The 72,089-nt window shown below is 34.9% G+C and overlaps 1 pseudogene; it reads right to left on the bottom strand.

Annotated features, from left to right (window-relative positions):
* Nucleotides 1-11,571: 11,571 nt before the first annotated feature.
* On the bottom strand, nucleotides 11,572-28,832 carry LOC144291384 (uncharacterized; annotated as a pseudogene).
* Nucleotides 28,833-72,089: the final 43,257 nt, after the last annotated feature.

A 72,089-nucleotide genomic window follows, 5' to 3' on the forward strand; every position in this document is an offset into this window, starting at 1 on the left:
ATCTGAGTGGATCTTAAAGGGACACAAAATTTCAGCAATTAGAAAAAAAAAGTGAATTTAGTAAGAGAGTGGAAATAGGCTTTCCTGGACAATGGAAAGACTTTTATAGACAGATACTTTTAAAAAATAAAATAAAATATAAAATTAAATTAAATTAAATTAAATTAAATCAAATACCTCAAGCTGCTTATTCAGTGATATTTCTGCCTGTGTTAGTGTGTAGAATAAAGATGGAAAGATTAATTGACAATCCCAGAATTGTTAATTTCACATCAAATTTTGATTTCCTTCAATAGGCAATGGGGAACTATTTTAGATTTCCGAGATGAGTGAACTCATTATGTTTTAGGATAAAAAAATTTAGTTGTGATACATTACATAGGACTAAAATTCTAGCTGGATAGAAGAAGAGAAATACAAGTTCAAAGAAATAAAAATGTCAAATTTCTAACTGCTGAAGAACATATTCATGTATATTTTACTTTTTTTAAATTTTTTTAAAAAATATTTTATTATTATTATTCTAAAAGATTTTAGACCTAGCTTCATTGTTTTATTATTTTTTATGTTTTTACCTTTTTAATTTTTTACATGGATTTTTTTTATTGGAGTTCTATTTGCCAACATACAGTATAATACCCAGTGCTCATCTCATCAAGTGACCTCCTCAGTGCACGTCACCCAGTCACCCCATTCCCCCTCCTACCTTCCCTTCCACTACCCCTTGTTCATTTCCCAGAGTTAGGAGTCTCTCATGTTTTGTCACCCTCTCTAATTTTTCCCACTCATTTTCTCTCCTTTCCCCTATAATCCCTTTCACATTTTTTCTATTCCCTGTATGAGTGAAACCATATAATGATTGTCCTTCTCCGATTGACTTACTTCACTCAGCATAATACCTTCCAGTTCCATCCACATCAAAGTAAATGGTGGGTATTAGTTGTTTCTAAAGGTTGAGTAATATTCTATTGTACATATATATCCTATACATAGGAGTAAAATTCTGGCTGGATAGAAGAAGAGAAATACAAGTTCAAAGAGATAAAGATGTAAAATTTCTAACTGCTGAAGAACATATTCATGTATATTTTAAATGGAAGATTATGGATAGCAAATCATAAGGGTATTTAGAATTTATTAAATATATTTAAAAAAGCAATATAACAGGTTGATTTTTAATGTCAAGTATTACAGTATGGATGTTATGTTCTTGCAACTAATTAAATTGTAGTTGAAACATTTTAAGTATAAATTTTATATGTGTAAGGGAGCACAGTACTTATTAAAAAATTAGGGAATAGTAGAACAAAATGGTTTCAAAACTACTACTTGTCCCCTTTCACAAAGGGATGAAAAGACATAAAATAATTTTGCTTGTTTTATAAATTTTGCAAATGTTATGTGACCAATGCATCTTCTGCTTACAGTGTATATTAGCATTATTAGGGTTATAGAAATTACTATATTTAATTATAGAATTCCTCCCCACTTTTTTTCAGTGCTTATAAATATCCATTGAAGGTAGTTTTCTGTGGGATACAAACCAAAGAAACATTTTAGAGGTGTATTGGATCAACAACTATTTAATCTGACAATATATGTATGAAGATCACTTTGGGGATTTGGGGTGAAATAAAATCCTTCTAACTCCCACCATGCTTAAAAGTTTATTATAGTATTCAAAATATTGTTTGATACAGTGTAGGATTTCAAATGCCTATTGAAGGATGGGACCTTAGAAGCAGAGAAGCCACATGCTTCAGAACCCAATACTAAAATAAATTTGAACAGTAAAAGGAATGTAGAGGAGAAATGAGACAGGGGACCAGGAGGAAGTCCCTGCAATACATATGGTGGGAAAATAATGACTTGAGTAAAAGATGGTTGGGGGTAGTAGCAAAGATAAAAATTAAAAATGTCATTTGAGTCACTAATATTTTTAAAGGCATTATTATCTTTTCAACTGATATGTAATATTCTTAAGAACCAATCCTATTTCCCCATAGTTCAAGACTCTACTTGTTGCATAACTAAAGTATTTTCATGTTACTATTCCTGAAATGTAATTTCAGAGTAATTTTTCTAATGAAGGGGATAAAAATCATATGTATATGCTTAAATATTAAATATTATGTTCCAAACTCTTTAACACTATATTTATTTCTAAAATAGAACTATGGGAACATGTAGATACAGAAAATTATTAATAAAGGAACAGAATAGATAAAAATATCAAGAATAAAAAAAATGTCCAGGGAATATAAGAACACTTAAAATATCTAATTAGTATCTTCAAAAGGTTCAAGAGGATACTATGAATAGTAAAGTAAAATTAAAAAAAAAAAACAGAGCAAAAACAATCAGCCATGAAAAACCAATAATCAGAGAATGTGAGCCTTGGAAATTAAAATTGTGATTATTTACATTAAAAAAATTGCCAAGAGTCATTCATCAACATACTGCCCCTGTGGCCTCATTAGGAATATCCTACAATCAGTTGACAGAGAAACAAATTGGGTTTGGTTCTGCACTATATGCAGGGATCCCCCAAAAGTGGTAGAATATTTTGTTGTTGTTGTTCTTGTTTTGGTTTTAAAGGGAAAAGGCTGAAGAATGATTTTGTTTGTGTGGAGAGGAAGCAAAAAAAGGCAAGGTAGCTTCAGGAGACCAAGGTCAGTCTACTTAAGAGGAACCACAGACTCTGGGTCCTCCAAGGAAAAGTACCCAGGCACTCAAGATGGAAGTGCAGAAATGATGAGAAGGTATCCTGGGGGATCCAGGAGAAGTAGTGGTAGTGTCTGCACGAAGTATAAGTCTTTTATTTTATTTTATTTTATTTTATTTTATTTTATTTTATTTTATTTTATTTTATTTTATTTTATTATTTCTGAATATAACATGGTTTATAGGATTTACTGTATTGAAAAATAAAACTTTAAACCACTGGTTTGATAAAATATCTCTATCTTATACTAAGCTCCCATATATGTGGGGACCCAATTATCTACTTGTTTCCCCCTGCACCAAACACCACACATTTTAATTATTATAGGTTTAAAATGTCTGATAGCATGTATCATTGATACATAGCCTTTGCCTTTAAAATTGTCCATTCTTGAGCATTGTGTTTCCAAAAGACAAATTAAGAAAACAATTCCATTTACAATTTCACTAAAAAGAATAAAATACTTAGGAATAAATTCAAGGAGGTTAAAGACCTATATTCTGAAAACTGTAAGATATTGATGAAAGGAATTGAAGATGAGACAAACAAATGGAAATATATACCATGCTCATGGACTGGAAGAATTTATATTGTGAAAATATCCATACTACCCAAAACAATTTACAGATTTAATGCAATCCCTATCAAAATAACAATATCATTTTTATAGAACTAAAACAAAAAAATCCTCAAATTTGTATAGAATCAAAAAAGACCTCATGCAGTCAAAATAATCATGAGAAAGGAAAACAAAGCTGGAGGAATCATAATCCCAGATTACAAGATAACTACAAAGTTACAGTATTCAAAGTATGAGAATTGGCACAAAAACACACAGAGATCAGTAGAATAAAATAAAGAGCCCAGATAAAAATCCATGCTTAAATGGTCAATTAATCTATGAAAATGGAGGCAAGAATATAAAATAGAGGATCCCTGGGTGGCTCAGTGGTTTGGCACCTGCTTTCGGCCCAGGGCATGATCCTGGATTTCCGGGATCAAGTCCCACGTCGGGCTCCTTGCATGGAGCCTGCTTCTCCCTCTGCCTGTGTCTCTGCCTCTCTCTGTCTCTCATGAATAAATAAATAAAATCTTTTTTTAAAAAAAGAATATAAAATTGGGAAAAGAATTTTTTTTTCAATAAAAGATGTTGGGAAAATTGGACAGCTGCATGCAAAAAGAGACTAGATCACTGTCTTATACCATAAACAAAAATAAACTCAGAATGCATTAGAAACTTAAATGTGAAATTTGAAAACAAAGAACTCATAGAAGTAAGCATAGGCAGTTAGACACTGGTCTTAGATACATATTTATGGATCTATCTCCTCAGCGAAGACAAACTAAGCAGAAATAAACTATCAGGAACATGCCAACAGTGAGTCTTCCTATAAATACACATTTCAAACCATCTCCTTTATTCAGGTCCTTTAGTTTCTTCAATAGATTGCATCATCCTGTCTAAAAACATTTTATTTATATCTTATCAGATTTGTTTATAAGTACTTTACAGGTTAGCTGATATTATTTAAGAATGTATGTATGTATGTATAGAGCATGAGGTGCGGAGAGGCAGAGGGAGAAATCAACAGTTGGATGCTTAACTGACTAAGCCACCCATGCACCCTAGTTTGGTTGATATTTTGAATAGTACTTTTTTTTTTTTTACAATTGCATTTTTCTTCCTTTGTGCTCATGGTTGTGATATTATGAATTTTTATAGTTTGATTTTATATGGCAATCCTGATGAACTCCTTGATTAGTTCTAGTGGATTATAAATTCTCTCAAGATTCTTAAATTATAGTATCTTTACATAAAGTGATGTAGCTTATTCATTCACATTTTTACACTTAGTTTTCTGTTATCTTATTTTCTTGACCACACTTAAATGTTTGAAATTTTAAAAGATTTAGATTATTTCCTTCTATTTTCACTTTGCTAAAGATAATTTTGTTACTATGAATGGGTGTTGACTTCTATTGAATATTTTTATATATCTATTGAGATATTTGTATAATTATTCCTCATAAATATGTTAATGTGGATTTACATTCATACATTTTTAAATGTTAAAGCACTTTTCTGTTTCTTCAAAGGATCTTACTTGGTATTTTTTAAATTAATTAATTTGACATGATAATTTATTTACTAATTTGCTACTAGTGTTTAAATTAGAAAATAAACAATAATTGCTCTTTTTCAAGAACAAACTGATTTTCAGGGATAACTAACATGGAAAATTATACAAATTATCAGTGTACACATCTCATTGGAATTTTACAGAGAAAACACTTATACAAGCATCACCCACTTTGAGAAACAGAACATTGCTCCAACCCTACAAGCTCCTCTTGCTTCCCACTCTATTCACTAGCCCCTTCAAGGGTAACCACTGTGATTATTTTTAACACCATGTATATTTTGCCTTCTTTTATTAACCTACTGAAAAGAGAGCCATTGTGTATCTTTTACTTCATGTCTGGCTTCCATTATTCTTATATTTCTCTTATATTTTTATGATTCACTCATCTCCATATTTTGAAGATGTAATTAATTTTTTCACTCTCATTTGCATGAATATACATTGAGTGAGTATATTTCAATTTATTTATTTATTTTTTATAATAAACATTTTAATTGTATATAGTTTTTAGAAGTTATTAACAATATGATATGACTGCTCTATTGTCTATTTTTTTCAATCTCAGTTAAAATTTATACAGTTACATGCACAGATGTTAAGAATATTATTCATGGTATATCTCATTTGGTCAATACCCCAATCCTTATATAAACATTTCATCACTCCTAAAAACTCCTTGTGCGCCTTTTCAATCAATTTCCCCTTTGGCCAGCTACTGTTCTGATATCTAATAATACAGATCATTTTCATCTTCATTTGAATCTCACATAATTGAAATTAGAGTAGGTACTCTTGAGTCTGATTTCCTTCATTCTTCATGTTTTTGAGGTTCATTCATGTCATTCATTTGTGTAGCTGCTCTTTTTTTTTTTTCGTTCCATTTCTGAGTAGCATTCCATTGTGTGAATATACCTCAATTTGGTTATCCATTCTCCTTTTGGAAGACATTTTGGTTGTTTTATTTTTTTTTGACAGTTATGAAACAAGCCATTATCAAAATTGTGTGTGTACATGATTCTGTGGAAATATCCTTTTATTGCCTCATATATCATCCATCAATCTCATATATTTCCATCAGACCTCTAGGGTGACCAGGTGCATCACCAATAAACAGTAGTATTTTCAAGGAATCTTTTCTTCCTGAGAAGTAGTTCTCAACAGTGGGCTGAAAACATTCAGTAAACAGATATGCTATTATCCAGGCTTTGTTGTTCCATTTTTAGATGACAGGCAGAGTAGATTTAGCAGAATTCTTAAGGACCCAAGGATTTTCAGATTGGTCACTGAGCATTGGCTTCAATGTCAAAGTCACCAGCTTATTAGCCCCTGATAAGAGAGTTAATCTGTCCTTTGAAACTTTGAAGCCAGGCATTGACTTCTCCTCTCTAGCTATGGAAGTCCTAGATGGCATCTCCTTCCAAGAGAAGGTTGCTGTGCCTACATTGAAAATCTCTTGTTAGGTGTAGCCACCTTCATTAATGACTTTAGCTACATCTCCTGGAGAACTTTCTGTAGCTTCTACATCAGCACTTGGCCACTTCATCTTGTTCTTTAATATTCTGGAGATGACCTCTTTCCTTAAATCTCATGAACCAGTTTTTGCTAGCTTCACACATTGCTTCTGCAGTTTCCTCACTTCTCATAACACTCATAGAATTGAAGAGAATTAGAGTCTTGCTCTGGATTCAGCTTGAGTTTAAGAGAATGTTGTAGCTGGGTTGATCTTTTACCCAGACCACTCAAACCTTCTTATCAGCAATAAAGTTGTTTCACTTTCTTATCATTTATGTCTTCACTGGAGTAGCACTTTCCTTTAAGAACTTTTTCTTTGCATTCACAATTTGGCTCTTAGGCCAAGAAGCCAAGTTTTTGATTTGTCTAAGCTATTGTCATGCCTTCTTCACTAAGCTTAATCATTACTAAGCTTTTGATTTGAAATGAGAGACATGCAACTCTTCCTTTCACTTGAGCAATTAGAGACTATTTTGAGGCTATTAATTGGCCTCATTTCAGTATATTTGTGCCTCAGGGAGGCCTGAAGAGAAGGAGAGAGATGTAAGAATGGTCAGTGGAGCAGTCAGATCACACACAACAATTTATTAAGTTTACTGTCTTTTATGGGTGTGGTTTGTGTCCCCCCCCCCCCAAACAATTGCAGTAGTAAAATCATAGGTCACTAGTCACAGATCACCACAGCAAATGAAATAACACTTAAAAAGTTGGAAATATTGGGAGAACTACTAAAATGTGACACAGAGACATAAAGTGAGCAAATGCTGTCGGCAAAATGGCACAGATAATCTTGCTCCACACAGTGTTGCACAAACCTTCAACCTGTACAAAGAACACAGTATCTTCAAAGATCAGTAAATTGAAGCACAGTGAAAGTAAATACACCTGTAATAGCTTTATTGGGAAATAATTGCCATAAAACAAACTGCACTTAATTTAAATGTACACTTTTTTAAAGATTTTATTTACTTATTCATTTTTGTATGAAGGAGAGAGAGAGAGAGAGAGAGAACACGAGTGGGGGGAGGGGTAGAGGGAGAATCAGACTCCCTGCTGAGCAGGGACTCTGATGCAGGACTTGATCCCAGGACCCTGGTCATGACCTGAATTGAAGGCAGATGCTTAATGGACTGAGTCACCCGGGTGCCTTGAAATGTACAATATGGCAAGTTTTTATATACTTACACACTTATGAAACAATGGCCAAAATATATCACTGCTAAAAGTTTCTTCATTGAACTTTTCATTCTCCTGTTCTTGGGCCTTCCTGCCCTCACACCTCCTCCACAGGTAACCACAGATCTGCCTTTTGAAACTACCTATTAGTTCATACTTCTTGGAGTTTTGTATGAATGGAATCATGCAATGTGATTTAAAAAAACTTCTCCTTCTTTGTTGCAGCCTAATTATTTTGAGATTCATCTATGTTACTGTGCATATCAGTAGAACAGTCCTTTAAATTGCTTAGTAGTATTCTATTATAAAAGAATATCATAGTTTGTTTAACCAGCAAGCTATGAATGGGCATTTGGTTTGCTTCTAGTTTTTGGCCACAAGAGATAAAGTTCATTCACACAGAAGTCTTTGCATGAATATATGCTTTAATTTTTCCTAGGTAAATATTTAGGAATGCAATAGCTGGATCTCACTCAAGATACATATCAAACATTTTAAGAAACATTTTAGCTCTTTTCAAAAGTGCTTATAGAGATCCCTGGGTGGCGCAGCAGTTTGGCGCCTGCCTTTGGCCCAGGGCGTGATCCTGGAGACCCGGGATCGAATCCCATGTTGGGCTCCCGGTGCATGGAGCCTGCTTCTCCCTCTGCCTATGTCTCTGCCTCTCTCTCTCTCTGTGTGACTATCATAAAAAATAAAATTAAAAAAAGTGCTTATAATATTTGAGATGCTCATGAGCAGTTTATGAGAGTTCCAGTTCTTCCAAATTCTCACCATCATGAGGGTTAGCTGCTCTAATATATGTGCATCAGTGCCTCATTTGTGGTTTTAATTCACATCTCCATAATACTAATCATGTTTAGCACTTTAAATGTGCTTATTTGCCATCTGAATATCCTCTTGCATGAGATTTATGTTAAAATATCTATTTTTTATCTTTTACCTATTTTTTATTGGGTTCTTTGTTCGTTTTATTGGTAAGCTGTATTTAGAAGCCCAGATCTAAGTATTTAGTTCAACTACTACCGATATAGTAGTATATCCACTACTATTGATCTGTTGTTGCTTCCCAGGCACCTCAGTGGACAGTTAGAGAATTAAGGATTTAATACTATACAGGGGTTCCTGGGTGGCTCAGTCAGTTGGGCAACCGCCTTGGGCTCAGGTCATGATCTCAGGGTCCTGGGATCAAGCCTCGCATCAGGGAGCCTACTTCTCCCTATGCCTCTGTCTCTCTGTCTCTGTCTCTCATGAATAAAGGAAAAAAAATATTAAAAAAATACTATCCATATGTACATCTACACATTTATACATGGTGAACACATTTACATCTGATTGTTTATTTGTGCATGTTGAAAATCATGAGTTCATAAAGGTATTTCTAATTCCAACCTAACTACCTAAGTCATTTTAGGTTTCTCTCTCTCCCTCTCTCATTTTATTTTCTGTATCTTTAACTTTATTGCTCAATATTGAGAAGTCTAGATCCCATTATCCTTAACATATTTGCTTATTTGTTGTTTCTTTGTATGGAACTAGTCTTCTCTTCATTGTCACTGCCCTCTTCCCCTCCATATGGATAATCTTTTTATTCTGCTTGGGTTCTGACCCATACAAGAGTTGACTCTTCCCCAGTGATCTCCATAACCAGCTCAGAAATCAACATATACACCACTGTGGCACAGATTACTAGGTCATACTCTTCAACCTCACCACTGGACTTACTCCTTACAGGCTCAAGCTCTGACACCTGGCTTGAGCCATCACCTGGACTCCTTGTCTCTTCCCTCAAGTGAGGGTATCAACTTTGCTTAGTCCATTTGATTGTTTTCAGAGGAAGCAAGTCCAGAAAGCAAAGCAAAAGGAAACTAGGGGAAGAGGTGGCAAGAGAAAGTGGATGAGGAAGAAATTCGCCTCACATTAAAGATGTAAATTTGTATCAGGCCAATTGAAACTTATGTTGTTGCTTCTTTGTACACATTTTTTAAGTTTCAAATGTTTCATTATCATTCAGTTCAAAACATTTTCTAATTTCCCTTGTGATTTCTTCTTTGAGAATTCAAATATCTATACATGTTTGATTTATAAATATATTTGTAAACAATTTCCTGATATTTCAGAGATTTCTAGATATTCTATTATTATAAATTCCCACTTTTATTCCACTCTGGTCAAGAACATATTCTATGTTATTTCTTAAGTTAGAAATTTATTAGATCTATGTGATAGCCCAGTATGTTACCTGTATTAAGGATAATTCCAAGTGCCCTCAGATACAATGTAACTCAGCAATTGCTGAGTTTAACCTTCTGTAAATATCAATTAGGTAAAATTGAAGGGTAGTATTATTCATATCTTCTCTATTTATTCCTGTACTCTGCCTATCAAATGTTGGGAAATGTGAAATACTGAAGTTTCCAGTTGTAATTGTGGATTTGTTTAATTCTTCTATCGCTAGGTAAGTTTTTGTTGCTGTTTTTGTTTTATGTTTGTTTTGTTTTTTACTGGACGTAGTTAGAAGCTCTGTTATTAAATACAAACATATTTAAGATGGTCATGTTTTATTGTGAAATTTACCCCGTTTCATGATGCAATGTTCCAATTTATCTTTGGCTACACTCCTTGTCTTGGAATATATTTTGTCTGAATTAACTGCTTTAAGCTTAGTGCCTGCATTTTTTTTTCTTTTTAATTTCCATTTATTTATGATAGTCACAGAGAGAGAGAGAGGCGCAGAGACACAGGCAGAGGAAGAAGCAGGCTCCATGCACCGGGAGCCCGATGTGGGACTCGATCCCGGGTCTCCAGGATCGCGCCCTGGGCCAAAGGCAGGCGCCAAACCGCTGCGCCACCCAGGGATCCCCAGTGCCTGCATTTTATATCATTTTCCAGCATTTCATTTGCAACCTATTTAAAGACGGAGATATATTTGGTCTTTGGTTTTAATATTACAATATTTATCTTTTAATAAAGTGCTTATTTCTAAGATTTCATGCAGTTTACTGATATGGTTTAAGTCTACTATCATTCTAATTTTCTTGTTCTTCCATCTGTTTTGCTGTTCCTCGTTTAGTTGTTATTCCATGTTTTGTTTTTGTTTCCAGGTTTGTCTTTTTTTTTTTTTTTTTTTTTTTTTTTGCATTCTAAGCCTAGGTTTATTCAACACAATCTTTTCACTCTACACTACAAAGTACAAACACAATGTTATCTAAGATGTTGCCAAGTTCCAGAAACACAAAACAGAAAGTGTATAGTGCTGACTGCACAATAAAAGCTGAAAAAACATAAATAACAGCGGTGACAGCAGGGCTGAGATGACCGTGAAGAGCTGGTTCTTAGCTTGCTCACCAGTTTTCGAGAGAGAAAAGGAGACATGGGGTGGTGTGTATGTGTGTGTGTGTGTGTGTGTGCGCGCACACACATGGGTACATGTAAGAACAGAACCACTTGGGGCAACTAATATACAGTGACCCAAGAGATCAGAAGAGGACTCAAGCAGGGGAGCAGGGCTAAAGACTAACAGGAATAGCAATTGTGAAAAGTACATCCTTTCCTGAGAGTCACCGAGCCCTCCACACTGGCCCCAGATCATCAGTGGAATGGGAAAGCTTGCTTCTAGCCTAGTGCTGCACTGCCACCCAGAGTCCTGCTGGTCCTGCTGGCTTTGCCACTACACTGAGTCTCAGGAACTGGGAACATGGAATCTTTCTAGCCAGAAAATTGGAGGGGATCTTTACAGGCACACATTTGAACACCACCACTTCTGCAGTGGGAGCTTGGCCCTAAGTGGATCCTTAGATAAGTAACAACACTGAGTTGGACACGATGTAAGTTACAGATGGTAGAGCCTGCTTAAGGGGATGGGTTGAGCTGGGGCTGCTTGTGGCTGTGCTGCTGGAGTGGGGACAAGGTTGCAGATGCACATGAGATCCGCAGGGCAGGGGTACAACCTGATCTTCTTCTATGGGGGGAACTGGAAACACAGGGGAGGTAGTGGCAGCACCTGGGGGTGGACTAGACCAGGGGACTAGGAGCAAGCACGGTGGGAGCAGTAATCTCCTGGCCACGGACTTGCCTTGCATCCAGGAGCTTCTGTGCTTTCTTGGCTTCATCTGGATTCTCAAACTCCCTGGATTCAAAACTGTTGCATAGATGGAAGTGAATCCTTTTTACAACCATGTCAATCATTTTCCCATGGGTAGATAGAGATTATCCCCATCATGTGATCCTTGGTCACATTCCTGGTGAGCCTCCCAATGTGCCCTTTGGTGGAGTTAGAGCCAAACCTCCATCTTTTCCTTTCCTTTTGGGTGATTTAGATTTGGAGCAGGAACCTCACTCGTTGTCATCTCTACACCAAGAAATACTGGGAGAACATGGGGAGCTACAATATGTGCTAGACTTACGCAGTGCCCAGGGAGGAAGAGCCAGAGCTGCTGCAGGAGCCAAAGCTGCTGGCCGAACTGGATGAGACTGGTACTGCTGCCACACTGGGAGCGCTGCACCTCTTTCTTTGATCCTTGCCATGACCATTCTGACTGGACTCCTTGGTGCTCTGTTTACTTTTAGAGGGATCCTTGGACTTCTCATCAGAGTAGCTTTTGCATTTGGTAGAAGAAGGGGCTCTAGTGCTGGACTTTTTTCATTACTACTATTATTATTATTTACTTCTACCAAGTTCTTCTCTTTCACTCCTCCCTTTCTGATGGTGCTCAAAGCAGTAATGGTGGCATCACATAGCTAAATCCTCACTTCTAAGTCCAGGCTGATAAATGATCCCTATTTGACTACAGTTCTTACCAAATGGCAGCAACTCCCCTATCCAGGTGCGGGGGCTGAGACTGCTCCCATGGAAGGGCTGGCATTGCAGACATGGGTCTCCAGCCTGTGTAGAGGCCCAGGGCAAAGGCCAGACTCCTGCTGTGCTGTGTCTCAGGGCCTGGCTGGGCTGCATCAGAGCAAATAAAGACACAGCATTCTGATTTTTGCCAAGGCTATGACCAACCTGTCTCCCTATCTCTGGTGGTTTTCTGTTTTTGTTTTGGTTTTTTGTTTTTTTTCCTTCAATCTTTTGGTTACTTGAATATTTTTAATATTTTTTTCCCATTTAATACTTCATTTTATTTTTTATACTTCTTTGTATAGCTATTATGTTAAAGTGCTCATTTGAACAATTACAAGAAACAGTCTTAATTATAAGAGGGAGCCTTAATTAACTATAGTCTATTTAAAAGTAATACTGTATTTTAAAGTAATATATTTTTATTATCTTACAGTTCCTGTGGATAAGGACTGGACAGATCTTGGATAGTTCCATCACTTCACAGACTCCCATGAAGCTTTATAAAGTTGTCATTGGGGGCTGGAGTCATCTCAGGGAGGTAGGGAAGCTGAAGGGACTCCATTTTTAGAAAAGCTCCCTGTCTGCTCTTTTACACTAGGTCTCATTTACTCATATTCTATATTTTGCCTCTGAATAAGCCAAGGAAACTATTTTTCCCTTCAAGGGACAAGCAAGAAAGTTAATCATTCTCTGAGTTTTGTCCTAGGATCTAAACACCTGTCCTAGGATCTAAACATCTAAACATATAAGAAGCTCTGCACTCAGGGATCCCTGGGTGGCTCAGCGGTTTTGCGCCTGCCTTTGGCCCAGAGTGCGATCCTGGAGTCCTGGGATCGAGTCCCGCGTCGGGCTCCTGGCATGGAGCCTGCTTCTCCCTCTGCCTCTCTCTCTCTCTCTGATAAATAAATAAAAAATAAATCTTGAAAAAAAAAAAAAGAAGAAGAAGCTCTGCACTCAGTGGAGAGTCTCCTGGAGATTCTCTCTGTCCCTCTCCCTCTGCTCGGATGCTCTCTCTCTCACTCTCTCTCCAAATAAGTTAATCAAAGAAAGAAAGAAAGAAAAGCATAGCCTACAAGAAGTGTTATGCTCTAGGAATGAGAAAAAAAAACCTGAAATTATCCAGACTTAATAACAAAGCCTATGCATTCAAGATAACCTGCCATTTATTTCTTATCAGAAGAAAATATAACAAAATGAGTGTATATACAGAATACTCAATTTTTTATTCTGCACTGAGAAATTTATGTGGCTATAATTAAAATACATGACTAAAATAGCATGAGGTTTGGAAACATAATAAAGGAAATTGTGCTGCTGTCACATTCTTTTTTTTTTTTTGTTATACAAAATGTATTTTATTTATATTATTTTGTATATCACATAACATAGAAGTATAGATATATTATTTTTGTATTGCTGCAGAACAAATTTATTTTTTATTTTATTTTTTATTTTATTTTATTTTTTTTATTGGTGTTCAATTTACTAACATACAGAATAACACCCAGTGCCCGTCACCCATTCACTCCCACCCCCCGCCCTCCTCCCCTTCTACCACCCCTAGTTCGTTTCCCAGAGTTAGCAGTCTTTACGTTCTGTCTCCCTTTCTGATATTTCCCACACATTTCTTCTCCCTTCCCTTATTTTCCCTTTCACTATTATTTATATTCCCCAAATGAATGAGAACATATAATGTTTGTCCTTCTCCGACTGACTTACTTCACTCAGCATAATACCCTCCAGTTCCATCCACGTTGAAGCAAATGGTGGGTATTTGTCATTTCTAATAGCTGAGTAATATTCCATTGTATACATAAACCACATCTTCTTTATCCATTCATCTTTCGTTGGACACCGATGCTGTCACATTCTTATATGTAATGACAGAGGCAGTTGTTGGTAGCATTGTAAAATGGCTCCCAGTGATCCCTATCTCCTAGTGCTATCTCCTAGTGCCCATGCAATGTGTAAATTCACTTCCTGAGTGTGAACTGCACCTAGTGACTAGTTTCTAATGAGTATGATATTGTAAAATCTAATCACTTCCAAGGTTAAGTCATAAATGATAGTATAGATAGTTCCTATTCAAACACGACCAGAGACAATGGAAGACCTCTCTGTAATATCATCATTAAAAGTCACTAAGCTCCCAGAACACCGGGGCAGTTGGTTAAGTGTCAACTCTTAGTTTCAGCTCTAGCTGATGATCTCAGGGTCATGGGATGGACCCTGTTTAAGGCTCTGCACTTAGCAGTCTGCTTGGGACTCTCACTCCCTCTCCCACTGCTCCTCCATACCATGCTCTTTCTCTCTCTCTCTAATAAAGAAATACATCCTAAAAAATAAAACTGCTGAACTCCCACACATTATCTGTTGTTTTTCTAGGGGTGCATTTCCTCTCTCTACAAATACCATGAAATCTTTCTCAATACCCCACAACCATTCCATCTCAGTTTGAATGTTCGTTATACTGGAAACATGTTATACCACAGAGATGTTAAAATATTTCAAAAAATAGAGTGAAGATATAATGTGACTGGCCAATGGATATTTAAAGTAAGGTATCATTATTTATCATGTTTTCAGTAACCAATTACTGTCAAAGTGTTTCAGCTTCAATTGATACCTGATTGATCCATTCTTTGTGACAAACTGATTATGAACAATGTAAGATTTCACTATTTCCTGAATGCAAGTTTGTCTTGGTTTTGTATTTTGAATGAGTTTTTGTTCTCTGCTTTTTAGTTCTTATTTCAAGCATTATTTAAAGATATTACTTGTTGTTTTTCAGTGTTTTAGATATAGTGCAAATGGACTTCATGCCCTCCAGTTCATCATTTCTGCAAGTCTATATTTTGATGAGCTAACAGGTCTATTTTATCACACTTTGGGAACTTATACTCAGCAAGAAGAGTATCCAGTAGCTTTTCAAAAACAATCTTTCATGTTCAGGCAGATCACAGTGGTTTTTCCAACTTTGGGCTGAGTGTCACAGTTTTCACTTATGTTAACACAATACAGTATCAACTCCAAATTCTAAAATATTTGTGTGGAATCAGAAAAGACCCCAAATAGCCAGGGGAATTTTAAAAAAATAAAACCATATCTGGGGGCATCACAATGCCAGATTTCAGGTTGTACTACAAAGCTGTGGTCATCAAGACAGTGTGGTACTGGCACAAAAACAGACACATAGATCAATGGAACAGAATAGAGAACCCAGAAGTGGACCCTGAACTTTATGGTCAACTAATATTCGATAAAGGAGGGAAGACTATCCACTGAAAGAAAGACAGTCTCTTCAATAAATGGTGCTGGGAAAATTGGACATCCACATGCAGAAGAATGAAACTAGACCACTCTCTTTCACCATACACAAAGATAAACTCAAAATGGATGAAAGATCTAAATGTGAGACAAGAGTCCATCAAAATCCTAGAGGATAACACAGGCAACACCCTTTTTGAACTCGGCCACAGTAACTTCTTGCAAGATACATCCACGAAAGCAAAAGAAACAAAAGCAAAAATGATCTATTGGGACTTCATCAAGATAAGAAGCTTTTGCACAGAAAAGGATACAGTCAACAAAACTAGAAGACAACCTACAGAATGGGAGAAGATATTTGCAAATGACGTATTAGATAAAGGGCTAGTTTCCAAGACCTATAAAGAACTTATTAAACTGAACACCAAAGAAACAAACAATCCAATCATGAAATGGGCAAAAGACATGAAGAGAAATCTCACAGAGGAAGACATAGACATGGCCAACACGCACATGAGAAAATGCTCTGCATCACTTGCCATCAGGGAAATACAAATCAAAACCACAATGAGATACCACCTCACACCAGTGAGAATGGGGAAAATTAACAAGGCAGGAAACCACAAATGTTGGAGAGGATGCAGAGAAAAGGGACCCCTCTTGCACTGTTGGTGGGAATGTGAACTGGTGCAGCCACTCTGGAAAACTGTGTGGAGGTTCCTCAAAGAGTTAAAAATAGACCTGCCCTACGACCCAGCAATTGCACTGTTGGGGATTTGCCCCAAAGATACAAATGCAATGAAACGCTGGGACACCTGCACCCTGATGTTTATAGCAGCAATGTCCACAGTAGCCAAACTGTGGAAGGAGCCTCGGTGTCCATCGAAAGATGATGGATAAAGAAGATGTGGTCTATGTATACAATGGAATATTCCTCAGCCATTAGAAACGACAAATACCCACCATTTGCTTCAACGTGGATGGAACTGGAGGGTATTATGCTGAGTGAAATAAGTCAATCAGAGAAGGACAAACATTATATGGTCTCATTCATTTGGGGACTATAAATAATAGTGAAAGGGAATAGAAGGGAAGGGAGAAGAAATGGGTAGGAAATATCAGAAAGGGAGACAGAACATGAAGACTCCTAACTCTGGGAAACGAACTAGGGGTGGTGGAAGGGAGGAGGGTGGGGTGAATGGGGGAGGAGGGTGGGGTGAATGGGTGACAGGCACTGAGGGGGGCACTTGACGGGATTAGCACTGGGTTTTATTCTGTATGTTGGCAAATTGAACACCAATAAAAAATAAATTTATTATTAAAAAATAAAAAAATAAAACATTTCCTTAATATCATCTAAATTAGGTATGGATAAGGCTTAAGGTACAATTTATTTTTGCATCAACATTTCTCTCCATCTGTGAATCTGTAAAACTAGACAAGTCATCTGCTTCCAAGACACAACTCTAAGACACACTGGATAGACATTCTAACTCCAAACAGGAGAAATTGGAAGAAAGGTGTCATGGGTCCCAAGAAAGTCTCAAACTTAACAGGGAAATTTTCTTTAAATTTTAAGGCTTAGAAATAATCTTCTTTGACTCCAAACTCTGTCATTTCTAGTAATCTAGCCTAGTAGTAATCCCAGTAGAGCCAAAGAAATAATCAGCAAAGTTGCACGATACAAGATCCCTGTGCAAAATCAGTAGTATTTCTAAATACTAGTAATGGGCAATCTAAAAGTGTAATTAAGAAAGTAATTTTAGGGACGCCTGGGTGGCTCTGGTTGAGTGTCTGCCTTCAGCTCAGGGAGTGATCCCAGAGTACTGGGATCGAGTCCTACATCAGGCTCCCTACATGGAGCCTGCTTCTCCATCTGGCTATGTCTCTGACTCTCCCTCTGTGTCTCTCATGAATAAATAAATAAAACCTAAAAAAAAGCAGTTTTATTTATACCAATATCAAGACAATAAGTGCTTAGAAATTAACCAAAGTGGTACAAGAGTTGTATAATAAAAATTACACAAAATGTTTCTGAAAGATCTTAGAAAAGGCGAAAGATTTATACGATCTGAAGAGAAACCAGAGTATCTGAAAGATATTAGACTCAAATAAATGGAATATACCACATGTTCGTGGATTGGGAGAATTGATCTTGTTGAATGACAATATTCTTCAAAGTTATCTCCAAGTTCAATATATCTATTAAAATCTCAACAGCATTTTCTGAGGGTGGGGATGCAATGGAAAAACTGCTCCTAAATTTCATATGGATTTTAAAAGGACAAAAAAAACCACCCAAACAATCTTGGAGAAGATTTTCAAAGTTAGAAAACCCACACTTTCTTGATTGCCAGACTTAGTACAAAGCCACAGTAATTAAAGCAGTGTTGTACTGTCATGAAGCTATAAATATAGATCAAGGGAATACATATGAAAGTCTAGAAATAGAGTCTCAAGCAAAATAATGAATTTGGACCAATACATTACTCCATATACAAAAACTAACTCAAAATGAATCAAAGGCCTAAATCTAATATACAAAATCCTTAACAACAAAACATAAGATTAAATCTTTATGACCTTGGATCTCGTAATTACATGTGACATCAAAAACATGAGCAATAACAGCATCAAGATACATAGATTGGCCTTAATGAAAATTAAACTTTTGCTCACTTAAGGACACTATCAAAAGAAAGAAAAAAATTTCTACAAAGTGGGAGGGAATATTTGCAAATCATATATCTGATAAGCATGTGGTATCCAAAATATATGAATAACTCTTACAATTCAATAATAACAAGTCAAACAATACAGTTCAGAAATATCAAAAGATCTTGGAAAGACCTTTCTCCAAAGAAGATATACAAATACGAGTCAACAATCACATGAATAGATGCTCAATGTCATTAGTCACTAGGAAAACACAAATAATAAACTATAGTAAGGTACTATTTTAGACTCACTAGAATGACTAGATTAAAGAAAGGGAGGGTTGGAAATAATATACTGTTGAGGATGTGGAGAAATTAGAACACTTGTACATTGCTAGTGAGAATATAAAGTAGCATAGCCTGTGGAAACAGTTTGTCAGTTCCTCAATAATTCAAGCAAAAAATATTAAAAAATGGAATTTTACGCTTATACATTTACTGGAAATAATTGAAAACAGGTAACCAAACAAAACCTTGCATGTATATGAATGTTCACAGAAACACTATTCACAAAACCAAAACTCACAAAACCCAAACAACTCAAATATTTATCAACTGCTATGTTTATAAACAAAATGTGGTCTATTCATACCATGCAATATTATTCAATCATAGAAATGAAATACTGACACATGCTACAACATGGATTATCTTCAAAAATGTTATGCTAAGTAAAAGAAACAAGCCACAAAAGACCACGAATTGTATGATTCCATTATATGAAACAGGAAAATTGATGGAGCTAGAAAGACTACTGTTTTCCACTGGCTGAGAGAAGTGAGAACATGGAATTACTGATGGCTTCCTTTGGGAAACAATGTTCAGGAACTAGATACTGCTAATAGTTGTGCAATATTTTGAAAGTACTTAATGCCATTGATTTGTACTTATTAAATTGGCAAAATGGTTAAATATGCATTTTACCACATTTTACCACAAGGTATGCAAAACTAAAATTAGTAAATCCTCAGCATAGCTGAAATTATCAGTACATGTCTAAATCTCTTGGTTAAAGACGAAATCACAAGTATGGTTAGAAAATTTTTTTCAACTGAATAATAAAATTACAATCAATATAAGGTTTTTAGCATGGATCTATAACAATATTTGAAGGAAAATACACATTTTGAATGCCTATAATAGAAAATTTTAAAAAGTTAAAAAGAGCTCAACCAACATGGGGGCCTGAGTGACTCATTTAGTTAAGTGTCTGCCTTTGGCTCAGATCATGATCTCAGAGTCCTGGGATCTAGGCTAGCATTGGGTTCCTGCTCAGTGGGAAGTCTGTTTCTCTGTCCCTCTGTCTCTCCCCATCCCCCACCACTCATGCTCTCTTAAATAAATAAATAAATCAAAAATAAAATAAATAAATAATAAAATATTTTGAAGAAATAGACCAAAACAACAAACAACAACCTAAATTTCTATATCAAGAACCAAGAAAAGAAAAACAAACTGAAAGAAAAAATAATAAAGGTAAGACAAGAAATCAATAAAATACATAATAAATAACATTGATAAAGTCAAGATTGGTCCTTTGACCAAAAAATTGTAACTGATAAATCTTTAACAAGCCTCATAAAAGAAAAAATAATAGAGGAACGCCAAATTACTGATAGTAGAAAGAAAGAATATCACTACAGATATTCCAACATTATGCTAATATATTCAAAGATTATTTTTATGAAGTGGAAAAATTCCCTGGTCACAAATAAAGGAAAAACACACAAAAGGAAATATAAAACTTCCATCATTTAAAATTTTTAATATAATTTGGTTCCAGAGCTCAGGTATTCCCTATTTCAAAATAGATAAGTACAGTGGTATTTTTTTTCCCCAAAATTTAAGTAGGAAATAATTTCAGTCTTTCAAAAACTCTGTGAAAGATATACTGCTTAAATTGATTTTATAAAGACTAGCATAACCTTGATACCAAAACCTTACAAAGATCTTACAAGGAAAAAAAAATACACCCACATTGTCAGTGAAAATAAATGCAAAAACAATTACAAATGTGAGCTATTTTGGTGCAATGATATATTAAAAAAGAGATCATATTACCTAGAGGAAGCTTTTTTCAAGAATGCAATGTGGTTTAACATTGGAATATTAACCAATTAAATGCAAAATGTGGAGGAGGAAAGAGATAAATCATATGAATATATTTATTTAAGATTTTATTTATATATTTATTTTAGAGAAAGAGGAGCAGAGGGAAAAGGAGATGGACAAGCAGACTCTGTGCAGAGCAGAGAGCCTCATGGGGGCTTAATTTCATGACCCTGAGATCATGACCTGAGCTGAAATCAAGTCAGACACTTAACTATCTGAGCCACCCAGGAGCTCCATGAATATTTCAATAGACACATAAAATATTCGATAAAATTCATTATTACATTTATAATAATTTTTAATCAACTTAGGAATAGATGAATGCTCCTGAAGTTTGATAAAATATAAAGAAAATAATGAAGAGCAAAAATCATGGATAAAATGAAATATCAAATATCATTTACATAGAGGCAAGGCAAAACTATTTCTATAAATACTTGTATTCAGTGTTTTGTGAGACATCTAGTTCAGTGCAATATAATGAGAAAAAGCAAAAGAAAAATTATAAAGCGTGGAATGATAAAAATAAATTGTCGTTATTGTAGATGATTTAATTATGTACATAGAAACAGCCATCCCCCTGAAAAATTCAAATAAATTATTAGATGTAAAAAATGAATTTACTAAAAGCTAATATACAAATGAGTTCAGTATAAAACTCAATTACACCTTTATATATCGGTAATCAAACTGGAAGTGAAATTTAAAAGTATCTCACACGTGGGGTGCCTGGCTGGCTCTGTTGATTAAGTGTATCTTTAGGCTCAGGTCATAATCCTAGGATACTGGGACTAAGTTCCTCACTCACATCAGGCTCACTGCTCAGTGGGGAGTCTGCTTTTCCCTCTGCCTCTTCTCCTGGCTTGTCTTCTTTCTCTCTCAAATGAATAAATAAAATCTTTAATTTTTTTTTTAAATCTCATAAATGGCATCAAGAAAACAAAAAACTTGCAGGAATCTCACATAGAAACTATAAAACATTGCTGAAAATAATTTTCAAGTAAGTTAATAGAAAGGAATGTCCTGTTTGTAGACTGTAATTCTAAATTTCGTTAAGATACCATATTCCCGAAAATTTATCTAGCTTCATCACAATTGTTTACAGGAATCCCAATTTTTTTCAACAATTGACAAATGATTCTACAGTTCATATGGAAAGTATATACTAAGTATTAGCCAATGCAGTTTTATAGAAAAATAAAACTGGAAGTCTCAGGCTACTAGATTTCAAGGCTTATTATGAATTTACACTAATAAAATTATGCTATTGATAAAAGAATAGGCAAATAGAACAATGGGAGAAAATATAAATTAGAAATAAAGAAATTGACCTTATATATGTATTGTCAGTTGCTATAAAAATAAGTTTCAATATTGAGAGAAAAAAAATATTCTCCCTCCAAAATTGTGCTAGATCAACTATCAAAAAAAAGGGGGGGGGAGGGGGAAGAGAAAAAACAATCTTAATTCTAGCCTCATTCTCTATAGAAAAACATTCCTGGATTGATTAGACAAGTAAATATAACAGGTTCAAAAATAAAATTTCTATAAATCAAAAAAAATCAAGAAATCATTGATTTGACCATGGGGTTAATGAAATAATTTCTTTAACTGGACATGAGTAACACGAATCATCAAAAAAAAGATTTATAAATGGCAGTATATTAATTTAGGCTTTTCATCAAAGTGAGTATGAAGAAACTGAAAAGATAAACCATGAAATATATGTATATTCATCATATATATATCAAAAGAGGGCAATTTTTCTAGCCATAACCAGACTCAATATTTTTATTGTACACTGGTGAATAAATATGCAAATGTATTTTCACCTTTTTCTAATAATGCAATAGTCTAACATTTATTCAAGTGGATTATGATGATTATTTTTGCTAAACTAAGCATGTTTGGTGTGACTTACAAGAATACTTACGTGATTTACACTCATAATCATTGTTATTAATATTATTATTACTGAAGTATAATTGACATGCAATGTTATATTAATTTCAGGTATACAACATAGTGACTTGACAAATCTATATACTTGTGTTCACCATGATAAATGCGGTCACCATTTGTCATCATACAATGTTATTATTATAGTATTGACTCTATTCCCTATGCAGTATTTTTCATCCCTGTGGCTTATCTTATAACTGGAAGTTTGTATCTCTTAATATCCACTACCTATTTCCCCACCCCCACTGTCACTTACCCTCTGGTAACCATCAGTTTATTCTCTGTATTTGTGAGTCCATTTCTGTTTTTGTTTGTTTGCTTATTTCTTTTATTTTTGTTTAAAATTCCACATATAAGTGAAATGATACAGTATTTATCTTCCTCTAACTTTGTTTATTTAGCATAATACTCTCTAGGTCCATCCATGTTGGTGCAATGCCAAGATTTCATTCTTTTGTGTATAAACACCACATCTTCTATCTATATTGTATTTTATGTATCCTATATTTATATTCCACCATTAATCCATCAATGGACACTTGGGTTGCTTCCATATCTTGGCTGTTGTAAATAATGCTGCATTACAATGGGGTACATATATCTTTTAGAATTACCATTTTCATTTCTTTGTGTAAATATCCTGTAGCTGAATTATAGGATCATTTGGTGTTTCTATGCTAATTTTTTGAGAAACCTCCATACTGTTTTCCATAGTGGCTGCACCAATTTATATTCCACCCAACAGTGTACAATAGTACCCTTTCTCCACACCCTTGTCAACACTTGCTATTTTTTTGACTTTTTTTAATATTAGCCATTCTAACAAGTCAGAGGTGATATCTCATTATGGTTTTGATTTTAATTTCAAAAAAGGTAATTTTAATATTTGATGTAAAAATTATATCAAATCTATAAAAATGCAAACCAGTCACATTTTAATAAATGGACAGAAGACTTAAACAAGAAATTCACAAAAGTCAACATTCAAATAGATAATTTATTATAGCATTTTGCAACTACTAGAATGTTGAAAGCAAAAGCACAAGCAAACAAAAACTCTGCTTGATATCCCAATTAAAAAAAAAGGATAATATCCAAGATTAGTAAGAATGTGAGGCAGCTAGAAATTTCATATAGCATATAGCTTGCCTTTATGGAATGCATTTTCTATAGAAAACATTTTAGAAATATATTATAAAATTAATATTACCTTATTAACAGCCATTCTACTCTTATATGAGAATAAGCACTTGTGTCCACCAAAAGACTTGAACATGAATGTTTACAGCCCCTTTACTTATAATAACCAATATACTATAAATAACCTAAAAATCCATCAACAGGGCAGGTACACAAATTGTGGTATATCTCTAAAATGAAATATTACATAGATTTGAGAAATAATGAACCAATCCCCATATAAGAGAGTAGACAAATCTTGCAGACATCATTCTATCTGTAATAATTCAGACACAAAAGAGTACTTATAGTGTAATTCCTTGAGAGATGTTAAAACATGGATAATTAGTATCAATGGCGAAGCAAAGAAGAGTAGTGATCTTTGTGTTATGTGTGAGGGAAATTATGGACTGTGAGAGGGCCTCCATAGAGCTGGAAATTATATAAATCTTAATCTGGTTGATTTTACATGATTGTTATTAATACATACAATTTATTGAGTTGCACATTTGAGATTCGGGTACTTTATTGCATGTGTTTTACATTAATATAAACATATCAGATATTCACAGAGAAAAATAGTACTTTTAGGTAAGAAAATGTATGCAATAGACACTCATTAAGCATATAAGACTTGTTAGCTATAGAGTGAGAGGAGTGGAGTTTAGAATACAGGGGAACAAACTATGTAGTAAAGGAGAATCCTAGAAAGCACTGAACTAACATTGGATTATAAAGATCAAGCAATTGTACAATCTCTTTTCTAGTAGTAAAAAATGGCATCATGTTGTGTGTTGCTTAGATTTGTTCACAATATTATTTTGAATGACTGTAAACTATTGCGTATAATGGTTGCCTGATTTCTTTAATTATTATTAGTTAGTTAACAATCCCTGATATGAAGGACATATTTCTACAGATATTTCTTAAAGGTTTCATTTATTTATTTGAGAGAGAGAGAGACCGTGCAGACGAGCCCAAACAGGAGGAGGGGCAGAGGAAGAGGAAGAAGCAGACTTCCAACCGAGCAGGGAGACAGTATTGGGGCTCCATCCTAGGACCCTGGGATCATGACCTAAGCTGAAGGTAGACTTTTAACCAATTGAGCCACTCAGGCATTCCTTCAGATATTTTTCAGTAAAAAGGGTGCTCTCCAAGTTCCACAAGAGTTTCCAAAATCAGATTGTTTGCTATATACATATAATTATGCTTCATTGTTTTTATTGTTGTTTATTTTTAATACAGTAAAAAAGCATCCCTGACATTTATCAGTTGGTAGCTGCAGTGTGTTCTGTTTAACATAAATTAATTCATATAACAATACATTACACTAGCTCAGTGGTTCTCAACTAGGGGTGACTTGGTCCTCACAGAACATTTGGCAATGACTGGAGACATGTTTGATTGTCTTGACTGGAAACAGAGGTTTTTCTGGCGTCTAACGGGTCAAGTGCAGGGTGCTGCTAAATACCCTACAATACACAGGACTACTCTCCACAACAAATGATTAATTGGCCCAAAACATCAAGAGTGCCAATGGCTGAAAACCTCTAAATTAGATCTATCTGTGGACTTGATGGAACAAGACAAAAGAGATCACTTTGTAATCATGTCTGAGCACAGACAGAAACAAAAGCACAATGTGCAAAATGCAGCAACAACCGAGCTTTCTTCACAACATTAGTGACTCCTAGGCCACCAATTACAGATCTAGTCCCTCTCCATTAATCTTGTCTATTCAATTACGAGAATTGATATATCCAATCATGGAATAGTCCCTCCTCTACTTGACAGTACTCAGTCTAGAGAAAATTCTCCTTCTCTGAATTCTCTCACAAGTTGTCTAATATTAGCTTTGAATTATCTCATTCATATGACATAAGCTCAAATCATATAACAAGCCCTTCATATTTCCCTTCTTGAAAGACATCATGATTCCCTCTAGTGTGTGCTGCTCTTTGCTGCTGTAAGAATACACCCAGCTACAGGTAAATTTTGTTTGGCTACAGGTCTGTGTTACCTCCTGCCAATCTTTGGCTGGTGACCACTTTTGGTTTATGTGATTTTTGTTGTCTTTGTTGTTGAATTTTAGAAAGTTGTATTTGTAAGAGAACCTTGAAAGAGAAAACAATATAGCACCTCCAAAATATGCCTTTATGACATAAGGATGATTTGGAGTTGATTATTGTGAGAAAAAGCAAACACAGGAGAACATCTGAAAACAAAGAAGGAGTTATCTTTGTAAAAGAAGCTTACATTTATAAAGGAAATCTCAATCTGTAAGGGGGTCTCCCACTCTGTACCAGGAATAGACAAATGGCTAAATCACAAGAAACTTTTATCAGTGGAGAAAGTGGGAACTTAAGTCTGCATAAGGAATCTTACTCTTGGGCAGCCCGGGTGGTTCAGTGGTTTAGCGCCGCCTTCAGCCCAGGGCCTGATCCTGGAGACTCAGGATAGAGTCCCTTGTCAGGCTCCCTGCATGGAACTTGCTTCTTCCTCCGCCTGCGTCTCTGCCCTTGTGTCTCTCATTAATAAATAAATAAAATCTTTAAAAAAAAAAAAAAAGAATCTTACTCTCGTTTACCCTGCCTTTTCTAGTACCCTTTTTGTAACTGGCCTCCCACATTTTTCTTTCTTTTGTCTTTAGCTTAAGATGACACGTAAGCTTGAGTTCTGAGCCACCTCTGAGACTTACTCATTTTTCTCTGAGTATCTCTCCCATACACGTGTTAATATACTTTTGTTGTTGTTGTTAATCTACTATTACAGGGGTTTCAGCCATGAACTCTGAATGGTGAAGGGAAAGTTGTTTTTCCTCCCCTGCAACCTCAAGGTGTTCTTTTAAATATAGATGATGTCATTAAAGATGAACTGCATCTGCAACTGGTGGTCTAGACAGAGAAAAGTAATTATTGATCAAACTATCTGGATCGAGGCTAGATGAATACACACACACACATACTCTCCTCATTTCATTTTATTCTTCAGTTTAAGGTTTATACTCTGTAATATACTTTTTGAAAAATACTTTAATTATCTATATCTTCTTTGTCCCTCAGACTGGAATGTTAGGTTCTTAAGGACAATAAATGTGTCACATTTAATTTATTGCATGTATGGCACAAGTCGTACTACAATTTAAAAAAATCAATAAATGTCTACTGTTATACTTTAGTTATAATTCTGCTTAAACATTCATTGGCTAACCCCAACTTCATTATAAGTACTTTAAAAGCCAGAATAATATGGTAAACTTTTTAATAGCAGATAGTAGATGTTATTTTTTTAAGAGATGAATAAATTGTCCTAATTGAGGTATTTCTATACATTCCATGGTATAACTTACTATCATGGCTAATGAAACTGATGTGATGGCATTTGATTGCAACTGCAGGAAACTGGAATTTAAAAAGGTTTTTCCTTAATGCATGATTTCATTAAGGACATTGTTGAACCACACATTCCATTAGCAGTTACAAGTTAGGAATGCAGGTGTGTTTCCTGCCTTTCTCATCCGTAGGTAAGGGCAGCAGTGATTCAGCCATCCCAGATATGTGATCTCAGCTGATGTCAAGTGTTTGGAATAGAGCCTTACTGCTGTATCCCCTCAAAATGTTATTTCTAGACTGACCAGGTCCTGTAGCATACTGTGCATATTCAAACTGTCGGCTCTTTAGAATGAAGACTTTTCAATCAGCCAGGAGATGTAGGCAAACTGGCTTCCCACCACCTCAGAGACTGCATTTGCCCCAGCTGGCTAAGCACCAAGTACTCAGGGACCTGATGGCCAGGTTTCCTTTGAGAGAGTAGACACTGATAGCTCTCAATTGGTTCAGTAACTGAAGAGGAACTTGCTACCAATCTTTGGACTGTGGGAGATCGACAGTCCCATGGTGCTGAAAATAAATAAATAAATAAAAAAATAAAAAAATAAATAAATAAACAAATAAAGAAATAAAGTAAGTAAGTAAGTAAGAATGCAACCATGAGGGCAGCCTGTGTGGTTCAGCGGTTTAGTGCTGCCTTCCAGCCAGGGTGTGATCCTGGAGACTCCAGATCGAGTCCCACGTCGGGCTCCCTGCATGGGGTCTGCTTCTCCCTCTGCCTTTGTCTCTGCCTCTCTCTCTCTCTCTCTCTCTCTCTGTCTCTCATAAATAAATAAAATCTTAAAAGAAAAAGAGTGCAACATGAATAGAATTATCCCTGTTTTCGAAGAGCTATATATCATTTTATTTGGGAGTGAGGTATTGACAAGTAAACAATCACAAAACAATAGCATATGCTAAAATAGGGGGGGGGGGACACATTCACAGGAGAATAAGTGTGGTTCATTTAACCCAAGGAAGTAGAGGAGTGTCAACCAAGAAATGCCTACTAGTGATCTTGATTGATATGTTAGCTGAATTTGGGAGGGTTGCTCAGAATCTGCCAATTAAACCAGGAGTCTGTTCCTTTCAAGCAGTGGAAAGATACCTCAAAGATGAAGAGGTAAAAAAAAAAAAAAAGTGTGGTACTTTTAGCAAAATGCTAAGAAAAGAGTCAAGTTTACTGTACAAGGTGAAGGAAGGAAATGGACTGCGAAGCTAGACAGAAATGAGATCATAATAGGCTATGTGCCATCTAAAAACGTTGAACTATATCCTGAAGGAGAATTTTTACCTGTTTAATTGTATGATTTTACAAAGTCTCATGAGACCTCACTCTTCAAGTCCCGTAGGCCAGATCTCCAACCCTTAGTAGTCAGCATTCTTTCATGGAAGTATTTATGTAGCCTTTGAATTTTACTCAATTCTTTGTAGATTGCCAGAGGGAATGAGGCAGTATGGTTCTTTCAGGATAAAATGCCAGTTATGCAGTTCAAGTTCATAGCAAATGTTCCATTTGGAATTTCAGCAGAGAGGAAGCATTCCTATAGGAGACCTTGCCTAAGAAGATGCTAATCTGTTGTATTAAAATAAGGGGAAAGGAGAAAAGAAAAGCCTTGTTTCAGGTTCAGTAGCTAGTGATTCTGAGAGGACAGAACTGAGTGACCTTCCTGAACCCCAGCTAAGCCAATAAGCTCCTGATATTAGCCAGAAACCCAAATGCTCTAACCCCCAGTTCAAGCAGCCTTACCCGGCTGCTTCTGTTTTGTATGCTGGCTTCATTACAGAATTCTTACAGGAGTGCAGAACTGTTGGAGTTTCCTTCATGACTGACTTTCAACATTAACCTCTAGGTTAGCAAACTGCCTAATATAAGGACCAGAAAATGCCTTTAGGTTATCATTCTCACCTGAAGCATGCACCATAAAATATAAACAATCAGCCTTTACACATGACTGCACCCTTTGGGAAGCATACAGAGAGAACTTTCCACTAACTTACTTTATATTGCAAAGTTACTGAAACATATTTTATATGATTTCTTGCTTGGGCTTGATTTCAGACAAAAGGAGAGCTAAAGGGTCCTTTCCTAGGACCAGCCCAGCCCTAAACCCAGAATGAGAATGGAAAATACTTTCTTTCATCAATTGGAACATGGGCTGGGCTACGACTATAGTAGCAGACTCAACTGTACTAACTTGTCCTTTTATTGCATAAGACTCAGACTGAACTGTGATCCCAAATTTCGAGTTGAAGCCCTTACTGCCAAAGTGATTTTATTCAGAGAAAAGGACTTATGGGGAGGTAATTAAGATTAAATAAAATCATAAGGGTAGAGACCTAATCCTATAAGATGAGTATCCTTAAAAGAAGAGAAAGAGACACCAGAGATCTGTCACTCTTTCCACACCAGCACAAAGGGAAGGCCACATGAGGACACAACAAGAAAGTGATCATCTATAAGCGGGGAAGAGGAGACTCATCATAAATCAACCCCACTGGTACCTTGATCTTGGACTTTAGACCTCTAGTACTGTGGGAAAAATAACTGTTTATTGTTTAAACCACTCAGACTATGATATTTTGTTATGATAGTCTTAGCAGACTAATGCAGATCTCTTCAGTGAGAGGCTGAGACAATTTAGGGACAATGCATTAGAATACCTCTACAGAGACTCATAATGTACCCTATGAAGGACATAATTAAATGCTCTATTTTTGTCACTGCTATAAGCAGCCCCCAAGTTGGTCCCCAGTAATCCCCATATATTAATGTTCATAATCTTGTACAATCCTGTACCATTTTGTGTGTGAATTGGACCTAGTACGATTTGCTTGTAATGAATAGGATGTGGCAAAGGTAAAAGGATGTCACTAACTTAGGTGTGTCAGACTTAGCAAGCAAAAATTCAGGATGCCCCTTAAATTTAAATTTCAGATAAACAATAAATGTAGTTTTTTAAATATCAACATACTCCAATGTAATATTTAGAATATACTAAAAGAATGTTCATCTGAAACTCATGTTTAACCTGTATTCTGTATTTTATCCAATAACCTTCGACTAGCTCAACTAAAATACAAGAGAAATAATGGAATATAACTTCCAAGATTATGTTATTAAAGACTGTGACTCCCATCCTGGGTGTTGTCTCACTCACTTGCTCTGAGGGAAGCCAGTAGCCCTTTTTTGAGCTCCCCAGTGAAGAGGCTATTTTGGTAAGTAACTGAGTGATGTCTCTGGCCAACATATAGCAATAAATTGAGGACTAGCAACAACCACATGAGTGAAATTGGAAGTTGATGCTTTTCCATGCCGGCCTTATGACAGCTGCAATTCAGGCCAACACCTTCATTATAGCATTCCTGAGAAGAGAGGCTACCTAAGCAGTGCCTGTACTAAAGGCCCACAGAAACAATGAAATAAATGTGCACTATTTTAAGATGCTAAATTCTGAGTAATTTGTTTTGCATTTATAGATAAATAATGCAGTACTTGACCTACCCAAAACCAGTCATTTGATTTTTTCTTTCCTGGAAAACAAATATCCAACAAGTAAAGCTCTGCCGAGGAAGCATGCCATCTTGAAGATGCTACACCTCTGTCTGGGATACCCTGTTTTAATTTGATTCTTACTGATCGTCACTTGGATCTACAACATCCTTTAATATACAGCTTAACTATCACCTCTTCCAGGAAGTTTTCCTTGCATTGGAAGCTCATGTTTGTACAGAGCCATAACATGTTATAAATAGTCTTACAGCATTTACTCTGTTGCAATTTACATTTTTTCCCCTTTTGCTCTGTAACTAGTTGCAGGTTTTTAGCCTAACACTGTGTCTGGCATATAATAGGTACAAACAGGGAGCAGATCAATTAGAACAATCCGAGCAACATTAAACAACAACAACAACAACAACACCCACAAATTTTGACCTAACTCTCCAAGACTTTTTAAGGAGCAATGAGTCCTAATTACATTCCTTTTGATTAAAAAACTAAAGAGAACATTCATTGGAGAGCTGTCTAGATATGGAGGTTCTGAAAGCTCTCACAACCAAGGAAAATTGAATGAAGAAGGGATGAAGAGAATAAAAATGACACTGCCTCTGTATTCTAGAAGGCTGAACTCAGAACATCAGGAAATGTTATATTTGATCAAGAGACTGGGCCAGACAGGTGGTGTTGAAATCTGAGTCTTATATGACGGATAACCTTGAGAAAATAATCCAAATTGTCTATACCTGGATTTTCCTACAACAGAAATATAGTGAGAGAAAGCTAATGTCATGGTAAGTCTTTAGAAAAACACACAGAGACAGCTATATCAATTCCTATTACAGTGAAATTTCCTATAATATTTAAGATAGAAGTAATATTTCCATTATAAGAAACAGTATAATGATAAACTGTTAAACAGTAGAATAGACTATGTAATGATAACAGTACAACAAATTATGGAGCACTTGCTCAGATGGGGCATGTACTAAGAACCTCATATATATTCACTCAATCTTTACACACACCTCATGAGGGAGGTACATTTTCCTTCTTGGTACTGAGAATGACTTAGTAAAACCCAATAAAATTAAGCCATTTGTCCAAAGACACATAACTAATAAATGTCAGAGGTAGAACTTAACCCCACATAATCAAGATTCAGAATCTGGGTACTAACCACTTCACTATCCTATCTCCCCAGAATGATCAGTTTCCATTTTCCAAAGCTTTATGCTATCTGCTATCTGCTGCCTGAGATTTTACCTTGGATAGAATGTTGGGATAGGTGTTCTTTAGGATCACTACCATGTGTGTGTTTTTTAGTTTGTTTTTAGATTTTTACAATTGTTTAAGATCCTTCATTACACTCATCGGTTTTCTATTTTATTCATATAATTATTTTTAAAAAAGCACATACTGGAATTCCCTGTGGGAGATAAAACTAATGTATTTGTTCAGTTCAAATTTATTTCCATTATGCTCTAAAAGAAAAAGCCAGGGAATTTTGTGGACACAATTTATTCCTTTGGTTGAGGTTTGAAAACAAAATCCAGGCCCATCTTAACTCTCAAGTTTTATTGTCCAAGACAGAGTGAAGAGATGATATGGACATCAGCTGTAGTTGTCCTTTGTTCTGAAAGGAAGGACAGAAGAACTTGAAGAGAAGAATGGATCAGAGGAAGAATGGGGACTGAGTCCAGAGACTCAAGTAGATGTTGGGTTAGATGTAAGGATGTTTTGCCTGGTCAATACCCCTGAACACCTAAACTCCTCAGGGCACCTAATTTGCAGGGAATTAGTTGAGACATTTTGGGCACACTTATCTGGGAAAGAATGGTTTAAAGTGTCTATGCTCAAGATAAATCAGAACATATCATGCACTTGAGCTGTGGACAAGGAATTAAATGCTCATGCTACATGTCTATTGAACATCCATTATCTGTGAGGCAGAGTGTTAAATAGTAAAGATTCAGAGATAAATGTGCCTTGGACATCTGATGAGTTAGAAATGGAAACATGCAATTATCCTTTCATAAGTCTGATAATGGAGACACATGTACAAAGTGCCAGGAAGCAGACAGAATGCAGTACATCAAGGGATATTACAGGGTGTGTAGCTTTTTAATATAATTTTGAGGGGAGTCTGTCACCTGTATGAAACTGGAAAGGATATTCCATGCAAAGGGCACAATTTGTACGAAGATATCAGCATATGAAAGAGAACGACACATCTGGGAAACTGCAAGTGCCTCTATGTTGCTGGGGTGGTAAAAAAAAGGAAGCAGATCTGTAGGAAGAGGATGAGCAAGTAGGAAGGGCCTGTTCAAGAAGGGCATTCTGTCGTGTGCTCAGGAATCTCGATGATAATTAGAAGTCGATTCATTCTTCATAGGCACAGACATGGAAAAATTCATTTTAGAAATGTCAATTGGAAAATGGTATTTAAAATCAATAAGAACGCCAAGAAAGCAAGGTATTGATATAGTCAAGTGGGAATGATGAAGACTATAGCTAGGGCAGCCATATAGGAATAGATTGTACACAGTTTAGGTGATAGAGAAGGGGAAGTACCTTGGTGACAGTTTAGATGATATGGACGAGGAATGGAAAGGAATCAAGATGATTCTTAATTGCTGGCTTGGATGGCAGTGTAAAATCTTTAGCTTGTTTAGAAGTTCACTAGTTAGGAATTGCATTCATCTTTATGAACAAGGACCTGAGGGCATTGGCAACTAAAAGTTGTTTTCTCCTCACATAAAAGATTTCCAAATGTAAGGGCACCTTGATGGCTCAGTCAGTTAAGTGTCTGACCCTTGATTTCAGCTCAGGTCATGATCTCAGGGTCGTGAGATTGAGCACTGCATCTAGCTCCACACTCAGTGTGGAGTCTGCTTGAGATTATCTCTCTTCCCTCTCTCTCTCTGCCCCTCCTCCTGTTCACACATGTGTGCACATGCTCTCTAGAAAGAAAGAAAGAAAGAAAGAAAGAAAGAAAGAAAGAAAGAAAAATATTTTATAAAAAAAAAGATTTCCAAACATAAAAAGTCCATGACTGGTACAATACATCCAATAATTCATCAGAGATGCATGTCTTTTCTCTTTCTTCCAAATATACCGTGCATTGTTACCCTGATGTTTCTAGCAGCAATGTCCACAGTAGCCAAACTGTAGAAGGAGCCTCAGTATCCATCAAAAGATGAATGGATAAAGAAGATGTGGTTTATGTATACAATGGAATATTCCTCAGCCATTAGAAATGACAAATACCCACCATTTGCTTCAACTTGGATGGAACTGGAGGGTATTATGCTGAGTGAAATAAGTCAATCGGAGAAGGACAAACATTATATGGTCTCATTCATTTGGGGAATACAAAAAATAGTGAAAGGGAATAAAGGGGAAAGGAGAAAAAAATGAGTGGGAAATATCAGAAAGGGAGACAGAACATGAGAGACTCCTAACTCTGGGAAACGAACTAGGGGTGGTGGAAGGGGAGGTGGGCGGGGGGTTGGGGGTGAATGGCTGACAGGCACTGAGGGGGGCACTTGACGGGATGAGCACTGGGTGTTATGCTATATGTTGGCAAATTGAACTCCAATAAATAAATAAAATAAAAAATAAATGAAGAAATAATAACTTCTACATGAAAAGTAATATATAACCATCAATATTCATATGCAAAATATTAAACTACATACAATATATGTGTGCAAAAATCCTCAACAGGACACTTTCAAATCAAATCTGGGAATATATAAAAATATACCGTGCATTGTTTATAGGTAAAAGGTCACCTTATGATTCAGAGTTGGTGTTGGAATTCAAACTTTCTTATCTATGTTTTAGGCTAATAATGGGAATGGGAAGAAATATATTTGCACTTCTCTCTTCCTTTTTAAAGAGCTTTTCTGAAAATCTCATATATCTATTATGGTTATATATCTCATTCATCAGACCCTAGTCCTAGGACCTCCCCTAGGCTCACTACATGCTGAGACTCTTGACCTTGGTAATAATGTACATTGGTACAATTAAGGGTCCTGTCCCTAAAGCAGAAGAGGAGAATATAGGGGTAACTAATGATCTCAGTAACAAATAAAAGGAATTTGACTTTGAGAGAGGTGATCATATCCAGCTTTTTAAACATCGCAAAGCCTGCCAAATGCCAATCACATTTCCAGTAGCTAAGAAAAAGTTTATTGAATTGTTTTGAGCCACTTTTACCATGTGAGTTCCTCCTTTTAACATCCTTGAGTTTTCCTTCTTTTGTAAATTCCACCACAGATATCAACTGAGATCACATTGTTTGAGAAAACTAGGAAATTTTTTTTGTTTCTTGTTTGTTTCAAGGGTACAACCTAATTTGGATTTGTGTGCCTGTGTTTAGAGGGGCATAGGTAGAACTATTCAGATGAGTTTAGGGGTAAGAATAAGACTACTGTGACTGAGTTTTGAAATATATTCCCCACCATTACCACCACACACACACACACACACACAAATCAAATACTACTTGTTTATTGCTTTACTGAACTGAGTTATCTCCTATTCTTTACTCTAAATGGCTTTTGTTGCGATCTTCATTTTTGTTTGTTACTTGTTTGCTTATTCATTTTTACTTCCATTCTCAAGAAAAAAATTAGATCCTTTTTTTCTGAAGAGAAATATTATACAGTTTTCTGCATAAAATGCTATTTTTTGTATGTTTATGGTTTAAATTATGGTCTACATTGGTTAAAATATGCAAATACATATTTGTATAACAAGTGCCAACTCCTCAGCAATAGTAATCAAGGGAGTTGAGTCATTGAGCTACCAGTAGGACATGCTCCAAAAGTATAATAGGAACGTACATCTGGGATTGTCATGTGAAGGTGAGGCTATGAGACCAGTGTGAGCCAAAGAGATTTTAGTTGATGTGACAAACATCATTTAATTGCTTGTGCAAGACTTTCCAGAGAATGCTTTTCTCACTCCAGCAGAAACTAGAGAATCTCAAGATGATGGAAAAGAAGATCTTCTAAACTATGATGGTCATAGAGCATGAATAAGAACAAATTTTTTTAATTCTCCCACTTTTTCTATTGCTGCTGTTTTTATCCTTGTTACCCCTATTCTGAGTGAAACAGATCTCAATCATTTTTGTTTATAATGAATGAAGAAACAGTGGAACAATAAGCAGTATTTTACTTTTAATTTAGCAAGAAAGTTCTTTGCTAGAAGTGATTTAATTCATTGAATGTGAGAGATTAGATTTTTGTATTTCATGGTGGGGTTGTTCGACTGGAATTCATTTAAACCAACAAGAGATTCCTATTGGTTCAATCTGATGTTCAGACTCTCCCTTCTGATCTACAAGGCCCTTAATCACTAGCTGCAACCAACTTACCCTTATTACCCCACAAATTCCCACTGCTTCGTCCAACTATTTGTTTCATTAATTAGCATATGGCATGCTAATACTTGCTTTTATGCTTACACCTAACCTGATGTCTTTACCTTTACTGCTTTCTCTTCTCCCTTCTTCAAAATTAAATTCTGAATTGAATGAAATTCATTTTATTTACATAAATAAAAATGTAAATAAGTATGACAGAAAAAAAAAAACTCTAAAAACTTGCTTCTTCATAAAAGCAATGCGAAAACTTGGAAAAAATGATCAAAGTCGGCATTTCAGAATTCTGAAATTTGTTCATTTGATTTTTTTGTCTATCTCAGAACATTCACAGGCTGAGTTTTAGGCTACCCCTGTTCCACTGGGGCTAGAGACTCAAACATCAATTATTCCTGGGGGTCACTTCTGTTGTCTCAGAAAGGGATGTTATCATCCTGAGAAACTCCTATTTGAGGACAAAGATATGAATCCTGAGCTGTCTGAGATCACAGCCCCCAGTGCTGTGAACCCTGGTCAGAACACATTTCTGTTTTGTTGCAGATGGATGGACCAATAGATGGATGATAAATGACTGGATTGCCATAGAAGCACAATGCCTTGCACGCATGTGCTCACAAACCACTGAGTGGAAGCATTTTAGTGAACATGACAAAAGGCTTGCAGCATTTGTTCACAAAAAAAAAAAAAAAAAAAAGGTTGAATCTTGCTAAAAAGAGTAAGCCTCGTGGCATTTTAACCTGCTGTCTTCTCATCTCCCTTTCAGCTCCAAGACAATCTTGCAAACCAACAAATGCAATAATGGTAAAAACTAGCAAAAACAAAATCAAAACAAAACAAAACAAAAACAGCAGCAGCCAACCAGAGTAAGCAAAATGAGGTTAGAGTTTCTTTATAGCCTCATTCCCAGAAAACTGTCATTATTTAGCCATAGAGAGCACATTTTCCTGGTTGTCTTTATTAACCGACTTGGAACTTGTCCAATGACAAAAATCTTTCTCTCAAAGATGTTTGTCAGCAAATTTTTCAAAATGTTCTTAGCTTCGCAGATAACTGAAGATAACAGTTGAGAAAAAATAATGGCTACCCAAAATTCTTAAAAACTAAGAAGTGAGCTGTCCACAGGAGGCTGTAAACATTTCTGACATATTCCTTATAATCTAGAAGGCCGCACATATGTGTAAGTCTATGTGCATGCCCAAGAAACAGCTGAGAGAGATCTAAACTCTAATCTTTACCTGATGTGCTTTTATGAAAAAAATACAAGAAAAATAAAGGTTCGGGCAGTGTGGTAAACTGTCTGGATCATTGTTGAATGTGTACTTCAACATGTACACAGAACTCCTCAAAAGATGAGGAGACTCATGGCTTCTAGGAGTTTAGGGAAATCACTGTCTTATCATTAGCTGACTACTAAGCTAACTGAACAGAAATTTTCATGGCCACACATAATTGAGAATACATACTTTATAGAATTAGAGCAGAAGGTCCATGAAACAAGCCAACTACAGCATCAATAGTATCAACAATACACAGTAGCAGCAACAATTCCTAGGATAAGGGAAGAATTCATTTTTTGTATTTCCTTCACAATATTGAAATACATGACCTTTTTAAAAAAAATGATATGCAAAAGAAAAAAGAACCCCAAAACCAAAGAAATAAACAAAAAAAATGACCCCAAAACATAAAACTAGAAAGTGTAGATCATGAAAAGAAGACAAAACCTATCAACTGAAACTGTCCCTAAGAAAGTCAGACTTTGGAATTACTAGAGAATCTTTAACTTCAGTTATGTTAAATATATTCAAATAACTAAAGGAAATTATCTCTAAATAACTAAAGGGAGATATAAAAATGATGATTCAGCAAATATACAATATAAATAAAAATATAGAGATTATTTTTTAAAAGTATAAAATGGAAATTCTGGAATTGAAAAATATAATACTTGGATGCCTGGCTGGATCAGTCAGAAGAGCATGCAACTCTTGATCTCAGGGTTATGAGTTCAAGTCTTACATTGAGTGTGGAGCATAAGGAAGAAAGAAAAGAAAGAAAGAAAAAGAAGAAAGAAAGAAAGAAAGAAAGAAAGAAAGAAAGAAAGAAAGAAAGAAAGAAAGAAGAAAGAAAGAAGAAAGAAAAGAAAGAAAGAAAGAAAGAAGAAAGAAAGAAGAAAGAAGAAAGAAAAGAAAAAAATCAAAGAAAGCTGAAAAAGTCACTAGCATGATCATCAGCATATTTGAACAAGCAGAAGAAGAAAATCAGTAAACTTGTAGATATGTCAACTGATATTAGGAAGTCTTAGGAACATAAAGAATAAAGAAAAATTAACAAAATAGAATTTCAGATGTATGTGGAAACCATCAAACTTATCAACACACACATAATGGGAACCCAAGACAAAGAAGAAAGACAAAAGAGGGCAGAAAGAATATTTTAAGAAAAAAATATTCCCAAATTTGATGAAAAACATTAATCTATGCATCTAAGAAGCTCAACATTCCAAGTATAGAAACTCTAAGATATCCACACCTAGACACATCACAAACTGTCCAAAGCTAAAAATTAGGATGATTTTAGAGAGGCAAGAAAAAAGTGATTTGTCATATACACATTATTCTCAATACAATTAATGCTTAATTTCTTACCACAAACCATGAAAAGTAGGCAGCTATAGGACGTATTAAAAATGCTGAAAGAAGGGCAGCCGGGGTGGCTCAGCGGTTTAGTGCCGCCTTTGGCCCAGGGCGTGATCCTGGAGACCGGGATCGAGTTCCACATCAGGCTCCCATGCATGGAGCCTGCTTCTCCCTCTTCCTGTGTCTCTGCCTCTCTCTCTGTGTGTCTCTCATGAATAAATAAATAAAATCTTTAAAACAATGCTGAAAGAAAAATAGTCAAACCAAGAATTTTATATGTCCCAAATAATCCTTCAAAAATGAAGGGTATTTAAGACTTTCCTAAATAAAAACTGAGAGAATCTGTCACTAGCAAACCCACCTTAGAAGATACACTTAAAGAGCCTGAAATGAAAGGACACTAGACAGTAGCTTATATGCTGATAAAATAATGAGGAGTGCTGGTAAAGGTAGCCATAGAATATAGTATAAATGTAAAAAAAAAAAAAGACAGTATAAATGCATTGTTTACGGTTCTTTTTGTTCTCCTATAAAATTTGAAAGAAAACTGCATACAGTAATAATTACAAATCTTTGGTGACAGGCATACATAGTCTATGGATATAACAATAGCAATAGATATACAAAGGAGGGGAAAGGGGATGGAGTGTTTTTAGTTTATTTCAGGATTGCATTCTACCCATGGGCATTTATGTAGGATGCAAAGGATTACTGTTTTGATTACAGTAAATAAGAGTTTTGCACTTTACTCAAAGTAGGATAGCACTTTCATTTCATTCCTACTTAAGTAGGTAAATCCAGCAACCAATGAGGAGAAGCTATTTAATAATCATAGGTTAAATAGCAAACACAATCAAAATACAATCAAGATGAGGGCACACTTCCTTTTTTGTGCTTCACTTTATTCTGCTTCACAAATGCTGTGTTTTTTACAATTGAAGGTTTGTGGTAACTCTGCAGTGAGCAAGTCCATTGGTGTCTTTTTTTTTTTTTAACACCATTTGCTCACTTCATATTTCTGAGTCTCATTGTAATTTTTACTATATTTCAAACCTTTTCATTATGACTATATGTGTTGAATGGTAATCTGTGATCAGTGACTACAACTCTGAAAGCTCAGGTGATGGTTAGCATTTTTTAGCAATAAAATATTTTTTAATTAAGATATGTAATTTTTTTAGACATAATGATATTGCACACATAATAGACTACCGTATACTGTAAACATAACTTTTATGTGCACTAGGAAACCAAAAAATTCATTTGACTCCCTTCATAGTAATATTCGCTTTATCATAGTGGTTGGAACCAAACCACAGTATCTCTGAGATATGCTTCTATTCTCATTCCAACTTTCCAACGTAGTCAAGTTCCCCCCCCCCTTTTTTTTTTTGATAACTCAGCTAAAGCCCTAAATCTTATGCTCATAAAATATTAAGATTAAAAAAAACCTTTTTCACTTGTATGATATAGGAAAAAAGATCAGAACTTTTAAATGATCGCAGCTAATGCAGAGGGCCATTAAAAACATGGTTGGTTATATTCATATTTCCCCAAAGGACATTTAAAAGTAGATGATTTTATTACCCCCCCAAATGGGTTATATAATTAATTATGTATCCTAATGTGATTTATTAATAGGTGCTCAGTATTAAATAACATCAGCCTTATCCACAGGGAATTAATTTGTACTCTGAGCAACTAGAAGTGAGGAAGATATGAAATGGATGATGTTGCAGAAGCAAATGAAATGAGCTATAATAACTTTACATAAATAAAACTATTTTTAAGCCTTTCCTTGAGTCATTTTTGTGTGTCCCCAGGGCAGGGTTGCTGTGCTTTGTTCCTGCGGGAGGCTAGGGGCAAGAGCACGTTGATTACATTTTCAATAACCTCGAGTGCCTCATATGCATCTTGTGTTACATACAGCTGGTAAGGGAGATGAAAAACAGCCTGGTAATGGCCATCATTTCACCCTGCTTCTGCACCACAAGAAAGGGACCAGAGCTTCTAGACTTTTCAGCTGTGACTATAAGATACTTTAACTCCTATCATAGAGCAAATACCTGTGAGAAATGCAAGGTCTTTGGCAAATGGCATCTGAATTCTTAGTGAAAGGTTTTGTGCGTATTCAGGTAGTAAATGAGATGATAGCTAGATATTCAGATATGTTTATACAAAGTGGGATGTTAGGAGATTTCCTAATGAGGATGCAGATCCCAGAATTGTAAGGCCAGTCATTGACACAATTATAAGAATAATAAAGACAATAATCTTTATTTAGCAAAACTTTTTCTCCCTCTTTGCACTTTTCCTCATGTTTAAATCCTCAGAATCATATATACGTATACATACACACACACACATACATATATATGTGTGTGTGTGTGTGTGTGTGTATACGTATATATGATTACCTAAGAGGTTGTTCTATTTACTGTTCCTTTTTATTCCCAGTTAGTTGTCAACTCATAACTGGAAAGGAATTGATTGGTAATTAAGGTGTTCAGTGTTAGCTAGGGCTTGGCCAACCCATTACATACCATGATATTCTATTTGTCATTGCATAAAATGTCAGGTATGACTCTTGTTTGTTGTCTGTATTTGAAATAAGAACAAACTGTAGCCTACCAGTTAGGAGTACAGTTTACAACCAGAAAGGCTGGGCTTTGAATATTAATTCTATCATTTTTAAGTTGTGTCGTGTGATCACTTCATTTACTTATTTATAAAAATTGCTGAATTTATTGAGGACTCACTGTGTGATACCCACTGTTTTAAGCACTTCAGAGGAATTCCTGCAATCCCTGTAATAGCCTATTGAGTAGTTACTACTTTAATGTCTGTCTCAGGTAGCAAATGTAAGACTTAGGGATGTTAAATAATGTGCATGTAGGCACACAACTGACAAGGATGAAGCTGGAATTCAAAACTCCCTGTGTAAGTAAATATCTTACATGAGACTAATTCTTCTTCTTCTTCTTCTTCTTCTTCTTCTTCTTCTTCTTCTTCTTCTTCTTCTTCTTCTTCTTCTTCTTTTAATGATGCTTCTTTAACAATTCTGTTGTGATGTTTAAGTGAGGTTATATGTTCTTGACATTGAACAGCTCTGAAACATAATTGTAGATGATTGTATATAATGCCTAGCATCTTTTTATCTCCCAATTTCTGCAGACCCAGAATGAGTTAAAATGAAAGTGTAATGACAAGGATTAAGGCTTATACTTTAAAAGATTGGGAGGAATGCAAATATGTTAGATCAGCATGTATATACTCATTCTTAAGTGAAAAAGGTCTGTTTTGTACCTGCAATATGTATTAGGATTAGTAACATGTCTCGGGGGAAAAAAAGGGTCAGTTTTTGTCATCAAAGAATTATAATCTAGAGCCAGAAAAAGTTTATTTTAGGAGCTATATATTAAGTGCTAGAGTTGAGGTATGTATGCTTAAGGATTATAGTAATACAATGGAGAGATACTTAACTTTGAAAGTCCAAAGAGGCCTCACAGAGTTACACAAAGGTATTTTCTACAGAGGAAAGGATATGTACAAATGTATTCAAATAAAAAGATTCCATCCATGGTAATTTGCATGATGAGGGAGATGGTTTCGTGAGGTATTGAAGAAGAAGGGTGGATGAAAATCTGTTATTTTAACAAGCTAAAATCTTGATTAAAGAATGGAAACCCTTTAGCAATGACAACATTCTACTATAGGGAGGATTCAATAATACAATGTTGATTTTACTTTCCAAGCATTGGTTATCCATTTTTTTCTAATTACAGATTTCTAATTTTTCAAGGAACTGCACTATTAATCTCTGTAACTTCCAGCTCAGCCCCAGGGATTACCATGTGACTAGGGATAGTCCATCAAAGTGCACCATCCTTTTGGCCACAGTTCATAGGTCAGAGCAGAGGAGCACAACTGGGAGCAGCAAGATCCAATTGAAGGGTGTTTGTCTGGAGGAATCTCTTTTCCCCTGGGGCTAGTGCAAATCTAAAGTTGTCAGTGCCAGATTGGAAGTAACAGGAATAGTTTCCCCCTCAAACTTGAGCCACTCAGGAAAAACAAACAAAACATTGAGAGAGAGGGTGAATGATACTCTGTCCTGAGGATATGATTTGAATCAATGCAATCTCCTCTATATTTACCTGTGGACTTCATCCACTGCAATTGGGAGTGAGTCTAATTTGGTATCAAATGTAGGCAAAAGCATTCTAACAGCCAAGGCTATGTTTTTGTTACCACTTTTATGGGCTTAATTCATAACAACAAGTACTGATGAGTTTATATTTCAGATGGCTAAGGTGAAATGCTCTTTGACAAAGAGTCCTTTCAAAAATGTATCCATATCTAAATTATAAGATAGATATTCATAAAATATGTATTCTCTTTATCCCTCTGAGAATATAACTTTCTTCTTTTGATTTTGTAAATTATGTATCTCAGCAAGTGGAAGTGTGTTGACCTGTAATTATCCTCAAATGTTTTACTGCCCTATGAGGCCACATCAGCAGAATATTCCTTTCCTTCTCATAATTTAAAATTTGATTGTCCACTCTATTGAAAAAAAATGGACTCTGTTTCTGTTTCATTTAAATCAACAGTTCTTGAGCTAGGCCACTGGTTATATGAAAGATGCTGGGATACTAATTAAGAAGACAACTTTCTCTCTTCTGCTGCTCAAGGTCGCAACTGGAAACAAACAGGTTAAACAGATTTATGATATGATATGCATGTATATACAAGTGCAAAGGGTGAGGCAGTGTCAAGGAGGCCATGGTGGTGTATACTTGTTCAGATGAGGATTAGTTATGACAGTGAGGGTTTCAGAGGCAAGACTCCACACCCTTCAGGATAAATCACAGTGGATGCGATGTTTCCACTCTGAGTATATCAACTCAATTTATCAGCAATTTCTGACTTGCTAAAATAATAGATTTACCTCTATCTTGTATTAAATCAATTTTCTTAAAATCATTATGATACAGAGAATATGGGCTCAACTTCTTTCTATTTTCTCACTTGCCAAGAATACCAGTGAATATAGAGAGAGGCGCAAAGACCTAAAACATTCATAAAAATTCTTCTGAATCTTCTAAAATTCTAAGTTAGGTTCATTTATTTTGATGCTATCAATGTAATTGGTTGCAAAGCAAAGGTTGAAGGAAATTTTTACTTTAGTTATACTATGGAGCCATTTATTTTTGGAAAATAAATAAGCTTCTGGGGAAACAAATCAAACAAAACAAAACACCTATGGTTGACTAGAGTGAAATGCTTTTTTCTTTTTTTAAGATTTTATTTATTTATTCATGAGAGACAGAAAGAGAGGCAGACACACAGGCAGAGGGAGAAGCAGGCTCCCTGTAGGGAGCCTGATGTGGGACTCAATCCCGGGACTCCAGGATCATGCCCTGGGCCGAAGGCAGGCACTAAACTGCTGAGCCACCCAGGGATCCCTAGAGTGAAATGCTTATTTCTGGTGTTCAGATTTTCCTTCAAAAAATAAATAAGTAAATAAAATGCATTTTTAAGTTGCTTTAAGTGACACACAGGCCTTACTGAACTCACCAGATTTAAAACCACATGGTAGTAGAACATTATGTTGGAAATATAATCAAATTCACTCTCCTGTTCATCTCCTGATTACATTCAAAGTTCCCTTCTTCATTTTTAAAATTTCTTTCATAGCTTATATGGTTTTTTAATAGTGCTGTCTCTTATATGCTAGCAGTAGAAATATTTACACATGATCGATATAAATGACATTTTGTTCACTATTTTTTATACTTTTCTTATTTTTGAAATGTGCTGATGCTTGTATTGACTTTTTTTTCATCATCATTAATTACAATCCTCTTTTGGTATATTCAGAAATAATTTGTTAATGATACTTATAAATATTTAGTTAATATTTTTCTTTTAAAAATAACTAACTGTTCACACGATGCATAATGGTATATTTATAAAAGGCAAAATAGTCTACAAGTAATGTTTTGAAATTAATAAGTTAATGTAGCTCAATCGTTAATAAAAGTTTAATATAAAATATTTCACTTTTTATATATAAGCAATTAAAAATGAAAAAAGAAGTTATCCTTTACTATAGCATCAACAAAGTTATACTGAAAATAAATCTAAATTTAGATATTCTAAACTTCTACACACAAAACTACATAACATACGTGAAGAATATTAAAGACTTAACAAGTTCAATGTTTATGTATTGAGGAGCTCAGAAGTAAAAAAAAAATAGAGTGGTAGTAGAAAAAAATCAAGCTAGTAATTCAATATGTAGACAAATTTTAACATATTTTTAAATGATAATTGACAAGCTAGTCTTAAAGTTTGTGCAGAATGTATAACCTTTTGTGTCTGGCTTCTTTCACTTAGTGTAATGTTTTTAAGGTTCATCCAAGTAGTAGCATCTAACAATATTTCATTCTTTTTATAGTTGAATAATATTCATATATATGTATATACATTGTTTATCCATTCATAGATTGATAGGCATTTGTACTGTTTTCATCTTTGTTTATCATAAATAGTATCTCTATGAAATGCATGTGGCTGTGTTTCTTTGAATACCAGATTTTCATTCACTTGGCCATATATCTAGAAGTCATATGGTAATTCTACATTTAACTTTTTGAGGAATCACCAAACTGCTTTCCTCAGCAGCTGATTCCTTCCAACAATGTACAAAGGTTCTCTTCTCTTTTTCTCTCTTAATTATTAAGCATCCTAGTTCATGTGAAGTGGTGTGGCCATTTGTATATATTCTTTGCAGAAATGTCTATTCAAGTCCTCTGACAATTTTTAATTGGTCTGTTTTTCTTTGTCTTGTTGAATTTTAGGAATTCTTTATAAATTTTGGATATTAAACCCTTTATATAGAGAGATATTATATCTATAATATCTATATATATCTAAGATATCTATAATATATTATATATAATACATCTTATAGATATAATATATATAATTCAAAAGTATTTGCTCCCATTCCATAGACTATCTTCTCACTTTCTTGATGACATAGTTCGATAGATAAAAGTATTTTTTTTTTTTAAGTTTGGATGATGTCCATTTTATCTACTTTTTCCTTTTGTTGCCCATGCTTTTGGCATCATATCTAAGAATCTATAGCCAAATCCAAGGTCATGAATATTTATTCCTATGTTTTCTTCTTTGTCAATATTGCTTTGACTAATCCCATGTGAATTTGTGGATCAGCTTTTCTGTTTTGACAAATGGCCATTAGGATTTTGATAGGAATTGCACATTTCTATGAAATATGTGAAATAGATAAATCAATAAAAGTAGAACACAGACTGGTGATTGCAGGATCTAGGTGAGGGGAGAATGGAAAGGAGCTGCTTAATGTACACAATATTTATTCTGAAGTTATTAAGATGTGGTTGCACAACTTTGACATGGCACCAAACATCATTGTCATTCGCATTAAAATGGTTATCGTATATGAATTTTACCTCAACACTTTTTTAACTTATGCAGAGAGTCCAAGTTGAAAAATAATCAAGCTAATCTAGAAAAAGGGTAGAACTAAGTTGAAAGATAAACACTATCGCTTATTGCAAGGCTACATAGTTGGAAATACGGTATTAACACAAAAATAAAAAAAAATAAACCAGTGGCACAGAATAATCTAGAAATAGAACTCACATATGTAGTCAAAAAGTATTGGGGAATGCCTCAGCTGTTTAATTAATAGTCTCAAGTCAATTTGAGGACTTGAAGGAAAGTCCTCAAACTTTGAAGGAAAACATAAAAGGAAATTGACCCTATTTCATAGCAGTTGTAAAAGGTGAATTTGAATCCAAATATGAAAGGCAAAACAGAATCTTTTAATATTTAATATCTCCCTGAGTATAAAATAGGGAAATATTTCTTAAACAGGAATCCAAAAATATAAACAAATTAAACTGAATTGAGATTAAGAAATCTTCCCATTAAAGAATTAATAATGAAAAAAGACAAAAATAAAAATAGAAGGAAATAAAGACATGTACAAGGATGTTTATAGCAGTGCTATTTATTTCAGCCAAAAACTAGCAACAAATTGAATATCCATCCATAATAGAATGAATAAGGAATTTGTGACTATTGATAACTTGAATTTTATACAATGTTGAAAATAAATTTGTTATGCTAACTCATATGTATGACTACTGCAACATAATTTTGAGTGAAGGAAGCCAGAAACCAAACAGTACACGTTGTAGGATTTCATTTCCATAAAGTTAAACAATAGACTGAATTAATCAAAAGTGTTAAAAATGAGAATGACATGTGACACTGAGAAAATAGTGTGGCATAGGGATGGGTGGGAAAATAAGGGGACATTGACAAGGGGGTCATGTGAGTTACCTAGGTGTGAGTTACCTGTGTATGTTTACCTTGTGATAATCCATAGATCTCTACACTTATGGCATGTGCATTTTTCTGCATTAAATAGTGTATTTTAAAATGTTAATTATTGATAAATACACTAAGATGTCTGTAATAGAAATGGTATTAAATAAATAAGCACTGAAATGAATGTCAACAGTCACATAAATGTCACAGCAATCTGATAGAGTTTGAAGATGTAGCAGATGGTGTAAACTGCATTATCCATTCTAACAATGCACATTCTAACATATAGTAGTCATGACAATAAACTAATTTAAATAAATACTTCTATTGTATATTTTGACTATTTTAGCTCATTTTTAATTGCCTCACTGTTGGGATTTCTTGTTCTGTTCTTTCTTTCTTTCTTTCTTTCTTTCTTTCTTTCTTTCTTTCTTTCTTCTTCTTTCTTTCTTTCTTTTTTTTTATAAATAAAACCTAAGTATTTATTGTTCTCACATAGTATTACAGCTTGTATTAATTTTCTGACAGATTCAAACCCATATATTTCTTTGAAATGCATTACATATTTTCCTCCATTACCACATTTCAGAATTTTTTAGGCTCCACCACTTCCGTCTCTCAAAGGCATTGTTACAAGGAAAAAAAATGTAGAATTATTGCAAAATATACTTCCAGGAAATTCTTTATTCTTGTCAGTTGATGATATGTATTACTCCTTTGTATATTCATTTGATGAGAATTACATAGCCTGGATTTGGACAAAATCTCTCTTAAAAAAAAAACAGTGCTTAAAATCTGAAGATTTCATACATGCTTCTGGTAGCTTGATAATAAATGAGTGTCACCACGGGTTTCCAATTCTAAGCCTAATATGGGAGAGATTGTGTATGTTTGTGTCACATTAAGTTTATAATCTGGCAAGCTGGAACAATGATTATGACCAATTCCATTACACTACGGTAAAAGGAAATACCCTTTGTCATGTCTACTTATAAGTGGTTGACAATGGTCTCAAGTGTCTTATACATCCAGTGCCACAGGATGGACAAAGAAAAGGCTTTAGCCTTAGATAGACTTGGACTGGAATCCTTGGTTTGTCACACTGAGGTCCAGTGTCCTCATCTTTAAAATGTGGTGTTATTTACTGTAAGTGAAATATTATATATGAAGCATCAAAGCACACTGCCTGCCAAAAGTGATGACACTTAACAATGGCAGATATTTATTTCCTGAGAATTCCCAAAGAAATTGTTATCATTAAAATAAATTAAATAAATAAATAAATAAATAAATAAATAAATAAGAAAAAATAAGAAAAAATAAAAGCTTATATATATTCAGTGATCTCCAAAGGAGTAAAGAAAACTTCTGTTTTGTGTTACATTTCATCAAAATAGAAATTTGTTCTTCAAATACATACTTGTAATTTATTTTTTTTAAAGATTTTATTTATTTATTCATGATAGCCACACAGAGAGAGACAGAGAGGCAGAGACATAGGCAGAGGGAGAAGCAGGCTCCATGCAGGGAGCCCGACGTGGGATTCGATCCCGGTCTCCAGGATCGCGCCCCTGGCCAAAGGCAGGCGCCAAACCGCTGCGCCACCCAGGGATCCCCATACTTGTAATTTAAAATGAAAAGTATCCATCTTTTTACAATGAACATACTAAAAAAAATAGAGCTTTAATAATTCTTTTTTTTAAAGATTTTCCCCCATACTGATGGAGAAGATCATCCCATCCCACTATCACACTGCTCTTATGGATGCAATTTTCTATAATAATGAACAATAATAACTACATAAGGCTAAGAAGACAACCAGGACTCCCTAGGTTGCAAATAAAACTTGGAACTTTCAAAAAGTTCTTTTTCTTTGAAAATTAAAGGATTCCTTTTAAGCACTAAGATCAATAATGAGACTACCTTTAAGAGCTTCCTGGATCAACTAGATCTAATAAGAGCTAGATGATAGTTCTTATAGAGTAGGCAAATTCTAATCATACCACAATGAATTCTATAAATTAAGCTATTACATTTGATTACTTTAAACTGAAATTTGAACATAATTGGGCATAGAATCCTAGTTCTCACTTGGTTTTCCTGATTAGCAAAAGGAACAGTTGACTACTATCACGTGGTACATGGTACCCAGATAGAATGCATCAATAACTACCAACAGGAGTGCTCATGGGACCAGAGACGGGGAGCTTTCATACCTGCTTGGAGGAAGTGAGAGAATAGTATCGTCGAGAACAGCTCATAACCCAGCTCAGCAGGTGCCACTCAAGACTCATTCTCTTTCCTACTCAGAGAGGATGTTACTTCATACATAAATACAGTTTTCTCATCTTCATTCTGAAGTTTGTTGTTCTGTTCTTAATTCGTAATTATACTTTAAGAATTATGCTTGACTCTGAAACTAATTATATTAATTTTAGTTTTCTCAGAATTATGTTTCTAGTGGAGAAGACATAATTCTGAATTTCTAAACAATTGCCCCAAAGTATAACAATAGCTATAGTAAAATAAAGCAAAATATACAATAAAGAAATAAAATCTTTTCTGTAAATTAATGGTTCAGTAATTGATCAATTATTAAGGTTCTCAGACATCTGTGTCTGAGGAGGTAAATAAGGAAATGAAGAATAGTGAACAGTTTGTCCTCATGCCATTCAGCTCCCATGAAGGGAATCAAGGGCCAACTCACACTGGTTGTCCAGGTAAGGATTCCAGTACATATCTGTGTGAAATGGCCAATTTTCTTGACCATGCAGTTTTCTGATGACGTTTTAGAAAGTGTTAGCTCATTTAAAATAATATTGAAATACCTGGATGTTTGGAATTAAATTAATCTACGATGAGCTTGGTGAGTAGTTTTTAGTTAACAAACTGGGGATTGCAAAAGAGGCAAGGTATTACAAACTGGAAGTGTTGAAGCATTTGTCTTCATTCATTTGGGTAGAAAATTGTATGAACTGCTCACTTCTTTGCATGTTTAACCCTGGAAACAGACGATTGCACCTCTTGTTTTTAAACTTGGAAGGTACGCTAATTTGCACTGCTTTTTACAAATTTTTACTAAGTTAAAGTCTCCCGATTTTTAGAATGACTTTGCAAAAAAACAAATTTGATAACGGGGATTTTCAAATCTCCTAAAAATCACTGCATAATAATTTCTGTTCAATTAACAATATATTAAATACACTTTATGTTCCAGGCCATATTTGGTGGTTAGAGGAAATAAGTAAATGATGATGTTAAATTCCCTTAACCTCCAGAAATTAATTATAGTAAAGAGGTAATTCATGTATGCATAAGTACACATTTGTATGTACACATTATGCATCGTATATACACATTGATAAACATATATGTAATATGTCCAATATAGTATATACAACAGTAGAACAGGTGATTAGAAAAGGATTTACTTTCTGTCCTACCCATTATTTATTATTGATTTAACTGAATTTATGATATTGACATCTGCTCCTTAAATAAAAAAATAAAGTCATGAATAAAGAATCTGAAGAGGGGGCATCTGAGAGCCCTGCATCAGGCTCTGTGCTCAGCATGGAGTCTGCTTGAGTTTCTTGCTCTCCCTTTGCCTCTCTCCCCACTTGAGCATTCTTTCTCTCTTTCTCAATAAATAAATAATTTTTTTAAAAAATAAAGAATATAAAGAGGGAAGCAACAAATTACTTCAAATGCCACCATTTAGAAATCCCTAAAATTAAAATGCATAATTACAGGGGCAGCCCGGGTATCTCAGTGGTTTAGCGCCGCCTGCGGCCCAGGGAGTGATCCTGAAGACCCAGGATCGAGTCCCATGTCAGGCTCCCTGCATGGGGCCTGCTTCTCCCTCTGCCTGTGTCTCTGCCTCTCTCTCTCTCCTCTCTGTGTTTCTCATGAATAAATAAATAAAATCTTAAAATAAAATAAAATAAAATAAAATAAAATGTCATAATTATTTCATAGTGGAAACAGAATATACTTCAGAGCATGTGAGCAAAGCATAATTTATTAGGTATCATTGAAAAGGCTGAAAAAACAACTCTAGACTAAATATCCAGGGACGCACTATAATTGTGTGGCCAACAGAGCTGCTACATTTGCTAACAGCAAGAAGAAAATAAATCAAGGGGACACCACTACAGCTACTTCCATCATAGCCATGCCTTCTGTGACAAGATGGATATCAACAAAGCAAATGGCCTTGAACCCTACCTTTCTCTCCTACATAAGAGTCCCAAAGCAAAATCATCTCCAGTTGCCTTTCCCTTCACATGATTTATTCTAAATCAAGATCTAGAATCTGATTTGTAGAGGCTAAATCACATAGAACTCTATATGAAATCAAGTAGATAGTATAATACAAGAAGTACAGGTAGTACTTTTTTTCATTTCTGCTGACTAGCAGAGGACTGAAATTGTTAATCAGCCAATACACTGGTCATCAGTATAAGCATATAGGTGGATGGATGGATGGATGGATAGATATGAGATATTGGTAGGTGAATAAATGGACAGGTAGATGGATAGTGATGATTAATAAAATAGAAGCATACTATGCATTTTATTTCTAATAAACTTATTAAAGTTAATTTCACTTGAAACATAGAGAAGAATAATTAAAATGCACTGAAAATAATGCTAAATTTAATGTTTCTTTACCACAGAAAAACAAGGTTTCTCAAAGATATTTTGAAGGTAGAAGCGAGGGGTAAAATGGTCATAAATAATTTGAAGACACTAACTTCATTTTGGGGGTAAATTTTGTGTTTCATTCATAGTATACATTAGCTTCATGTTATCAAAGATGAAGTAAGGAACTCTACATTTTTAACTAAAGATCTTGAATTTTTTTATTACATTACATAATTGGGATTTTCTGGAGGTTCATAGTATTTGCATTCTGTTCTGTAATCCAAACTCTTCCTGCCATTTAGTGTTTTTTAATTGAGCATATTTAGCATAAAATGAAAAAATAGATATTAATGTTGGGTTTAATGACTTTTGACAAATATACACCTAGGAGACCATCATCAAAATTATGAGTAAAAGTTTCCCCTATCATCCCAAGAGTGCATTCTTATGCCTCTGCAGAATAACATCATGCTCAAGTCCTACATCAGGCAACACCAATATGCTTTTTGTTACTGTAATTGAATTGTACTCTTCCTCTAGAATCTCATGTAAACAGAATTATGGATCATGTATTATTTTGTGAATGCCTTATTTTTCTCAGTATAATGTTTTTTTCCCAGTATAATGTTTTTGAGTTCCATCCACATTGTTGCATTAATCAATGTCTGTTTTTTCTATTTATTGTTAAATAGTATTCTATTATATGACTATATCTCAATTTGTTTACTGACTTACCTATTCATGAACATTTAAGTTGTTTTGAGTCTTTGGTACCTAAAGTAAAGCTGATATAAGCATCATTAATATGCAAATCTCTTATGGAAATATGTTTTTATTTCTCTGGGTAAATACCTAAGTGTGGAATTGCTGAGTGTTATAATAATACTGTACTTAAATTTATAAGAAACTATTTTCCAAACTATTGTTCAAAGAGGTGGTACCATTTTATCTTCCAAAATGCAATGAATGAACACTTCAATTTATCTACATGCTTTACACTATTTCTTATTGCCAGTCTTGAATTTTAGCCATTCTGATGGTTGTGTAGTGCTATATCATTCTGACTGTAATTGAATTTAATTAATAAATAATGGTTTTGAAACTTTTGCATATTCTTATTGACTTTTTATAGGTTTTCTCCTGTGATGTCTATATATGCAAACCTTTTGCTCTCAATCCTGAGTCTCCAGGATCACACCCCAGGCTGAAGGCAGCGCTAAACCACTGAGCCACTGGGGCTGCTCTTGCCCATTTTTTAAATTGTGTTTTATATTTTCCTATTGAGTGGTAGTCTTTCTTTCTTTCTTTCTTCTTTCTTTCTTTCTTTCTTTCTTTCTTTCTTTCTTTCTTTCTTTCTTTCTTTCTTCTTTCTTTCTTTCTTTCTTTCTTTCTTTCTTTCTTTCTTTCTTTCTTTCTTTCTCTTTCTTTCTTTCTTCTTCTTCTTTCTTCTTTCTTCCCACTCGACACAACTTTCTTATTAAGTAAAGGTCTTGCATGCATTATTTTCTCATTCTGTGGCTTGTCTCTTGACTTTGTATGATGACTTTTGATAAGTAGAAATTTTAATTTTGAATGTCCCAATGTTTCAATTGGCCCTTTATTTTTAGTTATTTTGAGTAGAAATCTCTATCTAGACTAATACAATGTTATAAGAGAATCTCAATACCTCTGTTGAAAAGTTTCTGGTTTTAGGGATTACATTTTTGTCTAGGATCCTTTTTTTTTTGCTATACAATTGACATAACATTGTATTATTTAAAGTGTGAACATAATGATTATATATATATATGTATATACAGATACATATGTGTATACACACTGCAGAGTGATTATCACAAGTTTAATTAACATCAGTCACCTAACCTAACTACAGTTTTGTGGAGTTTTTTTTGTTTTGTTTTTGTGATGATATTTTTTTAGCGACTATGATCCATTTTGAGTTGATCTTTGTTTACAATAGAAGATCTGTGCCTAAGTTAAATCATTTTTTACCATATGTGGGCATACAATTGTTCTGGTGCCATTGTAAAAATGATGATACTTTCTTCATTGAATTGCCTTTGATTCTGTGTAAAAAATGGTTTATTACATTTGTATGGGTTTAATCCTGGACTGTCTAGTGTGTTTATTAATCAATGTGTCTTTTCTTTGGGCAATACTATGTTGTGTTGATACAGAAGCTTTATGGAAATTCTTGAATTGAGTAAAGTCTGTTCCTAAATTTGTTCTCTTTCAAAGAATTGTGTTGAATATTCTAGATTCCTTGCTTTTCCAATAAAACTTTTTAAAAGACTGATTGAATGATTGATTCATGAAAGACACAGAAAGAGAGACAAAGACAGGCAGAGAGAGAAGCAGGCTCCCCCGATGAAGGACTTGATCCCAGGACCCCAGGATCACAACCTGAGCCAAAAGCAGATGCTCAACCACAAGCCACCCAAGAATCTTTTCAATAAAACTTTAAAACACATTTTTACTTAATATTTTTACTTAAATAAATATTTATTTATATTTATTTACTTAAATAAATATTTTTATTTAATATCTATGGCAAAAATTTGCTGTATTTGATAGTGTGTTCGCTGTTCTGGCTCTTTTGCCTCTTCATGTTGAAAGGGAGTGATGATAGGTGACGTCCTTGCCCTGTTCCTAATTGTAGCGGAAGCACTTCCTTTTAATTCCTTTTAAAGTTTTCCTTTCTTTCTGATAAAATTGTTTTTACCTTTGTCTACTTTTTCTTTGAGTCTTTAATGTATTAATCATAGTTATTTTAAATGCCTTGTCTGATAATTCAAAATGTGTGTTGATCAGAATCTTGTCCTAATGCTTGCTTTCTTTTTTAAGCTGTGATTTTTTCTTGTCTTAGCATACTCTGTTATTTTTTGTTACGGCCAGACATACTTTACTGGATAACAGTTACTGAGTTAAACAGATCTTAAGTGTGAGGAATTCTGCTAACCATTTGAATTGGACTGTTTATAACTTGTTGTATCTCTAGTTATTAGTCCTTTTAATTGTTGTGTTTAGTGTCCCTTCCCTCTTTGGCATTGGGGTATCTCTTCAGAGATATTCCACGTTTTGCAGCTTTGCAATTCTAAGCTACTGTTATTGTGCAGGAACTTGCCTCTGTAGTTGCAGGGCTTGGGGGACAGGAAATGTTCAATAATCTTTTGTTTCAACTTCAGTCTTGTAAGGAACCTGTGCCTAGGACTGTGGCCTTTAGAGATCTTTTCCTTTCCAGGCATAGGGCTTGTTCTCTCGTCCTTTACTTCATTCCCAGAATGCAGCATTCTCACTATTCCAAATCTCTCTTCTTGAAGTTCTGTTCCTGCTGATATTCTTTTATTTATTTTCCTTTCCCAAAGCAGGAGAGGAAGGCAGAGGCTGAGACTGCATTTCCTTCCCTAGCTAAATAGATTTTTAGACCTGTTGTGTTTTGAATTCTTTCCTCCTAGTGGCTAGTCCTTCAGAGAGTTAAATCTAGATATGTATTAAGATGGCAACTTGTCCCTTTTCCTGCTGAGGCCTTGAAGGCATGTTTTCCATGTTCTTGCCATAAGAACCTGGTGGAGTTCCTGAAGCTGGACAGAGCTCATAGAGGTGTGAGAATGCCCTGAGACTGTGGCACTTACAGATTTTACACTCTCAACCTAGTCTACTTTCAGCATACTCCAGTTATCATAAAGCCTTCAATTGTTTAAACCAGTTTTTGCCTCCAGCTACTCCTGTTTCTGGTAAGCAAATGTTAGATAGTGTGTCTCTTTGGGAGTACTTGTCTATTCAAATTACTGGATGGTGATTTTCCCTGTAACATAAGTTGTCTGAGATGTCTTGGACAAATCACTTATTGTTTAGCTTCTCCAGTTTTTTCTTGTTGAAAGGACCACAGTGATACTGTCTAAAATCTTTGCATGCCATAGGTGAAATAGTTTATCCTGTTATTTTTTTTAATAAGGTGAAGTCTATTGATTTATATTTGAATGTGAAAACATTACATTTCTAGAATGTACCCTGCTGGATCATAATATATTGTTACATTAAAAATGATTGAATATGATTATTTAATTACAAATTTTTGTGTCTATGGACATGAATCTCAAGTGGTGCATTTTTTTTTTCAAATATATTTCTCAGGTGTTAGTAACACCATTGGTCTTGTAAGATGACTGAGTATTGTGAGACTTTCTCTGAGACTTTCTCAGTTTTAACACTGGAAACCTTTCCCTGAGATGCAAATAGGTGTTTACAATGTATGCAGAAGTTCATAGAAAAAAGTGCAAAATGCAACAGCAAAGATTATTTTTTAAAATGATACACTGTTTCTAGTGTCAAATGATATGCTATATCTTAGTAGTCCCAGTAATTGTTGCTTTTTTTCCAAATATGGGCAACACATGAATGAAGCAACTTAAGTATGCAACTTAAATACATTGCAATTGTATGAATAGTCATTAATTGTGCAGTATAACTATTGTGCTTTGCATTGGCATAGTGCTAGTATAATTTCTAACCTTTTAAGTACTATGGACACATCTTCTATGACTTCAAATAATTAAAATTGGAAAAACTGAACAGTATCTCAAATATCATAGTAAAAGAAGGCTAAACAACTGTGTTAGTCTGACAGTTGAAAGAACACATCAACTGGATTAGTGTGGTAAATTACCAAAACAGAGCATACTCCACAATATGTAGATATAAATACCTGATTGGTCACTTTTTGATTACCCCAAAATGCACGAAAGCATTAAATGAGATTTTTCACTTTAAAGAAAAAAAAAAAAACGATAGCTTTCTTTGCCTACAAGACGTGTATCATTGCCATTAACCTTAGAAAAAATGTTTAAATGTTGACTTGCCATAAACCCGTGTTTTATACATGTGGGACAAGAAGAATGTCCTTTTCTAATATATTGAAGATGCGAATGGAAAAAAAGAAGATTACAGTAAAAGCAGAAATTTATATGTTCTTTTCCAATAACTATGTGATGATCTTTGAAGAGGCCATAAGGACCCTAAAAATGGATGAATTGACTGCACCTGAGTTGTTCAATGTTCTGTGTAGGTTGTAACAAAAACAGAAAGAAAGAAAAAAACTTTCATTTTTTTGGAAACAAAACTGTTTCTGAACTTAAAAATATGTCTCAGCCTCGAGGGCACCCCAAGTTAAACAGGACTTTCTAAATTTCTTTATTAAAACTGCAACTTATTTAGTTTCCAACTGTAATTTCAGAATTTCAAATGGTCTCTTCACTTTAAAAAAGACTTCACCGAAAAAGAAAAGTCAACCTATACCATCTAATGTTTTCAGGGAGTTAAAAATAATGAATATCTTATATGTGGATAAAATATATTATGAATGAAAAAAAGGGGTGCCTGAGTGGTTCAGTGGTTGGGTGTCTGCCTTTGGCTCAGGTCATGATCCCAAGGTCCTGGAATTAGTCCTGCATTGGGCTCCCTGCAGGGATCCTGCTTCTCCCTCTCTGTGTCTCTGCCTCTCTGTCTCTGTGTCTCTCATAAATGGATGGATAAAACCTTTGGAAAGGACCTGATTAATAAGCAGCTGGTATACCAAAACAAGTCTATGGGTAGACAGCTAACTGGCCATATTTGAAAATCTGGAAGCAAATTCTACAAGTCTAAAAACTGTCCTTGATAGTAATATCTGAATGGTCCTTGCTCAAACACTTATCAAGAGCATATTGAACATGATGCCATCATGTGACCTGACCGCAGGAATTCTCATAAGGTAGGCTTAGGCTTCATAAGGGAAGAGCTGCAAGTCAGAGTTTATGTTTAACTGTATTCAGTTTCACTATTACATGTAAGAAAAGGATTCCTTAAATTCTGCTGACAATTCAAGAAAGTATTATTAGAAAGGGAAACAGAGTAAATAATCTTTATGGTGGGACAAAAATAAAACAGTTCAATATTGTCTTTTTTTTATTAAAGAGTTTGCTCAGTCCTATTACAATTATATTCTCCCTTTAAAAAGTCAAACATTTTTGCCTTAAGAATAGATAATAATATAGCATACAAAATTTAAATACTCAATGAAGGGTTAAAACATAAATTAAATAAATGTTAAAGTAAGTGTTAGAGGACAAAAAACCATATGTGATATTTTTATATTTTTCCCACATGTATTATTTAATTAGTTCTTGGGATCCCTGGGTGGCTCAGTGGTTTAGCCCCTGCCTTCTGCCCAGAGCGAGATCTTAGAGTCCTGGGATTGAGTCCCACATCGGAATCCCTTCATGGAGCCTACTTCTCCTTCTGCTTCTGTCTCTGCCTCTCTCTCTCTCTCTCTCTCTCTGTGTCTCTCATGAATAAATAAAATCTTAAAAAGAAGTCCTATTATTAATTACTACTAGTTGTCACTGGTAACTAGTGAGGTTATTTTATTTTAATAGCAGCATTTACATGACAAAAATAACCAGAACAATATATAATTTCAAATAAATTCCAATTTTTAGGCTAAATTAATCAAATATCCATGTGTAATTATTTATTATAATATGTATTATATATATATATTTTCTATTATGGTAGTGCCCAAGTTTGGCTCTTTGGCTCTTTGGTTACTGTATGACTTGCTTCATAAAAAATATTGAGAAGTGTCCAATTCTCTAGTATAATCTTAAAATGGGATTGTTACTCAGGATTGTTACTTTTTTGGGACGCCTGGGTAGCGCTCAGCGATTGTGTCTGCCTTCGGTCCAGGGCATGATCCTGGGGCCTGGAATTGAGTCCCGCATCAGGCTTCCTGCATGGAGCCTGCTTCTATCTCTGCCTATGTCTCTGCCTCTCTCTCTCCCTGTGAATTAATAAATAAAAATCTTAATAAAAAAGGATTGTTACTTTTTCATCTTCAAGTTTTGGGAGAATTCAACAAAGAAGCTATTTAGACCAGAAATTTTCTTTAGGAAAATATTTATTATATAACCAGTTATTTTAGTAGATGTGAGCTTTTTTGGTTTCTCTCTCTCTCTCTCCCTCTTTTGCACTAGTTTTTGGTAGTTTATGTGTTTTGTTTACTTGGGTTAAGAGTTTGTCCTTTTTGCTATAAATTACCTTTTTTTTTTGGCATGAACTTGTTCATAGTCTTTGTTATTATTTTATTAAATGATATTTGTAATAATGATCCTCCTTTATTCCTATTGTTGTTAATTTGCATGTTGTATATTTTTCCTTATACCTATATTATTGGAATATACTAACCTTATTCTTCTTTTTAAGAATCAAAATTTTGTTGACTTTGTGTACTATTTATTTCTTATTACATTGATTTCTCCTTTTGTTTTTATTATACCCTTCACTCTGCTTACCTTAGAGGAAAGAGGAATATAAACTTTTAGGGTAGTGTGAACTATAGTTTTCTAGCTTCTTAGTTTTGGAGGTTAGAAACTGATTTTTAATGTTTCTCCTTTCCAAAGCACCTGGGTGGCTCAGTTTGTTAAGCAAGTGCCTTTGGCTCAAGTCATGATCTGTCATGATCTCAGGGAAGGAGTCTGCTCAGCAGGGAGTCTGCTTGTCCCTTTCCCTCACTCTTTCCCCTCCCCTTCCCCACCACTTGTGCTCTCTCTCAAATAAATAAATAAATCTTTAAAAAAAGTTTCCCCTTTCCAATATAATCTTTAAACTGTAAACCTCTCCCTGTGCACTACACTACATCCTGTAAGCTGTGATATATAAAGTTTGTATTGTCCTTCATTTCAAAATATTTTGTCCATTTTCCTAGCAATTTCTTTAGAATTATTTAGAAGTTTTATTTCTAAATATTTGTGAAATTTAACATATCTTATTGGTATTGATTACTAATGTAATATTGCTATGACCAGAAGAGTATATTTTGCATGAGTTCAATTTCTTGATATTTATTGATTCTTATGAAACAGAATATAGTCAATCTTCGTGAACACTGAATGTGCACTTGAAAATATTTTGCACTATGGTCTTGTATAATTATTGCCTAAGTCAAGTTTGTTGGTCCCTCCTATCTTCCACACTTTTGTTCCTTTCATTTTAATTCCTATGAAATATGTGTTAAAATCTCCAGTGATGATTGTGGGTGGATTTGTTGCTTTCTATCTTGAAATCCATCAATTTTTATTTAATAATTTGCAAGTACATCTAGCAACATAAGTATTTTTGAGTAACTGATATTTTTCATTACAAAATCTTTTTTTAACTCACGATAGAATAGCTTTTCCTTAAAATCTTTTTTTGTCATTTGTTTGTGTCCATGTGTGTTTACATGATAGAACTTTCATCATTATTCTTTCCATCTACCTGGGTCTTTATGTTTAAACTTTGTTGCTGGGACGCTTAGGTGGCTCCGCAGTTGAGCGTCTGCCTTTGGCTCAGGGAATGATCCTAGATTCCCCAGATTGAGTCCCATATTGGGCTTCCTGCATGGAGCCTGCTTCTCCCTCTGTCTGTGTCTGTGTCTCTCATGAATAAATAAATAAATAAAAGCTTAAAAAAAAAAAACAAAAAACTTTGTTTCTTGCAAACAGTACATAGTTTCATGTTTTGCTTTTTTTATTTTGATTTTTTCTTCTTTATTATTTCTAATCTAGTTGATAATCTCTGCCTTTTGTGTTTACCCTAATCACATTTAATGCAATTATTGGTGCAATTGTATTTACATTTCTCATATTTGTATTTATTTTTTATTTGCCTCTTTTTTTTTTTTTGTTTGTTTGTATCTTTACTCCTCTTTTCCTGCCATATTTTGGGTAAAAGATGCATTTTATGATTCCACTTTAATATTTTTCTATTGCGTTTTTTGTTGCATCTTTTTTGCATTATTGTTTTATTAGTTGCTCTGGGATTCTTACCTTCTAATTATGAAAGTATGTCTTTAAATGACACACTACCTTGTGGGTGGTGTAAAAACATACTTGACTATAACCTTGTCGACCCCCTTCATCCTTTTCAATTGCCATTTTTAAATAAAGAGAGACAATTATTAAAAAAACATTTAATATTTACCAATATACTCATTATTTCTCTTATTCCTTATTTCTTCTTGAGTATCTGGATTTTGGTGGTATCATTTTTTATTTTTTTGGCATAAAATTTTTGTTAACCTGTAATTTGTACAACTTGTGTTGTACAAATCAGCTTGAAATATATTCTTTCACATTTGGACTATATAAAAATGATTTTATTTATCTTCAATTTTAAATAATATTTTAAGCAAATATAAAATTCTGTTTTGAGACTTTTTACAGTGTCTTATATATTACCTTCAATATTTTATTTGGTTATCTTCTAACCACCTTTGTTTCTTGTGAGAAGTCATTGTTTTCTTTTTTTAAAAAAATATTTTATTTACTTATGCATGGGAGACACAGAGAGAGAGAGAGAGAGAGAGGCAGAGACACAGGCAGAGGGAGAAGGAGGCTCCATGTAGGAAGCCCGATGTGGGACTCAATCCTGGGACTCCAGGATCACGCCCTGGGCCGAAGGCAGGCGCTAAACCGCTGATCCACCCAGGGATCCCAGAAGTCATTATTTTCTTGTAGCAATTGGTATTTTTTTCTCTGAAGGTTCTTTTATTTATTTATTTATTTATTTATTTATTTATTTATTTATTTATTTATTTGAGACACAGAGAGAGGCAGGCTCTATGCAGGGAGCCTGATGTGGGACTCGATCCCGGGTCTCCAGGTTCACGCCCTAAGCTGGAGGCAGACACTCAACCGCTGAGCCATCCAGGCATCCCTCCTCTCTGAAAGCTTTTAATATCTGTCCTTTACCTCTGCTTTACAACTTTTTTATAATGGTGTGGCTATGTGTGGTTTTCTATTGCACTTATTCTTTGGGGGTTCACAGAACTTGAATCTGCGTATTATTTCTTTTAATCAATCTTGGAAAGTACATCTCTTCAAATTTTATTTCTTCCCATTATTTCCTCTCTTTTTTAGGGGGAGATTTTTAACTATACACACATTTACATCACTTGTTATTAATCCATAGATCTCAGATATTCTGTTACCTTTTGCGCCACAGTTTGTTCTTTTTTTGTTTCAGTTTGGGTATTAACTTTTTATCTATCTTCATAGTCACCATTTCTTCTCTCTGCTCTCTTCAGTCTGCTGTTAAGCACAAATAATTTATTCATGATATATTTTCATTTCTAGCATTTCTATTTGGACCTTCTCATTTTCATGTCTCTACTGAAATGTCACATTTCTTCAAGCAGTTACCACAATTATTTTTCTCACAATTATTTTAGAGAATTGATAGATCAAACATGTATTTTGATTATATTGTACATATACACATATATTTATATATGGCTCCCAGGCTTTTCTACCGTTAAGATACTTGTTCTACAGCCTCATCCACAGTCTTCTGTTCCTCTGGTGATCTCTTTTAGCTTTATTTCTCCTCCCAAAAACTTTGAAATGCATGTGGCAGATATAAAAGGCTTCTTGAAGGTCTTGAGGGGTTCTTCTTTTCTTCTCCTACTCCACATTCATTCTTCAGTAATTGAAATACAGGAATGCTGGTGGGGGACCAGGGGCTTACCGCAGGTTTCCTGTTCATCCTTCAGTTTTCTTAAGCTAAAAGCAGAAATGCCTCTGATGGATTTATTCCTGTTCTCCTTCTGTCTTCCATTCTTATCTGGGTCTTCATACTTGGGAGGTTTGCACCTGCTTCAGAAGAGATATCTCTGAACTCTTCTTTGTAACTTATGTACTTTCACTACCTTCTACCAACGCAGTCATTGAAATTGGCAAATTTGTTCTGAGGGTGGGACTCTTCTGGATTCTAACCTGTCATTCCAGCAGACAAGTGATTGTTAAATTTGATAAAAATTTTTCTTCTTAGTGCCTTTATTCTTTTATTCATTCATCCATCATTTCATGCAAAAAAATACTCTTTAAATGTCTTTGATTTGACTCAGCATGACTGGCAATTTAACAATGTGCAAGATAGAAATAATCCTGGCCTCTTGAGGCTTAAAGAAAATTGAGGAAAAACAACTTCCAATTTAGCACTTTCTTCATGATACCTTTCAAGGAATAGTGAAACAAGATAGATATGAATATCCTGAAATGTATGTTGCATGACAGTGTCTACAACAACTTGTTTCCACAAATGGGCAAGAAATAAATATTCATAGATCATTCTATGTAGTCATACTCTGAATAATTCAAATATCATATTTTATGTGTGGGTAAATATGCAATTCAACTTACGTTTACTTATTCTCAAGGATTTGTGTATTATATCATGATATTATAATATTTTGTGCTGTGCTTTTGAAAATGTGCAGGATTTCATTCCATGGAGGTATTTCTTAGCATGCTCCATACATGCTCATTAACCTATAATCAATGGCCTATGGTAATTGAAAAGACTGGCCATGTTTCATACTGTCATCTCTCCTTACCAGAAGATTTCTTCACAAATTCTCTGAAATATAACCTTAATAGACTGTGTATAGATACCACTGTATAATGTGAAATAATGTCTCCCAGTGATGATAAAGTATAATACAACTAAACCATAACAATGATGATAATGAAGAATGGAGCCTTGGTGTGTAATGCAGTAGTTGTGTACTTCATAAATAGTAAATATGGTGTCTGGAGTGATGTCAGGAAAATGGCAGAACAGGAGGATCCAAGCTCTTATCCCATGCAGAAACATGAGAAAGCAAGCAGAAACTGTGAATCAGTTATGTCAGAGCTTTGGAAAATAAACAAAGATTTACAACATCTAAGTGAATGCTGCCTCAAGAAAAAGGCAACTTGAAAATTAGTGGAAAGCCTGTGACATTTTACTCCATTGTCCCACTCTAATTTACATAGTTTTCCTTAAACCAGTGGCAGCCTGTATTCCTAGCATGCGACTCACTTCTCCGGTTGTAGAGGAAGCAGAGTAGACCTCACTTGCAAATTATTTCAGTGATTGTTCCAACCTTTCTCAGGCTACTTTTTAAAAATATTTTTTTCAGAAAAAAGGTTTTGTTTATTTATTCATGAGAGACACAGAGAGAGAGGCAGAGACATATGCAGAGGGAGAAGCAGGCTCCCTGCAGGGAGCCCGGTATAGAAGGCATCCCAGGACCCTGGGATCATGACCTGAGTCAAAGGCAGACACTCAAACGCTGAGCCACTCAGGTGCTCCTTTCTCAGGCTATTGAAGGACTGACAAAAGAGACTCTTTTCCATTTCACTCAACTAGAAATTCAGATTTTGTGTATGTAGATACATTTTTTCCCACCATAATAAAAAAAAAAATGACCAGGTGTCTGCTTTAGGATAAGCATCACTTTGTTCTGTGCAGGTTTATATGATTGCATTATGGCAAAGGGCTTTTCAGTGGAACCAACGCTTTGATAGCTGTACTGTTCATAAATTTTATTCATTCATTCTTTCATTCATTTACTCACTCATAAAACATTCATTAACTACCAAATTTTGTTACATATGTCTCTAGATGCTGGTCATAAAATGATGAATATGATAGAGTTCCTTTCCTCAGAGTACTTAAAGCTACTTCAAGAAGATTAACAAATAAGCCTTTTTTTTCTTTTTTTCGTGAAGTGTCTTAAGTGCTATGGTAGAGAGAGGGGTGATAATTAACAGTATGGCACAGGTACTGATCATACAGAATGACTACCAGTTGTATTACAAAGGAAGCCCATGTAGGCCTCATTTAGTTGGATTTGAAGGCAATGTCACATATCCTCGGAGAGGAGATGATGTTCTCTTTCAATTGGCCAAGTAAGCCTAGGTTGTCATGGTGGGTCACTTTTAGGGCTTAGGGAAATAGCTATGTACCAAGTGGTATGAATAGTCTCGATGATTTTCAGTTGTTGTGTTGCTTCTTCTGGGGTTTACCTACTGGACGTCAGGCCTAGGAAAAACTAAGCAAAGGTCCCTTAGGATATAGAACTAAGACAAAATAGAGCTAATCTACCCGAAGCTTATGGGTCAACAGGTTTTACCATGAATATTACAGCTGGGGAAAGGCATGGATAAGAATTATTCACATTTAGAAAAGAAGTGAAGAGTGTCCAAATACAGTAAGGTTAATAGTGTACAAATGAAAGGAAGTTAGAAAAAGCATGTAGTGGTTAACTATAGCTAGCCTACAGTACAATGTGTTTGGGGACAGCAATAAGAACTCCATCAGGGATGCTTCATAAAGGTCATGTACATAATGTTGATTTTACCTTGTAGGGAATGAAAGTGTTCAAGAATTACACAAGGAACTAATATATAACATTTGCCTTTCAAAAATCTCACTCTTAAAGCCATTTAGAGTATAGTTTGGAAGGGGCAAACTGAAAGCAAGAGATCTATTGTAAAAATAAGTGAAAATTGTTACATTATAATAAAACCAATGAGTGAAAGTAACATGCCATATGCCTTAAACTTACAGCAATGTTACATGTCAAGTTTATTTAATAAAATAAGGAAATGCTTCATTAAAAAACAAGAAAGGCTTAGGCCAAAGTCAAGATTTGATATGAAAAAGAGAACAGAGTTTAACACTTAAACAATGTTAAAATATAACTTATGTAAATCAATTATTTTGGTCAAAAATTTACATGATCCCTAATTGATGAAAAAATACATTATCTAACCCTATATGATTCTTATAGTCACATACGTCTCTTATGGATTTTATAATGCTCCCTAACCAATAGAATAGGTTTAAGAATTGTTTTATGAAGAATGTTGACTGAGCCTTAACAAGATAGCATACAATATGAAATCATAACATAAATACATGGACAGAACAATGGGAAACTGAGGGCTTGCTTTGTTGGCCACAAAATTCTGTTTAGGATTATGAGTCTGAGAGTTACAAGTGTATGGCATCTCTTCCAGGGGATTACAGAGCTATATATCTAAGAAACAGAGACACCATAGAAGATAGGCCTGTGAAAATTTAGCTTATCTGTTAGGACATCTGGGGGAACTTGGCTTCAAGTGAGATACTTAGCAAAGAAAGAATAATCAATGTATTCAAGAAAATATTTGAATAGTTTTTCATAGAGATAAACATTATCGAGCAGATTTTGAAATATTATACACAAAACTTGGGACTTGGAGGCATACTGGCTGGCTTACATCTCTGCTTTTTCTACTTACCAGCTGTGTAATCTAGGATTGTTTACTTTATTCCTGTAATTCTTAATTTCTCACTCACAAAATGGGTAAATTAATATCCATAGTGTCTCATCATTGTAAAGATGAAATAAAATACTGTATATAGAGATTCAGCTTTTACAAGAGGCACAATGAATACATCAGTATTTATACTCTCTCCCCCTCTGTCCTCCTCAAGGCCAACCCTCTAAATATCTGGCTAAAGACTGTGCCGCCCAGCCCCTTGTAATATTGGTTCATCTGAGTTTCTTGTAGAGGCCTAGTAGAGTTTTAACTCACTGAGTCAATATAATCTTTGCCATCACCCACCTTGCAGATGAATGAACTAAAAACTCAGGACACTACTTGAGATAAGAGAGTTTGAGTTTACAAAAAGAATGACTTTTAGTTCTCATCTTTCTGACCCACTCTTTTTGCCACATTAGCCTCCTGCCTACTAGGAACTGAAGGAACTATTGTTAGCTCTTCCTTATTGGGGATTCTTTAAGTTCTGTCTCTGGTGACACCTGGGTGTCTCTCCATTTTCAAAATATATATGTGAATTTCACAAGAGAAATTCAGAGAATCATAGGTTCCACCAGGGCTATGTTTACCCCAAATTCATTTAAGAGTCTGTGGGAGAACCATATGATTGACAAAATCTGCTAGAAATTCTTATGTCATACTATTTCATCCTTATAATCAACCGATTTCTTCTAAGATTTATTATTATTATTATTTTTATTTTGGAGAGTGAGAGAGTGCTAGTGCAGGAGTAGGGAGGGGAGGGGCAGACCAGAGTGAGAAGGAGAGAGGGGGAGAGAGGGAGAGAGAGAGAGAGAGAGAGAGAATCTCCAGCAGACTCCCTGCTGAGTGTGGGCCCATTTCAGGGCTTGATTCCATGACCTGGGCCAAAACCAAGAGTTAGACCCTCAACTAACTGAGCTCCCAGGAGCACATCAACCAATTATTTTTTTTTAATTGATTGATTAGTTAAACAAGTTACATACTAATATGATGCAGAAGAAAATCTTGACCTATCTGTCTGATTGCAAAGTCTATAATAACAGACCAGAGTAGTCACTAAAGTGAGTCTGTTATAGAAAGACAAACTGTTAACTTCTAAGAAATGATAATCTGTACATTTCCCATGAGAAAGTCTATCTGTTATCAGAGCTCCTGGTATAGTTAGAGAACAACATAAAAATAACTTTCTATCTTTACAGTCAGTGCTCAAAGATGTGACTCATGAAGTGTAGACATAGAATAAAAACTACATAGACATCTACACTCTAGCCTAAATAGATTTTTACACAGCTAATTTAAATAAACATCTCCCCCATAATCTTATATAGATATCTACACCTCTAATCTTACATAGATATCTACATTCAAACATTTATATAAATGTCTATGTTTCTAACTTAGATTGTTATCTATTTCCCAAGTTTATACAGAATTTATACCTATAACTGAAATACATATTTGTACACTTAAATAGCTATCTATACCTCTAGCTATCCACAGTCCTAAACATATAGGGATAACTACACCTTTAATTTATATAGATAGCTATACTCCTAACTTATCTAAACCTCTCAAATTACATATACATTTATACCCCTAAACGTAAATATCTATATATCTCTTTTATGTAGATAGCCATATCCTAAACTTATATTAATATTGTTCTAATAGAACATTAAATTTTACAACTTTAAAATTGATAATAAATTCAGTGAAAGGACCTGGGTTTCTCTACTGTAGTGTTCTTTTGTTAGAAGACAAATATTATCACTGATGGGAGCTATCTTATCATAAAAAAGAGGATTTTTTCCTAAAGCTCATAATTTCTATCTGCATAACTTTAATCCCATTTGCCCATCTGTTTGTCCAGATGGAATATGTTACTCTTATACTACCATCTGTGTTAGAATTGACTGATATTACTTAGATTAATAATTAGATGAAGATATATAAGAGGTTTTGAAAAATCACCTTGTGAATATGATGGCTTTGTTTGGGGATCAGTTTTGATTTGTGACTTAATTACATACAGTGCAGGCTCTCCATTGAATTTGAGTAATTATTCACCAGAGAAGAAAGAGAGAAATTATGCCTCCTAGAAAAGAGGAAGGAAACTTAGGAGGCTATCCTGGCCACAGTGTACCCCTCTCCCTCTTCCCTGTCCTCCAAAACCAAACCTATTGGGAGAAGACGGAGTTGCTTCTTCAATCTCAAGGACCAGAGGCTCCAGATCTGTGCATAACTATCCAGGTTAATGATGGGATGAGGGGGTGGCATAAAAACTGGAATGGGTGGATGCATTAATATGGGTACATTTTGCAAAAAGAAGCAAAAAACTAGTTAACTGTTACTTAAAGTCCTCTGTCTGTGAACTTAATAAAACTTCCAAAGTTGGCCTTCTCTGGAACAGCTCAGCAACTGCCATTAGGAAACTATGATCCCCCTTGTGTTAGTGTGGCCTTCGGAGCATGCCTGCTTTTTGTTTCTAGGCTGGCCACCTTGTGTCCTCAAGGTGGTTTGCTGCCAATATCTGCCTCAGTTGTTTTCTAACAACTTTGGGGGAAGGAAGGTTCTTTTTAGCTATTACTCTCACCTCTAATGATGGAGTAAAAAATTTTCTCAGAAGCTTGTCAGCTGACTTACCTTGGAGTTCACTGTGCAGAATGGGTTGCATGCTTACTGTTAAGTAGCCTGCTGTTAGGACTGATATGAATTGCTTGAGCAAATCATGATCTACTTCAAGGCTGGACATAGTCACATTAAAACTGAAACAACACATCCTTGCAATAACTGCAAAATGGGCAAAAGGGGCTCAGAAAATTTAGCATCCAATGTTATACAACTCGTATATAGAAAAGCACATTTCGAAATCCTTCTGCTTCTTTTTGCAAAGTTCTTTCTCTTTCTGCTACACGACACTATCTTCTATAACACCTTTAGAGAGCTAAAAACTGGGTTGCCTCATCTGAACCATGAACTGTGTCTCAGCAATCACCTCTGACCAGCAGAACTACAAACCCGAAAAGCAGGTGAACATGGGTTTGAATGCATAGAGCATAAAAAACTGAGCCTGCAAGAGCATCCCTAAGATTTATACCTCGGTTTTCTGGACTAAGACAGAACAGAGAATTTTTGTAGATAGGAATAATGTTATAGACAGTTTGTGCCCACAAATTCAGCCATTGGAATCTAAGCCTAATTTGATGGTAATAGAAGATGGGGCCTTTAGGAGGTGATTATGTCATGAGGGTGAAGTCCAGGTGATAGAATTCATGCCCTTATAAGAAAAGATAGGTCAGCTAAGTACCCAGTGAAAAGATGGTCATCTACAGACCATGGTGCTATTTCTCACCAGAAATCAAATTGACTGACATCTTGATCTTGGACTTCAGAACTGTGGAAAGGAAATGATTATTGTTTAAGACACGCAGTCTATAGTATTTTTATTATAGTAAGCTCCCAGAACAATCAGAAGGAAGATTAGATAGTTACTCCCTGTCCTCAGAAGCACATATGTCACTTCCCCTTGGATTCCCAACTTGCCTTTTATTTCATGCTAATCAATTGCTAAAGGTCTCATTGTATCTCTGGGGATTGTATCTGGCTGTCCCTTACTTCCTGAGTAGCCTTCAAAAACTATAAGTTCCAATTCCAGCAATTAAGTTTGCATGTGGCAAAGCCACTGAGACAAATTCTAGACCTTAGGTGACAAAATTTACACTGTTTTCTTGCATTTTGGATTTTTGTCTTCTTTCCAAGGACCGATATATATATATGGTAACAAAAAGCCCTATAGATTGGAAGAAGAAAGTGGAAAAGCCTCTACAAGTTTCTATGGCAACATAAAGATGTCAAATTTTGTCATCAAAAATTAAATTACATAGGCTGTTGGAATATATGAAAAAGCTCTGTTACTGTCACTTGTTTGGTCTTATGTGAAATGAATCAGTTTGGTATTTTGAAGACAGATAAAATCAGAGCTAAATAATTTCTATCTTGAATTATTTTGAGTTTTATTACCACGACATGACTAAGGGAGACCTTTTTCATTCATTGGTTGTAGCTCTGGAGAATCCCATGAATAAGTTAGTATTTCATGCCAACAATACATTATTTGGACAGCTGCACACTTTCAATTTCTTCCTATTTAAATGTCCCTTCATTTATTCTGATTGCACCAAGGAAAATGTTTCAATTGGACACTAATGATTTTAACAAAAGTGTTAAACACCTGGTAATCTTTCAAAGGAAGAAGGTATACCAAGAAAAAGGCAGTGTGAAAACAGAGAGGAGGTAGAAGGTGATGTTAGAGTGACACCAGGAAGTGATTTTTGTTAAGTGTTTGAAACTAAATTATTGCACCTGATCTTTATGGAAGACTATATGAATGAATGCATGACCTATAGGACTTATAAACTTTAGGAGCTGGAAGAGATCTGAGAACTCATGTCTTTGATTTTCCTGTATTTTATAGATTAATAAATCAAGGCACAGAGTGCTTGGGATAACTTATAAAAGATTATTCAGGCATTTTCTGACAGAACCACGTGTAGAAACTTGAAGACTTAATAAGCATGGTTTCTGCAATACTATACTGCATCTGAATAAAAAAAAATTGATGAACCAGTAAATAGATTTTATTTCTCCCTTGTTAGGATATTCTGCAACACTTGCAGGAATGATGAACTTTTTCACATAGCCTATGCTTAGCCTTTTCTTAAGCAACAAGTCCACTCATCTGAAACAGCATTAGTAATTTGAAGATAGTTACAGTTTCTTACTCACTTCTCAGAGCTAGGTCGCCCCAATAAATCATTGCCATAGGCAGTAGCTATATTTATTAATTTTTTTCATTTATGGAAATCTGGATGTTCTCTTACTTTACAGGATCCTAAACAAGCTCTCCCCTCATTCAATGCAGTTGATATCCCACAGGGCAGATTTTATTTACAACAATAGATGAGTAGTATATTTTTTGTTTATTCTCATAATCCATATGTATTTCATCTTCCAAATTAAGAAAATCACAACTTATTTTTTGATTTGCACTCATAGTGATGATAAGGACTAAGAGTACTCATCACAGGTGTCTGTCTCTTCTTCTGGGCCAAGGAAACAGTATACTTCCCTACCACTTTGGATTTGGTGCAGCCAAGTGACTAATTCCAGTTTATGAGGTTGAGCAGGCATGTACTATATCATTTATGGATGAAAACATTTCTAAAACTATGTTACCCTTCCACACTATTTTCCTTATCATGTCAACCAGGAGACCACATAGGTTCCAGATGGTGAAGTCACACGATAATGTAGCTACTATCTTCATAGATCTCTGAGAAGATGGATGGTCAAAAGGTCTGTTACCATCTGTGGCAGATTTTGCATGAGCAGGGAGTACAGCTTTGAGATTAGGAGGTCCTTTCTACTGCATTATTTAGCTTATCTTGACTAATCAGCTTTAGTCAAAATACTTAACCTTTTCTCAAGATGCTTTTAACATTTACATCTGAGGGAGTAAAGTTTGGTCATTCATTTATCTAGTTACACCCATTTATGAAATCTATTTGATTCCAAGAATTTTGCTAAGCATCAGGAACCTTGAGATGAACAGAACCCAACTTGACCTGTAGTGCTTCACAGTTTGGTGTAGAAAACAAACAAAAGTATAATAAAGAGATGCATGCTAACAATGAGGTATGTATTCAGCACCCTGGATGAACCAAGAACCGATTTAACTCTGCATGGAATGTGAATGTGGCTTTATGAAAGAGTTGACATTTGAGCTGAAAGAAGGGATGGATATTAATACAACTGTTGACATAAGCTGACTGAGGACAAATCCCAGAAAGGAAACAGCATGTGCAGTGGCACAGAGTTTAAGAACAACATATTTTAGCGAACTTTTCTGGAATGGCTAAAATCATTAAAGACAAAATTAGAACAAGAGGCAGGGGCTGGATCATGGAGGAATTGTTTGTCATTCTATGGATTTAGATTTCGGAACTGTAGATCCATGTTGGTACAAAGGCCTTACCTTGCCTGCCATCTCTGACAAATTGCAGCAGATCCTCGAAGTTCTATGCTAAGATGGATTCAAACCGTGTATATATATATATATATATATATATATATATATATATATATATAGTTTATATATATTAAGTAATTTATAAAGTCCACCATGGAAGAGTAGAGAGATAGATACATTATGGAATTTTTGCAATGAATAAGTATCAATCAAGTACACATAGGGATAATTCAATTACTGAAGACCATCCACAAATATCCAGGGTTTCTATTTCTTTGTCTCGTGAAAAAAAATATCAGCAATAACCAAACACAAACAATCACACATGCACAGAGTTC

This window comes from Canis aureus, chromosome 20 (assembly GCF_053574225.1).
Source record: "Canis aureus isolate CA01 chromosome 20, VMU_Caureus_v.1.0, whole genome shotgun sequence".
NCBI lineage: Eukaryota > Metazoa > Chordata > Mammalia > Carnivora > Canidae > Canis > Canis aureus.